Source organism: Haliotis rufescens, unplaced genomic scaffold (assembly GCF_023055435.1).
Source record: "Haliotis rufescens isolate VD_foot unplaced genomic scaffold, xgHalRufe1.0.p SCAF_18, whole genome shotgun sequence".
Classification (NCBI taxonomy): domain Eukaryota; kingdom Metazoa; phylum Mollusca; class Gastropoda; order Lepetellida; family Haliotidae; genus Haliotis; species Haliotis rufescens.
Genome location: NW_025963868.1, coordinates 27,422,088 through 27,494,176, shown reverse-complemented (window position 1 = coordinate 27,494,176; position 72,089 = coordinate 27,422,088). Strand labels below are relative to the sequence as shown.

The following is a 72,089-nucleotide window of genomic DNA, read 5'->3' as shown; positions in this document are numbered from 1 at the left end:
TCATGAATATAAAGTAAGAACGCAATTTTTATTTCTATCACGATATGGAAGCTAACACAGCTAATGATCTCTCTATGTCATTGTTCATTAAAATAACCTTGTTGAAATGATACACGCTTGGTGGTTTACGCAGCTGGCAGAAAAACAAACTTGAATCGCGGTTGCCTGCAATAAAACAAGTAACACTTTTAGACTTTCCCGCTCATCATTTGTGTGTGCTATTATATATGCCTAGTTGTACTTTTTATTAACTGATAAGCGTCCGCCCGGAGACCTGAAGGTCCGGGGTTCGATCCCCGGCCGCGTCATACCAAAAGACGTTAAAAGATGGTTCTTGTTGTTACCCTGTCTGACGCTCGGCATTAAGGGGCTAAAACAAGGGACTGGTCGGCTCGGAATCATTACACTGGGTCTGAGAGGGGTATTAATGTTAAACTGCGGCATGGTATCTTAGTAGGCTAGCACTATCAATCTGCATCAGTCCGGACTAGTAGAAGCAGCCGCACGCACGCACGCACGCACGCTCGCACGCAAATCGCTATATACATGATCAGAGTGCAATAATCTTCACCTCACCTCACCTCACCTTATTAACTGATATCTAAAATAAGGTCCACGGACAAAGAGCGTTGCAAAACAGCTGTTCAAATTAAAATTGATCAAGCACGCTTTCATACGCGCTGACACTCTGGATCACTTATAGTTTAGAAGGGAAATATCGGTAAAATTATCGAAGCTTTTAACCTCTATTTAATCTATAATTGTCGACATTGAAGAGCTATTATTGACAAGGAATTGTAAGGGATGCAAAATGCATTAATGTTTCATGTGTTAACTACAGATCGAACTGTCTTTACGACGAAATTGTCCTTGGCAAAATTGATGAAACGTTCAGTTATCAATAGTAAACGTCAATATCACTCTGCTGTATCGACAGGCGTAAGGAAACGATGACCATCCCGTCACTCATGTATTTCTTCATGTTTGTTTTGTCCATCCCAAATACATTTTGCTTGCATAAACATGTCCGTTAATACAACATTCATAACGCCATAATATGCATGTCACAAACTGATGACTGTGTATTGGTTTCGGTTTGGTTTGTTGTTTGACGCCGCACTCAGCAGTATTCCAGCTATATGACGGCGGTCTGTAAATAATCGAGTCTGGACCAGACAATCCAGTGATTGACATCATGAGCATCGATCCACGCAATGGGGATACAATGGCATGCATCAACCAGGTCAGCGAGCCTGAACACCTATTATACCCCGTATCATGCACGGGGTATTGCGCAGTATATGATAGAATTGTATTCCACACATGCAAACGTTTTGTGTAATACTTACAGATTTGTCCAAGTGTAGTGTATTACTAACGCACCAAAAAATTAATCTTTCACCTTAATATTCTTCAGAAAACCAACGTGCTTAAGTCAGTCAAGTTAACAAATGCCACTTGTATGACCAACATGCCGGAGAAAAAGGAAACATTTGGTTGTCAAAACACATGAAGGCTTTCTGAAGACGACCGCCTCCGTGGTCTAGAGGTAGAGCGTCCGCCCAGAGAGCGGAAGGTCCAGGGTTCGATCCCCTGCCGCGTCATACCAAAAGACGTTAAAAGATGGTACATGTTGTTACCCTGTCTGACGCTCGGCATTAAGGGCTGGTCGGCTCGGAATCAGTATACTGGGTCTGAGTGGGGTATTCATGTTAAACTGCCGCATGGTATCTCAGTGAGCTAGCACTATAAATTGGCATCACTCCGGACTAGTACAAGCAGCCACACAAATACGCACACGTACAAATAATCTTGGACGCAACGTTAAAGCCAATTTTCTCTCACCTTTATGAAGACGATTAAATAGACATCGCTAAAACTATACGCACACGCAAACGAAACGCAAGTTGTGTATGCAGTATACATGTTATTTATTTTCAACAGTAAAGACAAGAAATACTAATAGGGCAAGATTGAAAAAAAATTGACTGAAGGCAGTTAAATGGATTAAAAGGCAGATGACATAATTTTTTCTTCTTCAAATGTTAAGGGCTTACACAGTTTCGGGTCAATACCCTAAATATCAGTCAATAACTGATGTGACCACCATTAGCATTGATCACTTCCACACATCTCCTGTACATTGAGTGGATCAGACGATTTGTGAAGGCCCTAGGGATCTTCCTGCACACATCCAGAGCAGCTGTGCGTAGTTCATCGGCAGTTGTAGGGACTGGGCGCACATTGTGCAGACGCCTTTGAACCTCATCCCACAAGTTTTCGATGGGGTTCAGATCAGGGCTGAGGCCTGGCCACGGTAGAACACGGATGTTGTGTTGTTGCAGAAAGGCCATGGTTGCTCTGGCAACATGGGGACGAGCGTTGTCCTGCTTGAAAATGTGTTGTTAATGTTGTGCAAAAAATGGAACAATGTGGGGTCTGATCACTTGGTCGACACAGTGACGCCGTGTCCCCGACCTTGACCAACATTCAGAAAGCACATGGATCCAAGTCTCGCTCTAAGTCCAATCCCTGCCCATAACATGACGCTTGGTCCACCCCATGGATCCCTTTCCAAAACGATACAGTCAGCGAAACGATCACCTCGACGGCGCCAATTTCTGACTCTTCCGTCTGCATGGGAGACACAAAAAGCGACTTTCATCAGAGAAGATGACACGCCTCCACTAACGATGACGCCAATGGCTATGACCCTGTGCCCACTGAAGTCGTGCTTGTCGATGCCGTGGTTGGAGAACAGGACGACGTGCTGGTCGGCGACAACTGAGGTTGTTGGAACAGAGACGTCGGATCACAGTGTCCAGGATAATGTGTTGATTATGTGTTCCTATGGTCTGTCGAGCACTTTCACTTGCAGTTAGGAACGGATGTCGCCGGTGTTGACGGGTAATCTGCCGATCTTGTCGAGGTGTGGTGACCCTAGGACGACCGCTCCGAGGAAGGTCATCTGTGGTCTGTGTAGCATTGTATCGATGCAGGAGACGGTAAATTGTGGTTATATTAACGTTGAAATGACGGGCAACATCTTGGGCAGACTCTCCAGCTTCCAAACGTCCGATAGCCTGGTTTCTCTGAATTTAAGTTAGGCGTGGCATTGTTGACCAGGGAGTGGTAGGTCCAAGAATCGGCCACAGTTTTAAACCCACTACTGTTCGTGACAGTTCGTGCATTTTCGATTTCGCGAGAAATGGGTGCATGATACCCACGATTCATTGAAATGGTGCGCTTTGGCGATTCGTTTTTTATGTTGCGTTTTTACTCGGGGCTTCCAAAATGCAACCCAAAATATTGATAACACAATCAGGCTTCACTACAAGCTAAAAATCGTATCAATTTATGGTTCCGTGTTTGTTACCTATTTGCTTAAAACAACTTGCGTTTCTTTTGCGTGTGAGTATAGTTGTAGCAAAGAACTTTAATCACACAATGCACGGACAAACAATGTGAACTTATTATCAGTCAATATCGTATACATGATACGACGATAATCAATGATCATGTCGATTCCACGCGTTCCTAATGGCAATCAAACAAAACGAACACGAATAACCACATGTCTTGTCTCAGTGTCATATGTGAATAGCTGTGAGGATGCGATGGTCATTTGGCCCAGGATCTTGTACGTCTTCATTACCAAGTCCCTGTGCTTAAAGTGAAGAATCCTCAGTAAGGAATCTGACTTTGTCGTTACTTATCCCATGAGTGGCATACTTCTACTTTACCGCCAACTCCACAATGTCATTCCTTTATTTTTTCCTCATTGCTGCTTTTTTGTCAACATCCCATGGAACTGAGTGTTCAGCCTTAAGTTATGCCAGGCTCGTCCCCACATACAGCGACATGAGGGTATTCGACATTGAACTTCAAGTCTACAATAACCTCAGCAAGTCAGCTTGTCATTTGGAATGCAGCAAGGCGCAGTTCTGCCTCAGCTTTCATTATGGTCAATCTGACAACAACTGTATCCTGTTTCGACGACGCCTTATGGATTTTCTGACCTCTGAAGTCCTGGATGCAGAAGGTTATATCCTGTTCCAAGTTAAAAAACGTAAGTAACCTTATGTGGCGATGTTTTGTATATTTGTGTTTAACTTCTTTTTAAAGAGTATCATACAATTTACAAAACTTATATTCTGTACACAGAGTAAACAAGGACACAGTCACTTACCGATGCTAAGCTTATATCTTCACACTTTCATCTACATTTACAGTGAAAAGCCAGTTGACTGTTTTTTTAAGACAATGTTAAAACACTTACCTTTTTGGGCCAATTGTTCGAGTGGCGGGTGCTACCGGTGCGACAGGGCGTGCTTACCCTTCACGCGAGCACCTGGTGTCAACACTGAATTCCAGGGATTCATTTTTGTAATTTTCACCGCTATTTTGCTTTTTCGCCCTATAAGAAATTATTTTCCGCGGATAATCAAGACTGATACTTCTCAAGCGTTGGCGTTATATATTTATGTCCAAATAGAAATCATACCGATTCATTATGTTTATGGAAATGTAGTTTGTCACTTACTATTAAGGTCGTTAAGCTGGTTTCTAACGATGGACATGTCGACAATTTGTCGACGGTCTCAAATGAATGAGTTTTCAGAATTCGTCTTTGATTTAATTTGGACGTTCAGCACGAACCTTCCGTCACAGGTTTTGGAAAGTGATTTAAACATTACGATATAAATTTCCCTTTACGTGTCCGCTTAACATGTTTTTCAATCACTTAATTATTTCTTGCAAATGTTGATGGACCTTTTATGGGCAAACGTAGCTCTGATCAAACAAAATGGAACTTACTGAATACATCACAAGTATATCCGTTCATCGTCCGGCAAACGGATTGAGTGGTCTTGATGTAAGTAAATATGTCATTGTTAATTCAACATTATTTCCAATGTCGAGGTGGCTGAAGTCTACACTCATTAGCCTTCGGTACGGACTTCGCTATCGACTTGGAATCCCGCTGGTGATAAACGTTTTTTTTGTGAAATTGTTCTGTTAGCAAGATAATCTGAGGGACAAATGAGGTCACTGACAAGTGATTAACGCACAATTCACTTAGTTAATGCACGGTCAAAGAAAACAAAAATGTTTTAAATAATGATATGTGATTAAATACCGGAGTGATGAAGAAATTGCATATTCGTAGTTTAACGCCGATCTCAGCAATATCCCTGTTTTGTGACTACGGCCTGTAAATATCCGAGTCTGTTATTTTCCAGACATCTAGTGATTGATATTGTGTGCAACAATGTGCATCTGGGTACATGATATGAACCAAATGCAGGCCATTTAGACGCCCCCCCCCCCCCCGTCTTTTCTGTGATATAACATTAAATATCAGAGAAGACACTGAACATTACAAAACAAAAGGATTTATCCACAAGGTAAATCTTAAATTCGACATTTCTTATTTTAACTTAATAAAATACTTGTACACTTATGTGAACGTAAACATTTTACATTTTCGATTTCTTCTCCGAATTCGCTTGAAGCACTCTTCTGAAATGTTTGTTACTCCAAGGGAATTCAAATTTGCTGAACATCAAAATTGGGATAGGAACATGGCAAGGAAGATTAAAAAAAATCAAACAAATCTTCTTCTTCATAACTAAAAGATCTGAAACGTGGTCGCCATATGTTGTTCTAAGTTTTGCCATGTAGCCATGTTTTCTAAGGCGTCGCAATTTACTGTGCAAAGTAGCAATCATTGGGCACACCAGCAACCTATTATTGTGGGTGTGAATCCCGGTTCCCCCCGATTATGTGTCTAGGTGTATCAGCACCATATACCCCTTGCTTGTGGGTTTCACCGAAGTAGTTAACGTCTGAGACCTGCATCATTTTGGACTTTCCTCTCACATAAAGCTGACACCATGATATAACTGGAATCATCCGACTCACTCACTCAAAGCTTTTGATCGAAAATCAAGCAGCCACATCGGGCGTCATCTGTCACCCATTTTCACCGAAGAAAACCACTGTACAATTGGCAGCCATATTGGAATAAAACGGCCATTTTGGTTCACACTGAAATGACATTTGTTGGATGTTTAGTTAGTATTGGAAATCAACACTGGTTCTGTTTTTCGCAATATGATATGTTTTGAGATGGATTTGACCTATGGGTTCTGACCATGCTCCCAAAATACAGTTAAACACCACATCATGAAAACCGTCTGACGCAGTAAAGCTAACATTTTACAGCCCATGATAACCTCAGACAGGGTTGATGATGTGTCGAATCCAGTGTTCATTATTGCCTGCCTCTGAACCCTCCTCCAGTTCAATATCTAATTATGGAGCCCCTTTTATCTGAATATGACATCACCACGTCACTATGTTTTAAATTTCTTTATGTTTGGAAGTCCTCAAAATGACATTGATGGCATTGCAGGAGAATGCATTAATGGTCCTCATTATGTTATCTTGTGGGAGGGTAGTTTAATATTTTATAAATTTGTGGTAGCCATGCATCTTGTCAACTTGAGAGTAATTGTATTAAACTCGGAATGCTTGGTAGTATGGTACATCTAGGGCTGCTTCTTTTTCTGCAGGTATTTGAAAGACATTTTTTATCTTTGATCTATGGCCATTATCAAATGTCCTAATGAAAGGTTTATAACCTTAATCCTGAGGTTAATTTGCATATACAACGTGTGTATAAATTGTCTAAATGGTTTCTATATTTATCTATCGAAAATTATTTAACATTGATTGATGTCACCAAATATATACTGAACCGCAAAAGAAACGTCATCCCAAGTATTATTGCATGAACAGTTGTCATTTAAGTATCTGGGTAATTTCTGTCCAATATACTAAAGTTTAACATTACCTTGTCCGGAAAAATTTGAGGATAAAAAAAACAAACCAGATGACAATAAAACCGATCGCCCCAACGCATCACGACAACGGCCATGGCTACCCGAGTTCCTTGCAAATTGAAATATACATGCGCTCTATGAAAATCTACCCAGATCGGAAAATTTTAATTCGTTATTGAATTGCTACCACATGCCAAGATTGACAAGAAATCAGCGACACCAAGCACTTGGCCAAGCTGGACAAACCGCCCGGCAAGTGGCCAATGCATTTCAATTTCACGTACGGACCATATACAGGCTCCAGCAACGGTACCAGACCACCAACACTACAGACGACCGACCATGAAATGGAGAACCAAGGGTCACCACCCGACATCAGGTTCGTCAGATTGTGCGACAGCATCGAAAGATCGCTTTGTTGCTGCTGCGGAAACTGCTCGACAGACCATGGGGACACACAATCGACACATCAGTGCAGACACCAATCATCATGATGTGGGTCGGAATTGGTTTTGCACAGAGGGTCGGTCCCGTGGTCTTCCAGAACATCGGTCCAGGGAGTGTACATTGATCAAGTCTTGAGACGTTCCTCAGAGTGTGGGCTCGAGTGCCTATGGCCTTCATCAACCGCCTCATCCATTCCATGTATCGACGTTGCATGGCAGTCATAAATGCACATGGTGGACACACGAGATACTGACTTGTGATGCCATTTTGTCAGAGACTAGTTTTGTGTTTCACTTTAAGAACATTTGACACTTTAATTTAAACCTTGATGATCAGTTTTGCCAAGTTTCCTCTTTTTAATAGGTCTTAAAGTATATTTACAGTGTTTGGACAAATAAGGTTTCTCATATATTTATCCGTGGTGACGTTTCTTTCTGGGTTCAGAATATATTGAGCAAATAAATAAACAGAACCCAGCCAGTTTTGTTTACAAATTAGTGAAATGCAGCAAAGAATTATGTAGCTGCACTCAACACATATATTCTGTTTTTCCACAGTATTTTATGTTTAATCATTTTGACAATGCTCTTGAATTCTCTCAGAATGCATGTTCGTGTCCTCTCATCTAAAATGACTTAAGAAACTGAACTGTAGCATCTATGTTTCTCCTTGCAATGAAATCTAATTTTGTTCAAGACAGTAGTGTTTAAATGTTTTTTAAAGTCATGAGTATCTATGTGGAAAATATTTGTCGCGTGGCTACATATTTAAGTGAGCTACAGTGCCGTTACACTGGTGTATGTTTTCACTATCAGGAATGCATATGACCACTCTAGGTGCCGACTGCATAAATGTGGTATGGACGATAGTGGGACTTATCATGAACATGTTTTATTTGTTTAGTTTATCATGTATATGCCTTATCAACATGTTATGATGCGCATGGTTTAGTAGGACTTTCATACACGTGTTTTACCTGATCTTTACATGAACAAAGCATCATTCCTCGAAGGTGTATATCGTTGCTCATCCATACAATGGTTTGTCTGTTCCAACCGTCGAATTTCATTGGCATGATGCTGACTCTAGTGTTAAACGACATTAATTAATTCACTCTAGTTATCATCTATGATACTATTACTATTAATATAGTTGAACATGTATTCTACCATGAAATTGGGAATTACACGAATTTGATTGGTCAATCAGAGGTATCAAATCACCATAAACTCCCTCTGAGGACTCTTTGGAATTTAGTCCCCAGTGACATGTGCTTGTCGTACGCGGCGAAATAATGAACCGGGTTGACTGTTTAGCTTACAGTTGAACTGAATGATTACACGTCATCGTATCCCAATTGTGTGTGTGTCGATGCTCAATGTCAATCAATGGATAATACGTTCCATGCTGATTTTATATACAGATCGTCGTCGTATGGCTGGACTACAGCTGAGAAACACAGAAACAAACACAAACATAAGTACAGTAAACTACGTTTATAACGAACACGCTTATATCGAACTGATCGATATAACGAACTTATTTTTTAGTCCCTAGCATGTGTTGTATAAATGCTGTATATGTGATTATAACAAAGTACGGTTATTGCGAACTAAAATTAGTAGTCCCTTCGAGTTCGTTATAACCGTAGTTTACTGTGATACATATGAATATAAATCGTCTCTACCCTGTGTTTTTCAGCACTGTCCGTACCCGGGTCTGTCTGTGACGTCGATGTAGACTGTGCCTCTCTTGTAGACTCCCACTGTCACCAAGGCTCCTGTCGCTGTGATATCGGATTCGACAACGACGACAATGTTTGTCGTAACCTCACAGGTAATGTCGTACCTCCAGGATCAGTTGAGTTTCATGCATCTGTGGACACTGTTTCAGTTATTGGATTTCTGAAAAGAAAACTTTCCTAAGCCTATGCATTACCTGGATGACTGTTTCTCAATGACTGGTGTAGCTTGTCTGGATTTAAAGGTTGATAGACCGTCAGGATAGCTCTGGAACACTCCAGCGTTACAAAGAACAGACACCCATGCATTGTGTGTGAACATCGTTACTTAAGCTGCGACGACTTTGATACATATATGTTTATCGAACCGGGCTCTCTATCGCTCGTGGGTCAACAAGCCTATATTTGCGATGCCATTTTGATCCCTGCTTTGGGTTCATAGATAATTTCGTAGAATATAACAAATGTTATATTTGAGGTAACACTTGAGTAAAGTACAGATTCTCGTACCTTTTTTTGGTTTAGTCTCGCCCCGGACCCACACGTCGTTGGCTGAGTCGGGCCATGGGACCCGTGCCAATTTACACTTGCCAGAGGGGTACTCAAAGTACGAGATCTTGACTACCAGTTGGCGGACTTTCATTTTTGTGGAAGCCTCGGTGGCTGAGTTGGTCAGATCGCTGACTTTGTGTGCTGGCGATTAGGTGCCTCACACTGGCAGTGCGGGTTCGAATCCCGGACGTTGGAGTAGGGCCTGATCAAGTAATGCAGGTCACAGACCTTTTTCACTTTGGAATGGTGCCGACAAACCTAGAAACATAATCGGGTTGAACCGGGATTCGAACCCACAATCATAGGTCTCTGGCGTGCCCAAGGGACGCAACTCTGCACAACGAATTGCTGTGCCTTAGACGACTGGGCCACCCGTGCCCCCGTCTCGGCAAACTTCGATGTGATGATCTCATCCGTGGCGTAGGGCCCACTACTACATCTTGCTACACTCTTATCTTTGCCCTTATACTTGGTAATAACATTTCATGTTTTATGATCCCCAAGTTTTTGACATACGTATACATTTTTGTTTTTTTCAGAATGTACGGTCTTTGGCAACGATTTCGTAACGTACGAAGAACGTGGGACCGCTGACGATTACCTGGAGGAGATATGGGGAAACTCTCCAGAGCATTGCCAGCAGTCTTGTGTCAATAACTCTCTGTGCCACTCCGCCGACATGGACATCCTCCTGGAACTTTGCTACATCCTGATGACCACTTGGTTTGAAGTGCCAGAGTCAAAGAGACTTAACTGGACGGATCAAGAGTTCTACCAGCGTGGTTGTATCTGGTAGTCAACTTTGGAACATAACTGGGGGTAACTTGGCCGGGAGTGTATCCATTCTTCTACAGGAAGTATAATTTACTTAAACATTAGTAACCTAGCGTATGAGCTAGGAAGAAACTGCACTCCATTGATTTAAGTGTGTCAATGGATCTTTTATGCCGACACTTAAGGTTCCCGGACTTCAGGGTCAAATCATAATTTAGGAGTATCCATTTTCAATGTTGTAGTCTTCGTGGTGTTTTCGCGCATTAGCAGTCACTAATATATCGCGAATGTGACTGGAACATTGTAAAACAATAGCTGGATAATGTTTCATACCGATGATGATTACCTGGAGGAGATATAGGAAAACTCTCCAGAACTTTGCCAGCAGTCTTGTGTCAATAACTCTCTGTGTCGCTCCGCTGAAATGGACATCCTCACGAAATTTTGCTACATCATGATGACCACTTGGTTTGAAGTGCTGGATAATCTTTCAGACTGGAACCCTTTTTTTACATATTGTGCAGTGCGAAAATCAAATCTATCAGTGAAGTAAAACCCATGTGTATGCTGTACACTGAGGTGTGTGAGATTTCCATACAAATTACATCCAGCACATTAGGAATATGTTTGGCTTCAGTTTGTGTGTACTGAATTAGTCATTTCATTACCACTTTCCTTTCGTCTCAAAAGACAGAGCTATGTTAATATATCTCGTATGAACTCTGGGACAAGTGGTTTGGTCCCTGACGCAAAATCAGATTAAATTACATAATAGACAGAATATTTAACGATGGTTATCAAAGAGTCCGTTTATATTAGATCGTGACGGCGTTAGAATTGATATATCCATAATTATTCATAATATTTACACGAACATTCAGCTCAATAACTTTGTTATTCAGAAAATATTTTCAATCTTCAATCTAAATGTCATGGTTAAATCTGAACCCATTGCATTGGGACTTTTTTTTATCTAAATACTCAAATCACTAATCACACCTAGAAGCTTAAGTAGGTCACATTGTCGTCAACGTATATTAATTCTGTTTGAGCTCTTTGGGGTTCCTGAGATGAAGATACTTAAAAAAAGTTTAAACTTTAGCATTTTTAAGACATCAAAAATACTATTTTTTACTGGCGTGAACAAATCTGAAGCCAATATGTTTAAAACCTATCAGTTCAGAGTGCAATACCATATAGTTTCTTGAAAGAAGATTCTCAAAGATTTTTCTTTTATTTGAACATATTTGTTTTAACGCGCAGACAATCGCGTTTATGTTCTCACACTTGTAATAGTTTCTTACTTTTAGAGATGACAAAACATTCTTATGTTGAAAATGGTTGCAAAATAAACCACTTTGAAAACGTTAAAACTCCTGTGGTCTGTGCCCATACATATGGGCGAGTTGCCGGTGCGTGTGGACTGGTATGTGTCCTCTGTTCCTGATGCAAGGGCGTGAAGCTCCATCTTGAGTCGATCTTAACGTGTATGGAACACGGCTATTGATGGTGTGTGTCCTTGTCTGTGTGTTATTTAACGCTGCACTCAGCAATATTCCAGCTAGATGACGGCGGTCTGTAAATAATCGAGTCTGGATCAGACAGTCCAGTGATTAATATCATGAGCATCGATCCACGAAATTGGGATCGATAACATGCATCAACCAAGTCAGCGAGCCTGACCACCCGATTACGTTAGTCGCCTTTTGCGACAAGCATAGTCACCTTTTACGGCAAGCATGGACCTATTCTACCCCAGATCTTTACGGGTCATGTGTGTCCTTAACAGGGTTTATATACAATACAAATATTCAACTCTTTTGTTAAAAAAAGTTCATTAAAGGGTTATGTTATCCCTGCAACATGAACATGGTTACAGATAACATAATGCAACACAATATTATAAATTACATTGTCTTACTTCTTTGATAGGCATTTAGAAATTGGATAAGAATTTATGGATGAACAACTTCAATTAAGAGCAACTAAGAGCGAGCGTACCGTATAATAACTGCCTGTTACTTGGCAACCACACTCTGTAAATCACTTGCTGGATAACGGTGTTAGAACCTACACCGAAACGTCGCTCTTAATTGTAATAAAGAAGTTGTGCATCCATAAATTCCTATCCTTACTTATATTGTCTTAGCTTTGAAGGAAACAGAATACAAATATTGGAAAATATCTGAAAATATTTTATTTCACAATACTTTCATGTGTCGCCGTAGCCGAGGTCAACTGTATAATACACGTTCCCAAGTCACTGGGCGCAGTTTCTACCCCCGATGGTGACACACATACGCATGCCTACGTGCAACATTCCTATGACTCTGTCACAGACATTATTGGGGATTTATGGCATCTATTTTAAAGATAGTCGTGTGAAAATGAGTGTGTTCACAGTGTTTTCACGTGTGTACTAAACAATTGCCGTCAATGATAACCAATCACCATAAGATTCACGCACACGTGCTTGTTTTTAAGATTGTGGTTGTAACGTTTGAAAATGCTCAATTAACTTGCAGGTTTGATACCCGAACACGCTTGTCTTATCTATCAACTAAGTTGCAGATATAGTTCAGGTAAGTCATTTTGAAAAACGGATGTTTCTTTTTTGGCTCCGTACATTTGGCATTACAGCAGTAATCACTGATTTGTTAATATGACGATCAGGCGATTGGAGGTGGGGTGAAATGGGGTTTAACTTGACGCCCAAGATTATTGCACTTACATAGCGACGTGTGTGTGTGGCTGCTTGAACTAGTCCTAATGCTGATTTGTAGTGCTGGCCCACAGAGATACCATGCCGCAGTTTAACATGAATACCCCACTTAGACAAAGTATACTGACTCCCAGCAGATCAGTCCTTGTTTTAGCCAATTAATGCCACATGCATGTCGCTATATAAGTGCAGTTATCTTGGACGTCATGTTAAACCCCACTTCACCTAACCTCACCCACAGTATACAGACATGAAATAACTTGATTCAAGCAATGGTCAAACCATACCTTCTCGCGTACACATATGATTTATAAACATTTTCATGTTTAAAACAGCAATGACCGTGAATGAAGAGCCAGCATTAAGAACACTGGATCCTACCGACCAGGCAGATCTACGTCATCAATCCACTCAGAATGGGTGAGAGCCTTCTACAAGATGGAATACATTGTCTAGTGGTTTATACTCCTGTTATCAAATGATAAACTATTAATTGAACATAATTATATTTAATTTGCAAACACATTTTCGTACCACTTCAAATAGTGTCTTCTGTACCTTGGATTGATTTACTTACCCTTGGCATACTGTAAACAGGGAATGTTTTGCGACCGTTTTATTAATTCGAGTTTTGCGAACGAGACTCAATCGCAAAAAAAATAAAAACACAAAAATAAGTATAAATAATACATACATACTTTATTCATTGCAACACGTCATCAAATGTTGAAATCATCAACCAGAACCACAAGTTACTCAATAAGTTAAAAACACAAATGAATGCAGAATGGTCACACAATGCATCACAAATGACAGTGTAAACAGACTTACTTACTTACTTACTTTGGAGATTTAACGTGCGCTTTCCGACTGATGCGTATTTCGCACACGGATAAACAGACCAGTTAGTGTCTTCTTATATAGTTTGCATTCAAACTCACAGTCATGACACTGAGTTGAGTCAATTATTTTATTTGATAATTGGTCGCAATCCCTTCCGGTCAACTTTCCGGCCAACTCAGATTAACTAGCTTCGGAGAGAAGCTGTCTATTGTTTGGTAATCGAGGGGTCATATCAATACGGCAACTCGCAAAAATATCTCGTCGCAGTATTGTCTTTAGTGTGGCATTTGCAATATTTTAACGGCGCAGAAATAAAGCTGTTTACAGTATATGTACGATACAGGAAAGGTATTGACAACATCAAGAGCACTGCAGATTCGGACACGTCTTCTGATACTAATACCACGCCGATCTAGTGACCACTTTACGCAGCTTAACATCTACAACAACTCGATACAAACTTACCCTAAGATGACTCAAGAGAAAATCAATGATCTTTGTTTCATCCCTTCCCTAAGGCAAATACTGGTAGGAACAAGACAAGGTTTACTGTCTGCACACTTGGACGGACAAGGATCTACAGGGATCAAAACAGGTGTCAGTATAGACTTTCTTGTGATAGACGATGTTGACGTGTTATTGTTCATCAGAAGTAAAAGTGACATCTGCAGAAGCTACACAAATCCTGTCAATCTAATAACGATTCACACGATCTCGGGGGAATATCAACTTGAACTCGAAGCCTCCTTTATGATATGTCCTCTTCTAAACACATGTCACTTAGGAGATAAATCTACTGTGTTTTGAAATTTGTTGTAGTCCCACTGTAGAATAGATACCTCTTTATTTTAATTTTGAACCGAGCGCTTTAGTGGGACTACATCAAATTTCAAAACACAGTAGGTTTATCTCCATTCTACTATGACGGCAACAACGCTTTGAAAACGGCGCTCTCTTGCAACGCGTAACAACACAGGCACACAGGTCTGCAGTCTTAGAACATTCCAAAAAGTGGTCACAGGTAGTTATATATGTAACAATTATGATTAAAGTTCAAGATTAAAAACACTATAGGCGTGAGTAGTTCAAAAAAAGTGTTCAATACACAGTTTTTCAATAGAAGTTGACAAAAACACTCCAAACTTAGTCCAAAGACAGATGTTTTAATTTCTACCAACTCGTTGTACACTGTTGTACACTGTGGACTGACTCATTCTTGGAAGTTGCGAGAGATGTCATTTCTTGGAAATCGAACATGCCATCATTTCTATTGTGGGGGTGACAGGTTTAGAAAAAGTTTTTAAATGCTAAACGAATATATTTCTACAACAAACTTTTTTGAATTCACATTCTATTTTACATTTAACATGTGCAAGTGTTATTAGTTAGCAATTACCCCAATAAACAATAAAAACATCAAAATAAATGCCTCCACCCCGAACTTGGATGTGACAGAACTTGACCTACGTCATGGTCACTAACACCTCGCAGCTGTCAATGGCTGCCAATCTTCGGTTTACATTCTCCGTTGCTCCGTAAGCAAGATGACAACCCCGATCTATGATGTGGTTCAACATTAACCTGTAGATTTACTGGGAATGACCGAGCCTGCTGGTACAATATGATTACCAATGGAACTGAGTATGACTGAACAGCCGCTTTTTAGGCTGCAGAGGAGCCGGATATTTTGAAACGAGGAATCTGCATGGTGTGACCTGTCAGTTTCAAGATTTCACGGATCCAAAGGCAGATAGTGACAGAACTTAGACATTTGTGGCCCAGAAAGTGTGGATCTTGTATGATTTTCGTAATTGTGCATGTTCTGAAAAGAATTTCATCAAGTTTGATAAGCTGTCGCTTCAGTTGGGACATTGTTTTCGTGGACTTTTGAAGGTTTTCTGATTGACTTTCAAATCCCCTCCTGACAAATTCTAATGGTGGTGGTTGACGGAAATGGCAACGAATATCGATCACAAAAATGTTTTTTAACAACATGTTTTCATGAAGAAATGTTTTTCAAACAATTTTTATGTTAATATTTCACTTTCATTGTCGGTTATTTCAATGAGGAAATATCTTAAATTTTTCCGATTCTGGTCACCATAGAACATTTCTCTAACAGTTTCATAAACATTTCATTTGTATGCAAAATATATGCCTTCATTAAATCTTTTAATGTCATCATCGAAGCAGTCAGGGTTGAACACCCCAAACATCTGATATCAAACTGCCGTATTTCCTCGATTTGACGCTACACCGTCTATTAATTTCGCGAAAGCCCTTGACTCAGCGTGTATTAGAGAACGAGCTGTTATTAGAGACCCAGCGTGTATTAGTGGAAATAAATATTTGTTTTACAGTTTATATGGGGGTGATCGATCGTCAGCCATTTTTTATGAATCGATATGTATGCTTTCTATGTATTCATGCGCACATTTTTTTTTGAAAAGGCTTTATATATTTGAAAGGGGTTTCCGTAGAAAAAAGGAAACCTCTTTTTAACCAATCAGAATCAAGCATTCATCAATGTAATGGTAGAATTACCTACAAGGGTACGCTTCTTAACATACTGCATGAAGAACCTGACATTAATTCCTTAACAGTGGACCCAATTAGAGATATACTTTACATTAACGTTGACACAGATATTATGATGAGGTCGTTGTCGAGGAACACCAGCAGAATCTTCAAACATCTTAGAGACTACACAACAAGGATGGTTGCTTATGACAACAGACTCTATACATTAACCTACGGAAGGCTGGAGCTTTAGAACAACAACCGTTCGAATACATTGATGAGAACTGACATGGATCATGCACCGCTATGCATCTGTCTTTTACCTTAGATTATACCTCAGAAGAATGAACTTTTCGTTGTTACAGCACTGCATTCAAAACTAGCACATAACCATGATGACTATGTTGACTGGTGTCACTGAAAAACCTTGTTGCTGTTCTACTCTTTAGAGAACAAAATGAACCAAACATAACAATCGGAAGTATAGGTCACAAATGGTTGCACAATTGACGCTAGTTGGGAGCACTACCATCCTACACCATAAGCTGGATAAGGAGGTCGAATATCATTTTACCACTGTAAAATAACAGTGACAACAGCTATTTCCATAATCATAAGACATCTCAAAAAAGGAGAAATTTTGAAATCACTTCCACATCCAGACATTGAATGTTGTAATCCTAACCAAACAGCTTTGGAGTAAGAGGCGTGTGCTGAGCTTTGTATTCTTCAGAGAAAGTCGATGTATCTTAAAGGTTAGCCAAATGACGACATCAAAGGTTGGAGCTGATGGGATATTGCTCGACATAAGGGGAACGCGTTACGTTGAAGTCGTCCCTCTCGACCGATCCCTTGATGTATGATGCAATTCTGTATTTTGACTCGTATCATGTGTTACCGAGTTTGTTTTCAGATGAACAATGGACTTACCTGTTCAAGTGTTTGAGACGGGTGCCGCCAGTGCGGCAGGATGCATTCATCCTTTCGAAAACACTTGTTATGGTTTTGCGGCAATAGGGAGTTTTGTAAAATTATTTGTTGTGAGTATCTATGGCAGAAGCTGATTGAAGCGCTGGTAAAGTGTCGAGGGTAGCAGTAAGTAAATTAGAGCTACCGCCCACAGTTGCTGTTGACAAATATACGGGATGGTACAGTTTACTGAAGGCTTCCTGTACCTTTGTGCAGAGAGACATGAGGGCAACTTGCTTGTTATATACTTGCCAGGGATGGGATACCTATCTGAAAACACAATTCATGCCAGTTTCCAACACTATTCCAGAAGAGAGACTGGCAAGTTGGAGTCACCCGATAGTGGGACAATTCTTGTGCCCGTTTCATGTTTCTACTGCCAACAAGAAAACATTGATGCAGAGCATCAAAGTTCCCCGCCATATGTGATGCCTCACAAACGCATAAATATGATGTTACTGAAAGGCATGACGGAACATAATTATATTAACCACAAATAACACAACGCTGTTGTGGAAAAAAATATGATCTATTTTGAGTATTGGGCAATACAGTTGATACATTTGCATAGGCTAGGTCTTTTTAAAAATAGTTTCTTGTTTAATTCCACACTCAGCAGTATTCCAGCCATATGACGGCGGTCTGTAAATAATCCAGTCTGGACCATATCATCCAGTGATTTACACCAAGAGCATCGAACTACGCAATTGGAATATGATTATATGCATCGACCAAATCGGCGAGCCTGTCTACCCAATTCTGTTCGTCGCCTCTTACGGCAAGCATAGGTTGCTGAAGACCTATTCTAACCTGGGTCTATATTTAAAAAGTAGATCGAAGGAAATGGAAGCAATTTCTGGCACAAATTTTAACATGTGGAAATAGTATCAAAACTGCCAACAACATTGGCAGATGCACATACTCAAATAATAGATCACATTCTTTTAACACTTGTCATTTGGTTATAATAATGTAAATGAAAATACTAAGGGCTCCGTATGGCAAAAAAGTCATACTAGATAAGATCTATCTGTCACAACCACAGATGCACATACTCAAAATATTATCACGTAGTTGAAGAACATTTCAATACCGGGACAAATCAATAACGGAGATTCCTCGTCTCTTGTTTTACGTTTTTTGGTCAGTTTCTTTTTTGTATTTCTTTCTTTCAAAGAATAGTAATTCTGATCATGATCAGTTGAGTTACTTGGTTTTTTTTATGTACTGTTTTTTTATCCAGTGTCAGTAACTGTTGTGGAATGTGGTTTACTTGTAACAATGACTGGTTTGAGTTCATATGATGATGATTGATTGGTTTGTCGTTTAACGCCGCACTCAGCAATATCCCAGCTATATGACAGCGTTCTGTAAATAATCGGGTCTGGACCAGACAATCCAGTGCCTAATATCATGAGCATCGATCCACGCAATTGGAATCGATGCCATGCATCAACCAAAGCCTGACCATCCGATCCCGTTTGTCGCCTCTTACGACAAGCATGGTCGCCTGATCACTGTTAAGATGTAACGTAACAATTCATCCATACTACTAAACAGAAGTAAAACCGCTTGTCCATTCGGATCAATCTGACCCAAACCATTCCGCTGATGAGAGTCAAATAATGCATACGAATCAAAATCCGTAAAAATTGCAATGGAGACATCATTAAAAGTTACCAAAAGTGACGGGGATATCGAGGCAGTGGCTGCTGGGAGCTGATTATGACTTAAGTACCCCTCATAGCCTTCGGTGTTAACTATGTGACTGTAGAGAGCTGTGCCTTCATGCAACAGATTATCGAGGTCAGTGGAACACGGTACAGACGCAAATAGATTTGAGCCATGGGACACACAATATATGAGTGACCAGAGCTACATTGAATTCCATTAAACGGTTGAAAAATACTACAGCCTTGATGCAAATTCGCCGACACACTACTCCGATTTTGCTTTGACTTTGCTACCAAACGTTTCACATGTGGCTATGTGCGGTGCACTGATTAAAAAAACACACGGGGGACTGGGTTAATTCAAAATACGGAATATAACTATTACAAATATTTCCAGTGAACATGAGCATCCAAACAATCAAAAGTGTGGTATGTAGAATGTGGAATTCAGCCATATTACATTTAAATTGAGATGGCGTCGTTGTTCATGAATAAGCATATTAAGAACATTATTTTTATTATGCTGTTATTTACGATCTCCGGAGCACAGGTCTTCTTTTGTATACACCGTGAAAATCAGAAAATTAGTCCTTGAGGAAAAAAGGACATCGGATTACACATGAATGGTCTAATAATATCAGCTAATGACCAGAAAGGGTCAGATGCATCAATTAACTACATAAAGACGATTTTGAAGTATCTCTTTGTTTCCGTAAATGCGTGGCTTGAAATTTCAAATAAACCAACATGTCGACATACATGCTACAAAATTAACGTTTCCCGTATACTTCCCCGCCTTAAGGGCGGGGAAGAATAATTTCACCTACTTGTTTATGATTGTAAACCTAACATATTGTGCCAGGTAAAAAAATACGTTAGGATCCAGACGGCATTGTGTGTTCATTGATTTGGAGTTTATAATTCAGAAAGTACCTTACCCGTCGTGTCAAATGATGTTGGATGCCTCAATGAGCAATTCCCGTTAACGCTCCGTGCGTACAGGCCGTGTATATCTTGAAGTCAGGAAGATGCATAGGATTTCAAAGCAAGAAAATGCCTCTCAAAATAGTAAATGTGAGGCCAAGCAAAACAAATAAAACGGTTTATGTTACTATTTGATGATTAAAGACTAAACAATCTTTCTCGTCGAAATGTCGTAGTTAATTAAGTGAAAAACATCTTGAGAGAACTGCTGTTGAGGTTCGAAAGACAATTACGTGTGACAAAATGTTCCTTTGTTTTGCAACTGAATACGTGGAGACACAACAATACTGCTACCATCATCTTGAATCCTCATGCAAGATGGTGTAAGCGCTAGTGGGCTTTAGCGCCACTTTGAGGGATAGATAGTGAGAGAGGAGAGAGGGGTAGTGAGAGAGAGAGAGAGAGAGAGAGAGAGAGAGAGAGAGAGAGAGAGAGAGAGAGAATTAGGGAGAGGTAGAGGGAGAGTAGTGGTGTATGCACTTGTGGGCTTTAACGCAACTTTGAACAGTATTTCGGTCATATCACAATCGTCAACTACATGATTCACGAGGGGCGGTCGTGTAGCCTAGTGGTTAAAGCGTTCTCTCGTAACGCCAAATACCCGGGTTCGATTCCCGACATGGGTACAATGTGTGAAGCCCATTACTGGTGTCCCCCGCCGTGATATTGCTGGAATATTGCTAAAAGCGGCGTGAAACCATACTCACTCACTTACGTCTCGAAGGGTATAAGAACTGGTCCTTCGGTAAGAGATCTTTTCATAAGTGATGGTAAAGTTTGGATGTTACCCTGTTCAGCTCTAAGGATTACACACAATACTGCTTTGCACTCAGACTCATTAATCTATACTATCGAATACCCTTTACAATCAGCATATTGTGGTTAGAACAACGTATTTTACATGTAGCAATACTATATGCAGTGACACTTTCGAGAGAAAATCACTTTGCTTTAATGTAATTGCGAATTACACTTTCCTAGGAATAGTTTCTAATATTTCCAAGGGATGGCATCTAAATGATTCCCTTCTGTGCAAAAGGCCTGTGGCCGAAGCAAGTTCGGAATCACCAATGAAATGTCTGATTGGCATTCTTCAAGTTGGTGAGTAAATATGAAAACGTACAACTTTATAGATAACAACTACTTTTAAATAGCACCCAACCAAGCTTGGAACAACGTCTTACCATCTTAATTCTTGATGTACTTTATCCAATTATCTGTGCTAGTTGTTATCAAGTACTTGTTGTTGTTGATATCCATCTGCTACTGATCACAACATCTTTGTTAGCGCGTTCAACTCGTACCACGTATGAGTCTCATCAGGTCATAACGGAATAAAGGATATAAAGTTGTGACAACTAGATGTTTATGATGTCAATCACTAGATTGTCTTGTCCACAACTCCGTTATTTACAGACCGCCGTCATATAACGTCTTAGTCTGGAATATTGCAGAGTGTGACGTTAAACAACAAACAAACAAACAAACACATGTAAAAAACAAATTAGCTAGTTTATTTTGAAAGAACTTAATTGTGATGGCAATTAAACTAGCACTTTCCCGCGGGTAAATGAACAGTAGTATCACGGATTTCTGGTCCATCATTTGATTGTCTGGTTTGTTTACATGCCGCCGTTGCACGGCAGGAGTACTTTAGTTCGGTGTCGATCCATTCATATATAATTCAGTATGTAGTTCATTGAACCTGACTCCACAAAAATCCGGTATATAAATTAGATACATGTTATTGGAAAATGTTCGTGCCCTGATTTTCCACAAATGGTGCGTCAAAACGCAGCCATTGTTGATTTGCGATGGCTCAAACGGCATTGTTTTCACACTTGTTAAAACATGTCATGGGGAAAAACAGTAAAGCATTATGCACGTGCAAGTTATGGCATTCGTAACGCGTGGTAGTGGCTATAAAAAGGCAAGCAAAGGCCAATACTTTGTCATTCAGATGTCAACATTTTTCAAGTTCATAAATGCCAAAGAGGGAAATCGCAGCATTCTGTTGCATGCCACTTCAACGTTCACCACAGCACCATTTGCCGCATTTGTGACCGATACACACCGTTCAGTTTCACTGCAGACGGTCTGAGAACCGGCCGACCAAGAGTTACCACCCACGCACAGGATCGGTACATTCGACTGTTCTACCTACGTCATCGCAATGCCAAAGCTACTGAGACTTCAGGACGCACCCCTGGTTTGAGGAGGATATCGGACCAGACTGTCAGGAACCATCTTCGCGAGGCTTGAATCCGACCCAGAAGAATCAGTTATCGTCCCTGTTTTGCAACAGATCCATCGACAGCGACGCTTGCGTTTGTGCCATTCCTTACAGCCTTGGAATTTGAGAAACTGGAGACGAGCATGGTTTCGCGATGAATCACGATCTCTTACTCACCAGCGAGATGGAAGACAACGTGTTTATCGTCGTCGAAATGAGCGTTTTGACCCACATTCTGTACGTGAATTCGACAATTTCGGTGGCGGTGTCATGGCGTGTGGGGTTGGGGTTGGGGTTGGGGTTGGGGTTAGGGGTGGGGGTGTTGTGGCATATCCTACACCACGAAATCTGATTTTGCTGTGGTACAGGGAAATTTGACAGGAAATCGCTACAGGAATCAAATTCTTCAACCTCACCAATCATTGTCCGCCAGAGGGAACTGTTTCAACATGACAACGCTTCACCGCACACAGCTCGCGTCACGGTAGACAACCTTACTAATCTCAACGCAATCGAACACCTCTGGGATGAACTCGTTCAACGTGTACGTCAACGTCAGGACACGCCGCAGACACTCCCACAACTGACAAGCAGAATGGCGCAGAATTCCCCAGGACAGAATTCGTACACTTATCCAGTCAGAGCCGAGGTGATGCAGACCCGTTTTTGTTGCCCGGGGCGGTCACACGAGAAACTGAGTTCAGCGCAGCCTTGTGGTCTTATGTGACATGATAATGAACAGTCTTCAACGCCTTTGTACAACGACTACATGTGACTATTGAGCTCCATATTTGTATCTATATTAAATCTTTATTAGGTACAATACATTTACTAAAAATCTACCTGTGCGTTTCTTTTTTTGAAGAGAGTAATTTTAGCTGTTTTGCCTTTTGCGCTCACCGTAATGTGTTTTGTCGGATGACTGAAACTGGTTATTTACTGGCGTGGTTATTGTTTATTGACAAGATAATATCACTTTCATCAATCAGCTCTTCGTTGATGAAATCACGTACATATTGATCAACGTCCAAATCTTACAAAGTGGCTAGCAATTACCAGGGTTCTAGTGTTCGAACTATCTGAAGTAAAACTGTTATGAAATGAAGAGAAAGGATTTCAGCTATTTCCATAAGAATGATATTTTCTGGAAATGATAACCATTGGGTAGTTAACTCCACTTAAGACTTAATAGCACGAAATATAGAATGATATGCTGCCTCTCATGTAAACTGCTGTCCAATACGTTTGATGCTTATGACACGAAATAAATGAAGAATTTTTAAGCGACAAGATGATTCGTGGTATTTAAGAATCAATTAAGACAGTGTTGTGATTCAAGGATTTCAACTTCTTTAGTTTTCTAATGCCACGATTTGGTGCACTAATATCAGATTTAGTGCTTGCAACCATTACTCAAAGTTCACGTCAGAACGACCTTTAATCCGACCAATCAGAGCGTCGCTCACGAGATCGTGTACCTAAATGCACATTTCTTGGAATTGCTTCAAGTGTCATTCTCAGCACGAGAACTGACAGCAGGTGATATGGAGAAGGAAAAAACTGACGATTCTCCCCGGTAGAAATATGTCGTCGAATGTATCTACTTTTGTTTTCACTTCAGAGAAACGGATAGACCCGTGAGGATCCGGGGTAGAATAGGTCTTCAGCAACCCGAGCTTGCCGTTAAAGGCGATTATGCGATTATGCTTGTCGTAAGAGGCGACTAACGGGATAACTCACATAGAACACATATGTTCCCTTGATAGTCTATATGTCATAGGGCTAAGGAAAGGTTTAATGCATAACTGTCTCGTAAAAGATTGTTTCACTTGTAGAGAGATGCGCATGAAAGCGGCAGTTGAACGTGTTAACCCCATTCAGACACGTCGCGTTAATGATTATTTCACTTTTAGAGAGATGCGCATGAAAGCGGCAGTTAAACGTGAGAACCCCACTCAGACACGTCGCGTTAAAGATTACTTCACTTTTAGAGAGATGCGCATAAAAGCGGCAGTTGAATGTGTTAACCCCACTCAGACACGTCGCGTTAAAGATTATTTCACTTTTTGAGAGATGCGCATGAAAGCGGCAGTTAAACCTGTTAACCCCACTCAGACACGTCGCGTTAAAGATTATTTCACTTTTAGAGAGATGCGCATGAAATCGGCTGTTAAACTTGTTAACCCCACTCAGGCGCGTCGCATTAAAGATTATTTCACTTTTAGAGAGATGCGCATGAAAGCGGCAGTTAAACGTGGGAACCCCACTCATGATCAGACACGTCGCGTTAAAGATTATTTCACTTATGGAGAGATGCGCTTGAAAGCGGCAGTTAAACGTAAGAAACCCCGCACATGATCAGACACGTCGCGTTAAAGATTATTTCACCTGTAGAGGGATGCGCATGAAAGCGGCAGTTAAACGTGTTAACCCAACTCAGACACGTCGTGTTAAAGATTATTTCAGTTTAAGAGAGACGCGCATGAAAGCGGCAGTTAAACGTGGGAACCCCACTCAGACACGTCGCGTTAAAGATTATTTCACTTGTAGAGAGATGCGCATGAAAGCTGCAGTTAAACGTGGGAACCCCACTCAGACACGTCGCGTTAAAGATTATTTCACTTATGGAGAGATGCGCATAAAAGCGGCAGTTAGACGTGGATACCCCATTGAGACACGTAGCGTTAAAGATTATTTCAGTTTAAGAGAGATGCGCATAAAAGCGGCAGTTAAACGTGTTAACCCAACTCAGACACGTCGCGTTAAAGATTATTTAAGCTTAAGAGAGATGCGCATGAAAGCAGCAGTTAAACGTGGGAACCACACTCAGACATGTCGCGTTAAAGATTATTTCACTTTTAGAGAGATGCGCATGAAAGCGGCAGTTAAACCTTTTAACCCCACTCAGACACGTCGCGTTAAAGATTATTTCAGTTCAAGAGAGATGCGCATAAAAGCGGCAGTTAAATGTGAGAACCCACCTCAGACACATTATAATGACTGGGCTCCGTTCCATAAAACGATCTTAGCCCTAAGATGATCGTAACTCCTTTACTTTAACATTGGCTTAAGATTGTCGTAGTGCTAAGATCGCTTAGTGGAGCGGGACCCAGGAGTCGACCAGTCCTTGCTTTTGTAAGTCCGAAGGAGTACACAAGCACGCAACTACGTCACTCTGTAACTGCAATCGTTTTGAAAGAGGCGTTAAACACCACTTCCCTTCATATCACAGGCAAAAACCTTACTGCAAGATGTCGGTTGCTGTCATTCCCTTAACATGGACTTATGATAATCTTAGCGCTAAGATCCCTAAGATCGCTAAGAGGCTGCTTGCGTGCGTGCGTGTCTTCTCAGATCAACTACAACATGTCCTGAAATTAACAGCATACCAAATATAGAAATGATGCGGGGCTGGATTTTTTTTGAAAAGGAGAATTTGTTCCAGGGCGTAATGTTCCACAGAAAGCAAGAGCATGCGGTCACGGTAATTGATAAAGCAGCACAAAATGTACTTTCCAATGTTGCTTTGTTGTATAATAAACCCTTTAAGTCATTTGTGTCGGGGTTTGTCTAATAATTATTACTCAACCCGCCTAGGATACCGATATTGAATTTCACAATGTTTATTGGTCAAAATTGGTAGCAACATACTCGTGCTCGGGAAATTCACCAAAGTGTTAAAACCTTTCGACTTGCGTGACTGTATGTTAAGGGGGTGAGTGTGTTCGATTTAACGCCGCTTTGAACAGTATTTAAGTTTAGTCACGGTGTGTCATCTGGTCTTAAACGGTTACCTTTTTTAGTGAAACCCACGATCACGGCTTTTGTGTTCCCAAACCTGCAAGCATATCGGGTCAAATCGGGATTCGAACAAACGATTACAGCCACGAGATGTGGTGAAATGGGGTTTAACGTCGCGTCCAAGATTATTGCACTTATATAGCGACGTGCATGCACGTGTGTGTGTGTGTGTGTGTGTGTGTGTGTGTGTGTGTGTGTGTGTGTGTGTGTGAGAGAGTCTGTCTGCTTGTGTCACGATATGGCTGAAATATTGCCGATGTGACTTTAAACCATAACTCACTCACTCACTGTCTGCTTGTACTAGTCAGGACTGATGCCGATTTATAGTATTAGCCCACTGAGATACCATGCCGCAGTTGAACATGAATACCCCACTCAGACACAGTATACTGACTCCGAGCCGACCAGTCCTTGTTTTAGCCCCTTAATGCCGAGCGCCAGTTAGGGTAACAACAAGTACAATCTTTTAACGTCTTGTGGTACGACGCGGCCGGGGATCGAAACCCGGACCTTCCTCTCTCCGGGCGGACGTTCTACCACTAGACCACGGAGGCGGTTATAGCTACGAGCTAAAGTATCTAATTTCCCACGTCAAGAGATGAGAGAAACATTTCACGAGGCACAGTAAATATCCTATTTATTACATTCTTTTTGTGTAGCTGTCTAACGTAAATATAAATTGTTTCAATACAAATGTAAATAAACCGACAAAACCCTTTCCCTATCCAATAGAAATATCTTTGCATAAAGCAGAGTCGATATACAATACCGACTATATCGTGAGCATGTGTTCATGAATCACTATCAAATAGTTATGATAGTAAGGTGTTCGCGAAAAGGTGAGCGTATCCTGCCCCGCCGGCGCCACCCGTCATAAACACATGCAAAGGCCAGTCAATTGTTCACCCGAAAAGATATGGGAACATATGGTACAAGTCAAATAGGTAATTGCATCGGACATCATTTTTTGTCATTGATGCGTCAAATCTGGAAATGTCGTACACATGTGTACTATAAAACGTTTTGAAAGCTTTACTGAGGCCTTGAATGGTGTAACATTGATCAAACAGCTTCTGAGCAAGAGTCGTATGACGCTCTTTGAAATCTTGGTAGAAAGCGCATGCTCGATTGTATCTCAAAAGTTGCGAAATTTCAACACCAAAGGCTTGAGCTGCATGAATATTGCTCGACATGAAGGGAAAGTTGAACCATGAAACGTAAAGTCTCCCTGCCTACCACGCTGGACGTTTCACCACCCCTTGCAGTGGCTACTTAAAGAGTAGTTCCGTGTTTGCCAAATCTTAACAAAATGGGGGACACGGGTGGCCCAGTCGTCTAAGGCGCCGCGATTCGCTATGCAGAGTTACGTCCCTTAGGCACGCCAGAAACCTATGATTGTGGGTTCGAATCCCGATTCGCCCCGATTATGTTTCTAGGTTTGTCGGCACCATACCCGTGCTGGTGGGTTTCACCGAAGTGGTAAACCTATGAGACCTGCATCACTTCTGGCTTTCCTCCCACACTGAGCTGACACGCCGCGATATAAATTGAATACTGTTAAAAGCGGCGTTAAACCCAACTCACTCACTCACTTAACAAAATATTAACAAAAGTTTCAAAATAAATTTGAAGTACCTTAATTTCTTTTTCATACATTTGGATATATTTACATACGAAAGCAGCTTCAACAATCAATAGTATTGAAAGCAACAAGACCATACATGTTGGTCAAGTAACAAAAATGGCGCTTTCAAAAACGAACATTTAGGAGTTAAATGAGAAATTTACAATTGATAACTGAACATTTAAAAGAGAAAAACAAACGCCAAGAAACGATATGAACTCCATAATTGGCTTGTCAATGTGGGACTGACGCGAAAAGCTAGTCATCAGTTTGTGTAGGGACCAGACACTTACGATAAAGGAAGACAATTTGCGGGGAGGTAATTCTTGTATTACAATAGTTTCATCAAAGTGTTATGTTCCCTGCAATGAAAATATCCCTTTTCGTAACCTCAGAAACCCAGTCTTACACTGATGAATGTAATAAATGACACTAGCCAATCTCTTAATCTGAATTCTTACCTTTATGCAGCACATGGTTGCGTGGGCCTAAAACGAGAACGAGCAGGACCGTGATTCCGACTACCGTTAATCTCGTCAATCAGCATTACACATACGAGGGTTTCATACTTGCTTATTACCTATTGTGTGCGTTTGTGTGTGTGTGTGTGTGCGTGCGTGAGTGCGTGTGTGTGCGTGTCTGTGTTTGTGTGTGTAAATGTCAACAGCTTAAAGGTTTCATACTTGCCTATTACCTATTGTGTGTATGTGTGTGTGTGTGCGTGCGTGAGTGCGTGTGTCTGCGTGTCTGTGTTTGTGTGTAAACGTCAACAGCTTAAAGATTTCATACTTGCCTATTACCTATTGTGTGTGTTTGTGTGTGTTTGCGTGCATCAGTGCGTGTGTGTGCGTGTGTCTGTGTTTGTGTGTGTAAACGTCAACAGCTTAAAGGTTTCATACTTGCCTATTACCTATTGTGTGTGTTTGTGTGTATGTGCGTGCGTGCGTGAGAGCGTGTGTGTGTGTGTGTCTGTGTTTGTGTGTGTAAACGTCACAGGCTTGAAGGTTTCACACTTGCCTATTACCTATTGTGTGTGTATGTGTGCGTGCGTACGTGTGTGTGTTTGTGTGTGTGTGTGTGAATGTGCGTGTGCCTCTGTCTGTGTGTGTGTGTGTGTGTGTGTGTGTGTGCGTATGTCAACAGCTTAAAAGTTTCATACTTGCCTATTACCTATTGTGTGTGCGTGTGCTTGTGCGTGTGTCTGTGTGTGTGTGCGTGTGTCTGTGTTTGTGCGTGTAAACGTCAACAGCTTGAAGGTTTCACACTTGCCTATTACCTATTGTGTGTGTATGTGTGTGTGTGCGTGTGTGTGCGTGTGTCTGTGTGTGTACGTGTTTGTGTTTGTGTAAACGTCAACAGCTTAAAAGGTTCGTCTTTGCCTATCACATATTGTGTGTGTCGCGTGAGTTTGTGTGTGAGTGTATGTATTTGTGTCTGTGTATGTGTGTCAACAGCTTAAAAGTTTCATACTCGTCTATTACATATTGTGTATATGTGTGTGTGTGTCGCGTGAGTGTGTGCGTATGCATGTGTCTGTGTTTGTGCGTGCGTGCGTGAGTGTTTCTGTGTTTGTGCGTGCGTGTGTCTGTGTTTGTGCGTGCGTGCGTGAATGTGTCTGTGTTTGTGCGTGCGTGAGTGTGTCTGTGTTTGTGCGTGCGTGCGTGCGTGCGTGCGTACCTCAACACCAGAGAGCAACCAACCCTGGCTGACCATCCGTCGAAACAAACTACCGGGCGCAAAAGGAGCGGAAAAACCGCGATGACGACATGGCTTGCACAACAACTGATCAAATACTCTGTGATATATATCTAGTATATAGTGTATTAATAATGTTTTTGTTTATTTCGCTGCTGAAATTCTTATTTGATCTTATCATTGATCCTGGGTAAGGTCGTTCGATACGTCTGGAATATAAGTAATTGCGGCATGAAGTATCATTTACTTATTCATTCGCAAATGTAATATTGAGGCCAATCAGGAAGGAAATAAACATTATCTTTTTTAAGAATATAATGTTGGACGACTGGAAGTGTCATGTTGAACCGTTAGGGTTCGCCAAACTGTAATTGGAGAGCTGGGGTATAAATTAGCTAAACATGATTAAAGTTATATCAGTGTTTGTCAGATTAAATCGGAAAGTGACACAAGTACAGCCCAGGAATCCGTTGGTTAGATTCCAATCAATGCGGATCCTGACACGGCTACGGGAGGTAGCCGCAAAGTAAACATTGTTTTTAGAAGGTAAACACATGCAATATGTGTTTAGATCTAAGATGTGTTTAAATCTGAAACGGAATGCACACTTGGTGTGTTTTATCTAGGTCTCAACCATGCAATACGATATCGTCTTACAGCCTACACACCTAAACCAATCATCACAATACTAAGGTTTGTCTGAACCCTTTTGTTACACATGTTGAAACTGTTACGCCAAACAATAAGCTACGTTCGTTATTAGTCCCCAGCTCGGTTCGGGTAAAGATAAATGTTAAATACAACTAATAAATCAATATGTAACTGATATGTATGCACTGAGAGCAAGTTGACACAGGCTGATAAGAATGACACACGGACTACAGGCGTGCAATCTGCAGCCTGGCTTATCCCAAGATTAAATGCAGTGAACTTCAGTTATAGTGACACGTTGCCTGCACAAGGATCGATTTTACATTTGCAATAAATCTTCTTTCAAAACCGGACTGACGGGTTCTTGTTTAGTTGTTTCCCGGTGGATTTCGGGGGAGAAGGTTTTTACCGCTGAGTAAATTCAGACGTAAATGTGTAGTTGTTGGTTGTAGTAGTTGGTTAAACGATCTCTCTCACGTTGTCTCTGTACATACATTTCGGAGATTTAATGGAACAGAAAAGTAGATGAGAATGTACGTCATGCAGGTATTTAGGTGATCACATATTCCTAATTGGGCACTGTTGTCTAAGCCCCCGCTATTCGCTGTGTAGAGTTGTGCTCCTTTGGCACGCCGGTTATGTTTCTAGGTTTGTCAGCACCAAACCCGTGCTCGTGGGTTTCACCAAAGTGGTACACGTCTGAGACCTGAATCACTTCAGGCTTTCCTCCCACGTAAAGCTGACATTAACTGGTCTTGTCTCATTTAAAAAAAAAAGTTGTGTGAAAAATGCGAAAAAAAAAATGAATTCATATACAACAACTCAGAGTTACATGTTTTCATCTTGGCGTCTCAGAGATCCTTATGTCATGAATCCACAAAGTTATTAATGTCCAAAACCAAACGCGTTTGTGAAAACAAATCGCCTCATGAGACAGATCTTATATTTTCAAGTGTCCTGTGCACGCATATATAGAGTTTAACGAAAGACGAATTAGTGACATAAAACTCCTGGTTGAAACGTCTTCTACATGAATCACTGGCCACCCTGTTATGTAAGCTGCATGCGTCGACCCGGAAGTTAAATACTCCAGTAGAGATAAAGCGTCCCTGGTTGGCGAACTGAGGTTCGAATATACTAGAAGGGACAGGTCAGGATAATAAACTCCATATCTACTACGTGCGACCATCATGGAGAAGAGGATTGGGACTCACATGGTGTTTCTCGCTACGTTGATTGTTAGTGGTACGTGTCTTGTTTATGCACCTCACATGACATGTGTTTAGTCGTACGTTTCAATAGTGTAGTCCACCTGTGATAAACGCATTATTTTCAACGTGAGTCAGTGAGGGATGTCATTACACCTACCATTCACACAATTCGTGACATGACACAGCGGCATGTAAAAAAACATACTTTCTTTGGTTTCCTTGAATGAATGGCCTCTAAATGCCGTTTCATGTATATGTGTGTGCATTGCTTGGTCGTATAATTGCAATAACAAGCACCACGTCAGGCGACAAACGGCACTCGTGAAGAGCAACCTCCCCGTGCTAATAGCTCTTCCCCAGTGTGGACCCGGTGTAGAATGTGTCCACAGCACTCCGTTGCTTGTCGTACGAATCGACACTTGGGCAACCCGTTTGCCGTGGGTTGCGCCCCTGTGTCGGTGGAGGACGGGATTCTGGTGGTTGAGGGCACTGGAGCCAGGAAAAGTGTTCCTTTTGCCCAACACACCACTTTGACCCTAACTTCACCTAGACGGGTGATAGAATTGGCCCGATTCTATCAACCGGCTGGTCACGCCATGCCCTGTGCATGGAACACTTGATAATTTAGACGTATCTTATCACACAGGTTTTGATCAATATATATGATTACCTTGATTGTGTAAAATAAAATATTGCCTAGAGTCCTATGCCAGAAGGCGTCGGCTCATGGGCCAAACTAGTGATACGGACCGCTGAATTCTGTTTTTTATAGAAAAATGCCACGGGCCGAATCAACCTGACATTCTTCCTTTTATTAACGACAGCTATTCATGTCTTTATTTCTGAAGTATAACATCCCTGTAGCCCTGGTGTTGCAGTTTGGCTTCCACTGTGGCAACCGTCCCTGTTGACACTCCATGGTGGGTGGGGAGCAGGGTTGTTGAAACTTCTTTCTCTCATTATGGATAGCCCACAACACACTGGTTCTCGTAGCAAACACAAGAGAAGACATGTTGAAGTAGATAATATTTCATCTTCTGATGATGAATCTTCACCAACCAACAGAGACTCATGGCCAAGATTTCTAGTCGTAGAAGGCATTGATGGTCTGCCGTTAAAAACGTCACTCGTCTCCGGTCTGGTTCTCTCTTGGCGAAACTCTTGCAAAAATTTCCATCGACAAATTATATACCTGAGATTCAGAAATATCAGAAACAACAGGAAAAAAAGAAGTTAATTTTGATTCTAATAATGGTGAAGATTACAACGAAGTATTTTCATTACATGAGCTACATACCGCTCTTGAGCAGGCCCATGATACTGCTACGGGTGATGAAAATATCCATTATAAATACTGAAGCATTTGCCTGAATCATGTCTTGAGACACCTTAAAATATTTTTGACCAAATATGGACTTCAGGGAATGTTCCTCCTTCATGGCATAATGCCATTGAAATCCCCATACCAAAATTATTAATATTCAGTGTGGCTTCCGCAAAGCTATTGATTCTATTTAGTACGATTAGAATCCTTTGTTAAAAATGCTATTGTTAATAAACAACACGTACCTGTAGTATCAATTTTCTTGGATCTTGAGAAAGCAGATGATACCACCTAGAAGCATGGCTTTTTAACGGATTTACATGTTTTTGGCTTGAGAGGTCGTTTACCTCATTTTATATCTCAGTTCTTAACAGATAGGCAATTTCAACTCCGAGTGGGTACAATCCTGTCTGACCATTATAATCAGGATCAGGGTGTCCCACAAGGCAGTATTTTGTCTGTCACTTTAACTGGTATTAAAATAAATAGTCTGTCCAAGGTTTTAAGTGATTCAGTAGATGGATCACTGTTCGTGGATGATTTTAATATATCTTGTCGTGGTAAAAAATATGCATACCATAGAGAGGCAGTTACAAATCTGTCTCAATAAAATTCATAAGTGGTCTCTCGAAAACGGGTTTAAATATTTTTGAATGGCGACCCTATCAAAGTTGTAAGGGAGGCCAAATGCTAAGGACTCATCTTTGATAGCCATTTAACTTTCTTACCACACATTAAATCACTTAAAGCTAAATGTCTGAAGGCACTCGATTTGTTAAAAGTTGTGTCTAATTCAAAGTGGGGAGGGGATCAGACAACCCTCCTACACTTATACAGGTCACTGATCCGTTCAAAACTTGATTACGGCTCCATCGTATATGGTGGAGCCTGCAAAAGTAATTTACAAAAACTAGATACTATACGTCATCAGGGCATGAGGCTTTGCCCTGGAGCCTTTAGAACGTCTCCCATTCACAGTCTGTATGTGGAGGCGGATGACCCTTCTCTTAAACAATGCCTTCTAAAATTATCTTTACAGTACATCACTAAATTATATTCTAATCAGTCAAATCCAGCTTTTGAATGCATATTCAGTCCTCTCTACGAAGATCTTTACAATAAATAATCAACATTCACTCCACCATTCGGAATCAGAATAAAATCTGCTATATCAGCTTCTAATATTAAACTCCAAGATATAGCTCCTACTCAACTTTTTTTTTTATCTCCTTAGCAAATGGTAAAGCCAGAGGTAGACCTTACATTAACAAAACTAAAGAAATCAGATACTAACCAATTAATTTACCAACAAGAATACAATCAATTAAGAAACACTTACGACACTTATTAATCTATCTTTACAGATGGATCCAATGATGGTGGCGCAGTTGCTAGTGCCACTGTCATTGGATCCAGGACAGTGTCTTCACGATTACCTGATAACAGTTCCATATTCACAGCAGAAGCAAACGCCATTTTTACAGCACTTAAATATATCAGTAATCAATCAAAACACAATCAATTCATTATTTGTTCTGATTCACTTTCGTTCCTTCAGGCGATTAAAACTATGTCTTCAAAGACAATATGACATCGTTTTTTGTTGGTTACCCAGCCATGTTGGTATCATTGATAACACAATGGCTGCTGCTGCTGCAAAAACAGCACTCAACAAATCTGTGACACCACTTCTTATCCCATACAGTGATTATAAACCCATAATTAGATCTTACATCCGTGATCTAATGCAAAAGAAGTTGGACACCCATGTAGGTATCAATAAATTACATGAAATTAAACCAAATATTGGTTACACCTACTTGGGTTGACAGTCCAGATTTGAAGAGGTAATTATGCGACGATGTCGTAATGGCCATTCGAGATATACCCATGAGTATTTCTTAAAAAGCGAGGACCCTCCGTTTTGTATCCCTTGTGATGAAAGATTCACGGTCAAGCATATCCTGCTTGACTGTATTGATTTTTCCATCACAAGGGATAAATATTTCAGTGTAAAAACAGTGATGGACCTTTTTAGTAAAGTTAATTATCTTTTCATACTATGTTTTTTAAAAGAAATAGAACTTATTCATAAATTGTGATGTATTTACTGTATTGTTTTAAAAATTGGTAGTGCTAATTCATAACTTAAATTCTTAGTGGCTGTACCCTCGAGGGGGGGTTGAAGTAGCATACAATTATTGCCCCCTAAGAGGGTATGTAAGTCCCACATCATTCGAAGTATTTATATGCACGCCAGAATTTTAAAACGTAGAATTTTCGTCATTTCAATATTCGGCTTAACTGGTAAAATATCGCCAGTGACTGAAGGGACTATATAAATCCAGCCAGGGTCCATGCAGGAAGCAAAGGCACTGAAAGTCCCCTGGTGTAGTGATCTCCCTTTAGTTACTGACGATCTCTAGCCCATTTTTATATTGGGTTGTTATTTGTTTTTGCTTTTAAATGTTCCTCAACTAGTTTTAAATATACTCTGTGATATTCTAGTTATTGTACCGTCCTTTGATGACAGGTTTAGATATATGTGTGAATAATGTATTACTTCTCGTCACGATATGGTTGAAATATTGCCGATGTGACGTTAAATATTAACTCACTAACTCACTCACTCACTCACTCACTCACTCACTCACTCACTCAGGCGACAAACAACACCGAGAAAGCGTCTGTTACGATCTTCAGGCATGATTTATTAGTTTTTGTTCTTTTTGGAGTGGAGAAAGGTAATATCTTATTTTATCTTACCAAGCATCATGGTGAGGTTATGTATGTCGCGATAGGAATTCATTAAATCACAATAACACGTTGATCAGCTCAAGTATTGACACACTCAATCACGAACGCAGCCAGATATGAAAAAAACTGTACTCAACAAGCCCTATTTACACATATCCAGCTATCTACCAGGAAGCTCCACAGTGAAAAAAAAGAAAGTGATCACACCGTAAGCCGTCCGACCTGGATCAGTGGGTGTTGTAAGGCGTCTACCGTCGCCCATAACCAGCCATATTATATTTACAGCTTGAATATTTCACATATGTACTTTATAAAAAACAAATACATTGTTCTGGCTTTTGTAGCTGGAAACATGTGTCCAACATGTTAAATACCAGGGCGATTTTGTTTAATATTGCCAAATCCTTTCAAAGTTTCAGTGTCTGGCCAGACAATCCGACTGGTGTCCCCCCTGAACAACGGTGTTGGGAGAATTGAGGTGTTCTATAACGGTACATGGGGCACTGTTTGTGACGATGGCTTTGGGGCAGATGAAGCCAAGGTGGCCTGCAGACAACTGGGACGATAGTAAGACACCCTGTGTACAGCGGACCTGATATATTTACAGGACGCCCTCGCATCCCCGGAATATTAATGTTAAACAAGTACTAAACGAAACAAACAATACTTTTATATATATACTCGTAAAAAAAGAAACTTGACATAGATGTAAAACCACGTTTTGCCAAATATCTAAAATAATTACATTAAATGAGAACTAAATAAGTCAAACAGAAAGATGATGTGTCTATAATTCGCGAAAACACATGCAAAGCACATAAACGTAGCGTTTGGGGATCAATTTTACAGCTTCATCCAAACGCAACCGCCTGTAAAAAACGTGCAGCAGAGGATCATGCATTTAGGCATGCAGGCCCCCCTGCTGAATGGGTATGAAAATCCACATCAACGACTGTTCATACAGTCCTTATAACGGCAGTAGAGGCGGTGACAGAATGCCAAGACTGAATGCAGCTCAACGGAACAACGCCATTGGGAGATAACAAGCTGGAACAACTCAGCAAGAAGTGGCTAGGCAAACAAACTCCGCACTGTGGACCCGATACAATAACACCAACAGAGTTGACGAAAGACAAAGGTCAGGAAGACCAAGGGTGACAACCAAAGCACAAGATCGATACATCCGGCTGCGACATCTCCGAGACCACACTACAACAGCCACGTCTACAACCACACAGATCCATTGGGTACGCAGAATATCAGATCGAACGGTACACAACAGACTGAGGGAGGATGGACTTTTTGCACGAAGACCTGTTCGACGTCATGTATTGACCCCACGTCATATGGCGGACCGTCTGCTTTGGTGCCAACAGAGGGTTAGATGGGTACGTGCAAGGTGGAGAAATATACTGTTTACTGACGAATCCCGTTTCCTACTCACACGTGCTGATAAGCGCGCACGTGTCTATAGACGTCGGGGTGAACGTTACGCCCCCAACTGTGTGCAGCAGGTTGTCCCATTTGGCGGCGGGAGTGTCATGGTATAGGCCGGAATTCATCACGGTGGTAGGACGCCTCTCGTGCATGTGGTAGGTGCATTGCGATTGTGCGTTACAGAGAATTGATCCTACAGCCTAACGTTCTTCCTCACGTCAACGCTCATGGCGGACAGTTCCAGCAGGACAACGCTCGACCGCATATTGCACGTGTTTGTCAGGACTTCTTACAGCACAACAACATCCAGACATTACCTTGGCCAGCCCGGTCACCAGATTTGACCCCGATTGAGCATCTGTGGGACGATTTGGATCGACGCGTTCGTAGAAGGAATCCACCGCCCCAAACACTTCCGGCGCTTCTTGATGCACTTCAGCATGAATGGCAGCACATCCAACAGCGTGTTATTGACAACTTGATTGCATCTATGGATCGTAGGTGTCAAGCGGTGGTTGATGCACGTGGTAGGCACAACCGATACTGACATTTTCTGTACCCCTGTGAAATTAACTGTATCGTGTACGTGTGTCTGATTAATGTTTTGAACATTGTGTACATTGATCTTCAAACATTGTTTTAGTTATGGTTTCTGTGTCCTATTTTGAAACAATCGCATTATATCACATTTTGAAAGTCAGTGTCAAGTTTCTTTTTTTTGAAGAGTATATATATATATATATATATATATATATATATATATATATATATAGTTATAGTAAAGTTGTAACTCTCAGGCACAATATAGTAATAATTAAATAAGTGGAGTAAGATTGAACACAGTTTTAAGTTGCTAGCGGTTTCAACTCGTACCGCATACGAGTCTCAGGCCATAACTGAATAACGGACATGAAGTAGTAACATATAGTTACGTGACGTCATAACATTTAGGAGAACTATGATGTCCCAATACCAAGGTGAAAATGAACAAATAACTTACGCCTTTACATTTAACTTAGGCGCGTGTTTATGAATAAGAATGTGCTCTTTTTGAAACTATGTAGGTTCCTGATCAAAATGGAGCTTATATGTATTGCTGGCTTCGTGGAGTAAAGGCTATGTCGAAATAACAAAAGCTGGCTCATGTTTGCACATTATTGTGAGAGACTAATACGATGACGAGATATGCGAGGGTACCAGGGCAAACGTAAACCGCCCTAACATATAAAACTAGTTCAATATACTGGGGTAGGTTGGGTAGATATGACAATAGTAGGACACCATGTCATTATCGTAGATGTATGATGTACTGAGGTAGGTTTGGTAGATGTGACAATAGTAGGACACCATGTCATTATCGTAGATGTATGATGTACTGAGGTAGGTTTGGTAGATGTGACAATGATAGCACAGCATGTCATAATCGTAGTTGTATGATGTACTGAGGTAGGTTTGGTAGATATGACAATAGTAGGACACCATGTCATAATCGTAGTTCTATGATGTACTGGGGTAGGTTTGGTAGATATGACAATAGTAGGACACCATGTCATAATCGTAGTTGTATGATGTACTGAGGTAGGTTTAGTAGATGTGACACTAGTAGGACACCATGTCAGAATCGTAGTTGTATGATGTACTGAGGTAGGTTTGGTAGATGTGACAATAGTAAGACACCATGTCATAATCGTAGTTGTATGATGTACTGAGGTAGGTTTGGTAGATGTGACAATAGTAGTACACCATGTGCATAATCGTAGTTGTGTGATTTTCTGAGGTAGGTTTGGTAGATATGACAATAGTAGGACACCATGTCAGAATCGTAGTTGTATGATGTACTGAGGTAGGTTTTGTAGATATGACAATAGAAGGACAATATCTCCTAATCGTAGTTGTATGATGTACTGAGGTTGGTTTGATAACTATGACAGTAGTAGGACACCATGTCATAATCGTAGTTGTATGATGTACTGAGGTAGGTTTGGTAGATGTAACACTAGTAGGACACCATGTCAGAATCGTAGTTGTATGATGTACTGAGGTAGGTTTAGTAGATGTGAAAATAGTAGGACACCATGTCATAATCGTAGTTCTATGATGTACTGGGGTAGGTTTGGTAGATATGACAATAGTAGGACACCATGTCATAATCGTAGATGTATGATGTACTGAGGTAGGTTTGGTAGATGTGACAATAGTAGGACACCATGTCATTATCGTAGATGTATGATGTACTGAGGTAGGTTTGGTAGATGTGACACTAGTAGGACACCATGTCATAATCGTAGTTGTATGATGTACTGAGGTAGGTTTGATAGACATGACAATAGTAGGAAACCGTGTCATAATCGTAGTTGTATGATGTACTGAGGTTGGTTTGATAACTATGACAGTAGTAGGACACCATGTCATAATCGTAGTTGTATGATGTACTGAGGTAGGTTTGGTAGATGTAACACTAGTAGGACACCATGTCATAATCGTAGTTGTATGATGTACTGAGGTAGGTTTGGTAGATGTAACACTAGTAGGACACCATGTCAGAATCGTAGTTGTATGATGTACTGAGGAAGGTTTGGTAGATATGACAATAGTAGGACACCATGTCATAATCGTAGTTCTATGATGTACTGGGGTAGGTTTGGTAGATATGACAATAGTAGGAAACCATGTCATAATCGTAGATGTATGATGTACTGAGGTAGGTTTGGTAGATGTGACAATAGTAGGACACCATGTCATAATCGTAGTTGTATGATGTACTGAGGTAGGTTTGATAGACATGACAATAGTAGGACACCATGTCATAATCGTAGTTGTATGATGTACTGAGGTTGGTTTGATAACTATGACAGTAGTAGGACACCATGTCATAATCGTAGTTGTATGATGTACTGAGGTAGGTTTGGTAGATGTAACACTAGTAGGACACCATGTCATAATCGTAGTTGTATGATGTACTGAGGTAGGTTTGGTAGATGTAACACTAGTAGGACACCATGTCAGAATCGTAGTTGTATGATGTACTGAGGTAGGTTTGGTAGATATGACAATAGTAGGACACCATCTCATAATCGTAGTTGTATGATGTACTGAGGTAGGTTTGGTAGATATGACAATAGTAGGACACCATCTCATAATCGTAGTTGTATGATATACTGAGGTAGGTTTGGTAGATATGTTAATAGTAGGACACTTTAAAATATTACTTTCACGACGTACATAGGGCTAGACAATAACTACCAGTAACATCTCCACACACTACAATAGTACTTGTAGCATGTGTTGGTGAAGTAATCGGGACAGTAGTTGGGCATCATGCTATGCTAGTATCTATTGGGTGTAGTGAGACAGGTGAGGTAACTGACGTTCAATCATCATCCATTATTCCCCGTTTGTGACTATTCATTGTCATCATAATGTTGTGCTGCTATAATTAAATTTAACTTTTTTTGTGCGTTTAGTAAAAGCGGACTTACACCAAGGGCAATTCAACGTTTTGGATTTGGAGGAGGAAAGATTTGGTTGGATGACGTGAGTTGTTCCGGTACCGAGTCATCTTTGGCCAGCTGTTCACACAGACCATTGGGCGCCCACAATTGTCTTCACAGTGAAGATGTTGGCATCATATGTGATCCAAGTGAGTTATTACCTGAACATATATTTACTTGAATATCAGAAGCATTGTTCATCATTCAGGTACTGCAATCCATTCACCGTCACTGTTTATACACGGTCGTGATCAGAAAAAGGAAACTGGTACACGCTGGTAAAAAAATCATTTATCCCCAAACGTACTCGATACTCAACAAGAGAGGCAACAGTAGCAATTGTCTATGCAGAGATGTGTCCCTAGCATGCAAGAAATCTACGATCGCTGGTTCGAATCCGAGAATTCGTCCTGATAATGTACAAGCCGCCTGACCTAACCACATGTATCAGTTATTGTTATGCAACACTAAAGAGTCGCCCATAACCCTCAATGAATGTGTTTTACTTTGTATTAAATTTGCGTAGTGGATACCAGCTGATGTAATACTCCTGGTGTGCATTTCATTCAGTGGTAGGTTGAAGGCAAAAACAGATATTCTTCTTTGCAGCCTGGATATTTGACATAATTTTATATGTTCGACATAACAAAACTCGACCACCACTCAACAAGATTCTTTGATAGAAAGTCGACGTTAGTAAGATCATATACTCTATTCGGGACTGTGCTTGAGTTTGAAGGCTAGTCAGACAACAGTTCACATAAGCAATGTAACATGCATGCTGTTAACGTTAACAACCGGCGGTTCAAAACTACCGAGTTATTGAGTTCGGCCTCAGCATTTGTAAATATGTATTATAATTTAGCAAAACATTCTCACGCTATGTGCACAAAGTAGAATATCAAAGTCAGTGTTTGTGTTTGACTGCATGCCTGGGATGAAACATATATACTTTTTTATATTTTCTTTGTCCTATACTAATTCACAATAAAACTTTCGACGCTGTCGATTGACAGATGTACGTGCGGTTAAAATGGGCAAAATGATGACAGGTATCTTAACATTATACATTACAAATTTGTACGACAAATGATATTGGTTTTCATTACTACAATTGCAAGAGAACAGTTTACGTTACATTGTTTTACCAGGTGACATAACGATGAAGCTGACACCGAGCTACAACAAAGGACTCCTACAGGTGTACCACTCCGGTAGATGGGGCACAGTGTGTGATGACTATTTCGGCCTAGTAGAAGCTTCAGTTGTGTGCAAGGCACTTGGATACCAGTAAGTTGTAGTTCAACGTCTTTTTATATCCCGAAATATTTAATTAAATGCTTATTTATCATTGAAACACATACACCCTGGATTATTAACAATGGAAACACATCAATACATTAACACATTAGACAGAAAAAACTTGCTTATTGTAGCCATTTCCTTGAAATTCACAATCTCTAACAGGGACGGGCGGTGGGGTAACCTTGTTAAAACGCGGGTTCGATTCAACACATGGGTACACTGTGTGAAGCCCTTTCTCAGTGTCTCCATATTGCAGGGAAATATTGGAACGCTACATATCATTACAGAAGCATTACAAAGAGTTTTTTTCATGATATGGTTAAAAAAAAGGTCAAAATTAGTTTATTTGTGTGTATCTGTAAACCCCCCAAGGATGTTAAGCTGAGTCTGTAAACCGGCAATCGATTCTGAGACAAGTTTAAAAAAAAGGTCAAAACTAGTTTATTTGTGTGTAGGCCTACGTTTGATTTTGGTATGTTAACAGTTAATCCCCATGTATCTGTAAACCCCCTAAGGATGTTAAGCTGAGTCTGTAAACCGGCAATCGATTCTGAGACAAGGATGACGTCATCTGCAAATAACAGGAACAAAATATTATACATATCTGGAAATAATTGTATGCCATGTTTACCGTTTTCATTTAAAGCTTTTGAAAGTTCCCCTATAAATAAAGAAAATAGCAAAGGGCTAAGTATGCAACCTTGGCGTACACCATTTGGACAGTCAAAGAAATCGGTACACGAGGAAGTTTGTCAAACACAAGATTTAACAGAACAGTAAATGGCTTTTAGGGCTGATAACATTTTTTCACCCAGGCCATTACATTGGAAACAGTGCCATAGTTTATTTCTTTTTACATAGTCGAATACTTTCTTAAAATCTATAAATGCAACATATAGTTTTTTCCTCTTTTAATCAAACACTTTTCTATAATAGAGTGTAGAGGAAAAATATGATCGATGGTGGAATACCCAGCTCGGAAAGATGCCTGCGACTCTGATATTTTGTCCTTTAGTTCTGCCCAATTGGAAAGTCTGTTATTGAGAACACCCGTATATATTTTGCTTATAACGCTTAATAGTGAAATTCCCCTGTAGTTGTCTCGAATCTTCGTATCTCCCTTCTTATGTAGCAGGGGGGCACGGGTGGCCCAGTCGTCTAAGACGCCGCGATTCGCTGTGCAGAGTTGCGTCCCTTGGGCACGCCAGAAACCTATGATTGTGGGTTCGAATCCCGCTTCGCCCTAATTATGGTTCTCGGTTTGTCAGCACCATACCCGTGCTCGTGGGTTTCACCGAAGTGGTAAACGTCTGAGACCTGCATCACTTCGGGCTTTCCTCCCACATTAAGTCGACACGCCGCGATATAACTGTAATACTGTTAAAAACGGCGTTAAACCCAACTCACTCACTCACTCTTATGCAGCGGTACTATAATAGACTGGGTCCAAACTGAAGGAAATATACCAGAGTTGTAGATCTTATTAAAGAGGCAAATAAAAAATGGCATAAAACTGTCTGATGTACTTTTTAACATTTCAATCAAAATCTCATCTTTACCCGCAGATTTGCCATTTTGTATATGATGAAGAGCCTTTTCTATTTCTACCTCTGTAATAGGCGATTCTAGTATAATATCATCAATTTCATCTAAAGGCGGGTCTTCAATATTAATCTGATTGTCCTTGAGGTTTATACTGTCGGACTGAAACATTTCACTGAAATATGTAAACCACATATTCTGACTGATAGTGTTAAAATGACGGGGTACTGTAGATATACCCCTAAATACCCTCCAAAATCTAGCAGGGTTATTTGTTGTTTGTTTTAACATATCTGCTTTTTTTACTTGATAAGCTTGTTTTGTCTGCCTAAAAATGCTCTTGTATGTATTTATTTCAACACAATAAAGACGCCTATTTTGAACAGATTTGCTTTTCCGAAAGTCTTGCGAGTTCGATACTTTGCTTGCTTACGGTGAATATAAAAAAGCCACTGGAAGCGCCTGTAAATTTACGCTTTCTCATACATTCGGCTGCTTTTAAAACGGCCTGGACAAATGATTCGAGGGCGCGATCGATGCTTATATCCACGAGCTGTGTTGCTGCTAACAAAGATGATTGGGAGGCACAGAGGATATTTTCAATATATGCATTAGCTAGAGTTGGATTCCAGGTGTATTTGTAATTATCCACTAGCTGAAAAGCATCAACTCCAGCGATAAAATAATCATTTACACTTGAACCCTGCTCAGATATAAAGGTAAATTCGCCGTCGGCGCTCATAGACACTCGACCGTTGAGAATATATATATTAAAAGTATAACACAACTTAAGCAATATTCTTCCAAATCTATTGATAACCTTGTCACTTGACTTGCGATTTTTAAGTGGTACCGGTTCCTCTTGAGGAAAAACGTTACCGGTAAAGTCAGATAAATTCACAGGCGGGTTGTTACTTTGTCTAACTCTGGCGTTCAGATCACCGGTGATAATCACGTAACAGTCAGCTAAGATATCTGGGTTCTCAACCAGCCCCTGTTCAAGGAGTTCAATACCATTACCTTTTCCACTTGATGGGGTATGTGGACCCCTCTGGTGGTACGTCCATACCTATCAAGAAAATACCTTTTTGCTTTGCAATACCCGTTTAGATATTCTTAGAGCAACAGAATTGTCAACACCAAGCATTACCTGTGTGCACAATGCATCTAATGACTTATTGACAAAAACATACATACCGCCTGACAGTCGTCCATGACGGGCAGTTTTATGTGCCTTTGCTAAATAAGGGGTATGCTCTGATAAATGTGGAATTGATAATAACTTATTGCGGAACGTTTCCAGTAAATACACAATGTCAAACTCTGATAAATATTTCAGAAAATCACAATCATCGAGTTCAGATGATATCCCGTTAATATTCCAGGATAGAACTTTAAGGTTATGTGTGAGTAAACACTTTTGTCTGAAGGCGGCCGTTCTTGAAAAATGCAAATAGACCACGACTTCGCATTTCTGCAATAGTCTGTCTTTGATTAAGTGTCAGATCATTTGAAATGCCAATGTTGTCTTGACGAAACGATTGGCGGTTACCAAGTGCCGGAATCTTGTTATCAGAAAATGCAAACTTGACAATAAGTTGGAACTCGACATTTGAATTGGGCGCAACTTAGTATCAGGAACTACGAAGAACTTCTGTAACCCAATTAAAGACTAGTGCCTTCAGTTGTTCTTAATTCCTGGGTAGCCCAGTGGTTTAACATGTCATAAGTTGCTGTGTAGAGATGCTTCACTTAGGCAGAAACAGATGATGGTAGGTTGAAATCCCGATTTGCAATGTTTGACAGCACCAAACTCATGCTTGATGTTTCACCAAAGTGGTAAACGTCTAAGGTCTGCACCACTTTGGACTTTCTTTCCACGTCAGCGTGACAAACGGTGATAAACTCGGCGGCAAAAGAAAGTATAGGTCGAGTTCCATGGTCGATAAAAAAATAACAAGAAGAGGTTTTGTTGTGAATTATAATATAATCTAGGGACACAGTCGACACAGTTGCCTTCAATAGCGTGTATGACCTCCAGCTGCCTCAATGCATGCTGTGATACGCCGCCTCATCGATGACGTCAGGCTTCTGATGACGTGGACTGGAATCCGTTGCCACTCGTCTCTCAGGGCCTGCTGCAATTCTTGTTTGTTGACGGGAGGCTGATGGCGTGCTCTAATTCGTCTGTCAAGATGGTCCCACAGATGTTCAATAGGATTCATATCGGGTGAGTGGGCAGGCCAGGGCAAAACGTCAACGTTCTGCTGGTTTAAAAAGTTCCGAGTCAGTCTTGCAGTATGGGGCCTGGCATTGATGTGTTGGTTTTGTAAGAACGGGAGCACAACTGGCTGCAACACTTGGTCTCTGTCCTGCACAGCGTTCAGGTTTCCCTGTATAATCACCAAATCAGTCTTCTGATCTCCACAAATACCGCACCACACCATGACACCTCTTCCGCCGAATGGATGGACCTCCCGAATACACGCCGGAGCCAAGCGTTCCCCTCTGCGTCGATAAACTCGTTCTCTGTCGTCATTTCGAAACAAGTTAAATCGACTTTCATCAGTAAACAGAACTCGGAAAGGACGATACGCTCGGCTTCCAGCAGCACGAAGTCGTCGTAGTACTGTACGTTGGCTAATGGGATGTCCCAACGCTAATGCTGCCGTCGCCGTCGCCGTTACGAATCTGTTTCGCAGGTGAATGAGCCGTAGCTGACCGTCTTCAAGTGGTGTTGTCACTCGGGGTCGTCCGGTTCTAGGCCTGTCCTGTGACCTTCCTGTCTGCCTGTACCGTTGAATCAGCCTGGCTACTGTCAATGGTGTACAACCAAACCTTCTAGCAATTTGGACCTGTGTTGCCCCCATTTCGGCCATACCGATGGCTCTCTCTCTCTGCTCCTGTGACAGTCGTGGCATTTCTTTTGTGTGCTTTCATCACGTGTGGTTGAAAGACGAACGCATTTATACAGCTTCCATGCACGTGCAGTTTATGCCATAGGCGGGAAACCTGTTTCACCATTTTTTGGTCACCGCACGGGCGCCGTCAAAGGTGGCGCGTTCGTGAGAGGTGTTTTTTTGGCACCTGTTCCTTGGCAGTCATATTCCAAATACCCACTTTCCACTACTTATCGCTGTTTTTAGGAAAATTACAAATTGCCAACCTATACATTCTTTTGCCGCTTAGTTTATAACTGAATTAATGTCCAAAGCGGCATTAGGCCAAATTCTCTCACCCACCATAACATATAGCTGATATAACAATGTTTATTTTTGCAAAGGTGTCTTTTCTCTCTATATTTTCAGAGGGGGAAAGGTAATCGATGAAAGCAGTTCAATAACAATGTGGTTAGATGACGTGCAGTGCACGATGCGGAATACAGATCTGAAATACTGCAAGCACAGACAATGGGGGAGTGATGACTGTAGCGACTCTGAAGCTGTTGGTGTCCAGTGTTTTTCATTTCCTGAAGGTATGCTTTGGATCATTAACTGATCACTGGATTGTCTGGTCAGGCTTTCTGAAAATGGTGGCAGGTGCTACCAGTAGACCATATTCACGGACCCCTGGTGTCATCCCCTGATTTTCAGTAATGCATTCATATAATTGCATCACTATTTTGCTTTTCCGCCCCATGGAATCGCGATCGGTTTTTAATCGAGACTGATTATTATCTAATTGGCATTACCCACGGGTTCCATATGGTTTCTTCGTTGCCTCGTAAAACCGAGACATTTGATATAACATGTTTTGGCACCCGTCTTTCATTATCAAGTGTCTTGTGTCGGAGTCTTGTGTCTTGTGTGCTTTTAGCAGGGCTTTCTTTGGATTATGGAAATGATTTTGTCTTCTATTCCAAATCGTCCTTTGCATTCAGTAATAGAGTGACTCCAAAATCAGAATATGGTACAAGTGATTTTAGTGTGTGTCACGGGAGTTAATTGGCGTGTTGTTCCTTGAACTTCAGGTTAAGAGTGATTCATAGTAGTTACACAATAACATGTTTTATATTGAGTTTACTGTGTACACAATGCAGAATACCAAAGTCTTAGAACTAGTTCTATGTTGACAAGTAATCTTTCCATAAAAATACAAATCAGAACCAAATACGTCCATGTTACGATTCTATGGAATGGACATGTATGCAGGCCAACAGCTGACAGCTACATATTTATCCAAATAATGTCAGCATGATGTCTTCATCAGATTCTACAGCGGCAAGACTTGTATCCACCACCAACACGCCAGGGGAGGGAGTGCTGGAGCTGTACCATGGTGGACAATGGGGAAGAGTCTGCTGTATTGGGTTCGGAGTGGAAGAGGCAACAGTTGCCTGTAGAATGTTGGGACACAACACGTAAAAACATATTTAACCAAGTATAGCTGGATATGTCTTCTTGTGTGGAAAGTCAATCTACAAATCTTATGTTAGTAGGCAGGGGCGGGCAGTTATCCTAGTGGTTAAATCGTTCGCTCGTCACGCCGAAGACCCGGGTTCGATTCCCGACATGGGTACAATGTGTGAAGCCCATTTCTGGTGTCCCCCGCCGTGATATTGCTGGAATATTGCTAAAAGCGGCGTAAAACAAAACTCATTCACTCACTTCTATTACAAATAACTAGATACACATTTGACACACATTTAACCTTTTTCATTGATCCCAACTATTGTTTTGAAACTATTTGACACACTCTACTTGATATTTAGCATTGGGGCCCTCGCCAGCTCATATCTAAATACCGTCAGTTCATCACGGCACGTCATCCTAGATAAAGTCAAGTGTCTTGGCACAGAGCTCTCTCTCAATGAATGTCTTCACTATCCATGGGGCAGTGTTACCTGTTCCTCAATAGTAGTCGGAATACAGTGTCCCTCTGGTAAGTTGTATTTTGTGTCAAAACTGTAGGAATAATGTGTCAAAACTGTAGGAATAATGTGTCAAAATAGAAATAAAGGTGATGCAAACAATGACGTGTTTTACCTTCTGTGGCATTCTTTGTTCCAGCTGATCTTCAAATACGCTTGAATTCGACAACTCGTGGACGGGGTCGGGTAGAAGTACTTCACAACGATGTCTGGGGAACAGTTTGTAGAGGGTCGTCGTTTTCCTCACAGGAGGCACAAGTTGTGTGTAAAATGGCAAATCTGCCCTGGTAAGGACATCTTCGCACGACTATTCACCTTTTAAACTCGAGCTTAGTCATGGGTCTCATGAAGCCTACTATAATTATTCATACTTCTCTAGTAAAGAGTTCATCATGGTTTGATAGAGTTTGGTGCCAAAAGCGTTTTTCAGCTACATAAACTTTGTATGACTAAATCGACACCTGTCGTATGTCACGGTCACTTTAATTTCTATTCCCTTCTTATTTCAGAAACTAGTATCTGTTTGAAACTAACGTAATAAGCTTCTTACAAGTGATATTGTTAACTATTGAATCTAGAAGACCCTTACTGCACTAGGAATACTTTGAACATGTGAATTGTAGAGGTATTTCTTGGAAGACAAAATAGACTCAACCTTTTGAAAATAACCTCTTGTATAGACTTTTACAGTGAAGTCTCGGTATAGATCCTAAAATTGTTGGCAGCATAAGTAAAATGAAATGACGAATTAGCAAGGCAAACATCTCTATGGTTTTCTAGGACGACCGCCTATGTGACTACATCTTATGGACCAGGTGAAGGAATTATTTGGCTGAGTAACGTCGACTGTACGGGAACCGAGACCTCCCTGGATCAGTGTTCCCATTCTGGTTGGGGAACAGCGATAAGCTGTGCTCACAGTAGTGATGTGGGCGTGGTGTGTCGTGGAGGTGGGTAACAGACGTAATAATGTTAGCGTGTTTTGTCTTGAAGGTAGGTCAGAGACGTAGTAATGTTAGCGTGTTATGTTGTGGGGGTGGTTCAGAGACGTCGAAATGTTAGCGTGTTATGTCGTGGGGGTGGATTAGAGACGTAGTAATGTAAGCGTGTTATGTTGTGGAGGTAGGTCAGAGACGTAGTAATGTTAGCGTGTTATGTTGTGGAGGTGCGTCAGAGACGTCGTAATGTTAGCGTGTTATGTCGTGTTGGTGGGTCAGAGACATAGTAATGTTAGCATGTTATGTTGTGGGTGTGGATCAGAGACGTAGTAATGTTAGCGTGTTATGTTGTGGGGGTGGATCAGAGACGTAGTAATGTAAGCGTGTTATGTTGTGGAGGTGGGTCAGAGACGTCGTAATGTTAGCGTGTTATGTCGTGGAGGTGCGTCAGAGACGTAGTAATGTTTGCGTGTTATGTCCTGGGGTTGGGTCAGAGAAGTAGTAATGTTAGCGTGTTATGTTGTGGAGGTTGGTCAGAGACATAGTAATGTTAGCGTGTTATGTCGTGTATTTCCGTAGAGGTGCCTTTGACACAGGAATGTTGTGGGGTGGTGTTCCGTGGAGGTTGGTTTGAAACGTTAGTGATGTGGGGTTGTATTCCAGTTAGGTGCTTTTGACAAAGCAATGGTGTCTGTTGGTATGCAGTGGAGGGGCCTTTGATACAGGAATATTGTGAGGTGGTATGCCGTGTGTGTGTGTGTGTGTGTGTGGGGGGGGGGGGGGGGCGTGTTTGAAACCGTAGTGATGGGGAGTGGTGTGTCTTGGAGGTGTGTTTGACACAGTAGTGATGAGGAGTGGCATGTCCTTGTGAAGTGTTTGACACAGTAGTTATGTGGAGTGGTGTGTCGTGGAGGTGTGTTTGACACAGTAGTGATGAGGAGTGGTATGTCCTTGCGGAGTGTTTGACACAGTAGTTATGTGGAGTGGTGTGTCGTGGAGGTGTGTTTGACACAGTAGTAATGAGGAGTGGCATGTCCTTGCGAAGTCTTTGACACAGTAGTTATGTGGAGTGGTGTGTCGTGGAGGTGTGTTTGACACAGTAGTGATGAGGAGTGGCATGTCCTTGCGAAGTGTTTGACACAGTAGTTACATGTATGTGGAGTGGTGTGTCGTGGAGGTGTGTTTGACACAGTAGTGATGAGGAGTGGTTTGACACAGTAGTTATGTGGAGTGGTGTGTCGTGGAGGTGTGTTTGATACAGAAGCTGCTGTTGTGTTTGCATATTGTATATTGTATTATCTTTCAGCTACCCTGAATATCCACCTTGAGCCGACAGGAAGTGTCCTCAACGTCATCATTGGTCAGGTGGTCAGCGTCAAGTGTGTGGTCGGTTACTCGAACTCCCCGGTCACTTCGTTCAGATGGACACACAGTGGACAATCATACAGTGGGCAAACCTTCAGTAAAACAATAACTTCCAAAGCTGACTCTGGCAGTTTAACATGCAGTGTAGGGAATGTCCACGCCTCCACTCGACTCAGTGTTCTGTGTAAGTGATTCAGATCAAGAATATTATTGCATTAACGAGGGAACAAGAGGGTTGTAATTTTCGTGAATAAAAAGAAAATCCTTTGATGGCTCATTTTCAGAATTATGAAAGGTTTTAGTGGGTATATTTCTATAACAAGGTGAGGTGAAATGAGGCTTAACGTGACGTCCAAGATTATTACATTTATATAGTGGCGTGCATGCACGTGTGTGTGTGTGTGTGTGTGTGTGTGTGTGTGTGTGTGTGTGTGTGTGTGTGTGTGTGTGTGTGTGTGTGTGTGTGTGTGTGTGTGTGGCTGCTTGTGCTAGTCCGGACTGACTTTTAGTGCCACCATACTGAGATACCATGCTGCCGTTTAACATGAATACCCCACTCAGTCACAGTATACTGACTCCGAGCCGACCAGTTCATTCTTAGCCTCTAAATGCCGAGCACCAGACAGGTTAACAACAAGTACTATCTTTTAAAGTCTTTTGGTATGACACGGCCTGAGATGGAAAAGGTTCTCTATAAAGTAGTAGGTTACACAAGTGGTGTATGGATATATAACAAACACTTAGGGTGCACTTAGCAATCAGTTCGTCCGAGTGTACTTCAGGTAGGATGAGGTTGTGGTAGTGCGGAATGTTTAGATGCCTCTCTTTTTAACACTTATGCTATGGAGTTTTCCATCGGTGTTGTATTACATAGAATGATACAACTAATCTCTGGCTTGATCCTTAACAACTTCAGACCCGCCGGTGGTACATCTGGAGCCAAGAAATCACAGCCTGGATATCGGTGTGGGTGAAGACCTCCGTGTACGGTGTGTAGTGGATGACGCCAACCCAAGTGTGCACACATTCCAGTGGTCTCACAACGGACAAACGAGTACTGGCTCGACATTCCTCAAGCGTAACATATCCAAGTCTGACCAAGGACAACTGACCTGTACTGCTGATAATGGACACATGATGGCACCTGGAAGGGCAGCTACTACAATACATGTAACATGTAAGGCCAAGTATTGCCTTTCCTAATATGTGTGATACGAATCTTATACGCCGTAATTTCCCTCATTATACCTCTTCCTGTGGTTGTCTCAGTTCCAAGGAATGTTTGTTATTATAATAAGAACAATTTTCAGCTGCCCTGGTAATCCACCTTGAGCCACAAGGAAGTGTCCTCAACGTCCTCCTTGGTCAGGTGATCGGTGTCGTGTGTGTGGTCGACTACTCCAACTCCCCGGTCACTTCGTTCCGCTGGACACACAATGGACATTCCTACAGTGGACAAGCCTTCAGTAAAACAGTAACATCCAAGTCCGACTCTGGCAGTTTAACATGCAGTGTAGGGAATGTCCACGCCTCCACTCGAATCAACGTGTGGTGTAAGTGATTTACATGAAAAATATTATTATGTCAAAAGTGTACAAATATGGTGTTAATTATGTGATTAAAAAGAAAATGCCTACATTGCCCATTTTAAGAATTAAGAAAGTCATGAGTGGGTACGCTTCTAGGATAATCGTAAGGATCGTGACATCGGGTTTAATTGTTTTTTATTAAGTAGCAGATAATACATATTGTGTCTGGAAATGTAACAAACCCTTGGTTGATGCGGGAGGATACATTTAGCTATCAGGTAGTCCGCATGTACTTCGGGTAGGATGAGGCTGTTGTAGTGAGGAGTGTTTAGATGCCTCTCTTTTTAACACTTATGTTATGGAGTTTTCCATCGGTAGTTGTATTACATAATATGATACAACTAATATCTGGCTTGATCCTTACCATCTTCAGACCCGCCAGTGGTACATCTCGAACCAAGAAATGACAGCCTGGATGTCGGTGTGGGTGAAGACCTTCGTGTACGGTGTGTAGTAGATGACGCCAACCCAAGTGTGCACACATTCCAGTGGTCTCACAACGGACAAACGAGTACTGGATCGACATTCCTCAAGCGTAACATATCCAAGTCTGACCAAGGACAACTGACCTGTACTGCTGATAATGGACACATGATGACACCAAGAAGGGCAGCTACTACAATACATGTAACATGTAAGGCCCAGTATTGCCTTCCCTAATTTGTGTGATGCGAATCTTATACGCCGTAATCACCCTCATTATAACTCTTCCTTTGGTTGTCTCAGCTCCTAGAACGGATTCTATTATAATAAGAACAATTTTCAGCTGCCCTGGTAATCCACCTGGAGCCGCCAGGAAGTGTCCTCAACGTCCTCCTTGGTCAGGTGATCGGTGTCGTGTGTGTGGTCGACTACTCCAACTCCCCGGTCACTTCGTTCCGCTGGACACACAATGGACATCCCTACAGTGGACAAGCCTTCAGTAAAACAGTAACATCCAAGTCCGACTCTGGCAGTTTAACATGCAGTGTAGGGAATGTCCACGCCTCCACTCGAATCAACGTGTGGTGTAAGTGTTCCACGGCATAAGGCCATTACGTCATAATATAATCGTAAAAATAAAAAGTAAAAGTAACTTAAATATCCATAAATGTATTAGGAGTAAGTGAGTGAGTTAGGTTTAACGCCGCTTTTAACAGTATTCCAGTTATATCGCGGCGTGTCAGCTTAATGTGGGAGGAAAGCCAAAAGTGATGCAGGTCTCAGACGTTTACCACTTCGGTGAAACCCACGAGCACGGGTATGGTGCTGACAAACCTAGAAACATAATCGGGGCGAATCGGGATTCGAACCCGCAATCATAGGTTTCTGGCGTGCCCAAGGGACGCAACTCTGCGCAGCGAATCGCAAATGTATTAGGAAGTAGACAAGAAGAGACAAAAAGTAGGAATTATTTCCCCAGTATGCGTTCAAGAATGAGAAGTTGGTTTAACGCAGTTTTGAACAGTGTGTCTTCTTGATGTGGAATGAAAGCCCGAAGTGATGCAGGGCCACGAACATGAGTACGGTGCTGACAAGTCAATGATCATACGAGGGATGGTCAAAAGGTTCAAAGTCTGACTAACGTTCAACTATGAGTCATAACAAAGTTAAGAAGTCAATGAGGACATTGTTTGAGAAGTTCATTGAAAGTGTATTTGGTCTGTTGAGGCCGTTTGTATATCAGTGACATTTTTGTCCAGCCTTCGTATGATGGTGTATCTGGTATTGGAACCCACAGTCATAGGTGTCTGGCACGTCTTACAGATCTGCAGTGCCATGGACAACTGGGCAAGATGAGCTATCCATGCAATCAAGATACGTTATGATCATGAAACTGGCTCTTGTATTTATTATACAGAGTAGGATCACAAATTGTGACATTTTCGTTTCAGGGCCAAACTTACATCTAGTGAACATGCCCAGTCACATTATTTACCATTATTTATATTTGTACATCTCGATCATTTACTTTATGTTATATTTCATCATAAGAAAACATGCAGTGTGTGTAATATTATAGCAGGCATTTGCAAATTTCCATCCAGGTGACACACTATATAGGTTTGGAAATATAGGTAAACCATTCATAAAATAAGTACTTGCTACACATCAAAATGTGTTATTGTTGTAATCCTTTGTAAAAAAATCGGATTTCAGTTTAGTAAAAATAACACTAGAAGATTAGCATTTCAAAGGTTAACAAAGTCAAACACAACCGAACGCACAGGTTCATGTACTATCTATTGTATTCAATTTACATTGAAGTGACAAATTAATTTTATGTCCAACTTCCATTAGAGTGAGTGAGTGAGTTTGGTTTTACGCCGCTTTTAGCAATATTCCAGCAATATCACGGCGGGGGACACCAGAAATGGGCTTGACATATTGTACCCATGTCACATCCATTAGATGTTGTGGCATTAGCAATGAACCATATGACAGTAAGACAGACATAATCATAAACGTTGCATTTCCAGACCCGCCAGTTGTACATCTAGAACCAAGCAATGACACCCTGGATGTCGGTGTGGGTGAAGACCTCCGTGTACGGTGTGTTGTGGATGACGCCAACCCTGGTGTTTACACAATCCAGTGGTCTCACAACGGACAATCATGTAATGGATCGACATTCCTCAAACGTAACATATCCAAGTCTGACCAAGGAGAACTGATCTGTACTGCTGATAATGGACACATGATGACACCTGGACGAGCAGTTGCAACTGTAAACGTTAGATGTAAGTAATGTCAAAAACCTATTACATGCATTCTTATTATTTGTTACAAACATGTATTTATGTGCCATCTTTAATTTTATAAAAACAAGATATGAAAAGTACTTTTTATAACATATATTGCTGGTTTGTATCTTATTTCACCTAAGATCCACCAAAGATCAATGATAATCTGTCCTCTTAAACAAAAGTGGAATATGGCTCGCGACTTCAAAAGTGAAAGAGCTATTTAGTAGAATTTAGAATTTAGAACTTACTTTTACATCGGATCAATGATAATCTGTCCTCCTAAACAAAAGTGGAATTTGGCTCACGACTTCAAAAGTATTAATTTCGGACAGATAACCAGTAATTTCTCGTAGGTGGTTAGCTGTTCCATTTGATATATCATCATTGGGTATACATATTTCATGATCTTTGTTTTGTATATTTTGAATGTTCGATGTTGTGCTAATTATAAAAAAACATACATGATCTTTTAAAATATGTACTTGAATATTGTATCTAACATAAGACCCACCAGAGATCCACCTGTCACCAAGGCAAGATGTCATCAGTGTCATGGCTGGAGATGCCGTTGAAGTCGAATGTGTCGTCGACGACGCCAACCCTGCTGTCACCTCGTACATGTGGTGTCACAACAACAATATCAGTCACGGACAGACGTTTATGAAACATGTGTCTTCTTCTGATGCGGGAAACTTATCATGCTCTGCTACGAATGAACAGGGAACATCTACTGTACAAACAACGATCAACGTCTGTAAGTAATCCTTTTCTCGTTGACATGCTCTCAGCCTAAACGTTGAGGAACATATATATCAGGAATATTGTTTTGCTTGTTGGTTAGCAAAGCGGTCGTATCTCTTCACGTACAATTTTGATAGATGTCATCTCAAACATATACATGTGTGTTTAGTGTTACATTCCCTCAATTTAATAACCTCTTCTGTCACAGTGCAAGCTTCCTCGTTGATCATGAGTGATAACACTACCAGCCAAAATGAAGTGATTGCCATAGTAACAGGATCCGTTGGCATAGTTACCATGATCCTGCTCCTTATCATCATTATACACCTGAGGAGGCGACTGCAACGTACGCGTATTTGTATAAGTTAACAGCATCAATGACATTTGGTATGCACACAACTACAAGAACTATATACCTTTATATATTATAATTATACAATTCTATACACACATCAAGACATTTCTGTTGAATGAAAGCTAACATCCAGTGTCAGCTGCTTTGTGATATTCATGTTTGTTTTCAGTTCCAACGAACCGCAAAGCAAAAGAAAAATCAAAGAGGTATGAATATTTTCATTGTCTGTAGCACGTCTATGTATTTACAGTTTGGGGATTATTAAATCATAATTTTCGCATATTATCATCACAGCATCGTGAAAACCATTCTTTTCAGGGGTTCATTTTTTATGTAATTTGTCCTTTTAACTAAATGTGTTGCATATTGTGCTTTTACACATCGTACAGTTACTGTTTCGATATGAAGTATGAAGTTTTAATATGAAAGTACAAAATATTACAAAGATAATTTGTGGTTAAGAAATCATCAAATTGCAAAGACAGAAATAATTGGGATGAAAGCCATCATATGATTAAATACCAAAACAGATGTCCTTTTCATTGATATTTCAAATACCATAAAATAAAGACGAATGCATTTGTAGCTAAGGTTTATTCACGTCAGAAAGAATATTCCAACAAAATGCTACACTCCTTTCACCTTTCTCCTCTATGAGAAAATTTCAAAACAAAGGTTCTCAAGAAACCTTCTTTATACTGAACAGGAAACACTCCAATTCTTAACTGTTGAAGGTTGTCAAGGTTTTCCTCATCTGTTGTTTCTAAATCTGATAATCAAGTGCTCGTACAGCTCTCTATCATTCCTTACCTGCAAGAGTAAATTACTGTCCATCATGTGGAACGTTTACCGACGTATTTTATGTTAACATAATAAACTAATAAATCTCTACAACCAAATTGATAATCCCCACCTGAATGGTAATATCAACTTGTATATTATGAACCCCAAGAGCATTTTTGTTTTTTATCTGTAACCTTTGTCTGTAGCACAGTTATATCACTAACCCACTGCACAATAATTCTTCAATGTAAAGGAGAAGAGCCTTGCGTTTTGGGCTCTTAAATATGTGATAAACATGAACATATTTACTGTGTCGTGTGAACCATAGATACTAAAATATAGCATCTGATTTCATAACTGTGTACTAGATCTGAACGGGCGTCCAGATCAGATGCAATACCTGCAAGACCCCAAACAGATTACGAGACCATTGGAACACAAAGTGAAGGTATGGAAACCAGTATAATAGAGAAACTGACCTACTGGCGACATACTGAGTGACCATCAGATCACACCTTAGTTATCACGTGAACAGTTATACTGTCTATATAGTGGTAAAAGAACACACCTACTAAGTCATTTCCAAAGTGTGGATATCCATGTAGAGACAAGCATATGCATTTGAATCTCTCAAACGTCCAGCACTTTTATTTGGACAAAATGGTTTTAGCTTCAATAAAATCAGTAAACGTGCTATCGTCTAATAGGATTGTGTTGTCAAGTCTCGATTGTTTACAGGCTGTCGTCCTTGCCAGAAGCACAGATTTGTGAGGTGGACAAGAAACTAAGACCTACTTTTCTATGCCAATTTTGGGAGTGGTCGGTGCTTCAGGACAAGCTTACCCTTTCCGCTCACACCTAGTGTGATCACTGATTTTCGGTGATCATTCGTATATACTCCATCGTTATGTTGCATTTTACACCCACCATAATCTGTTTCGCAGATTATTCTCTGGGGTTGATGTTATATGTTTATTCAGGGGGATGTTTAGCTTTCTGCAATAGTAATATTCTGAGCTTGAAGTAAGTGTGTTAATTCATTTAACATCGCAATCAGTAATATTCGAGTTATATAACTAAGGTCTGTGATGTTTACATGACACTATTGTTGTTTAGACAGAACAATATGTCAGGCTTGGGTAGTTCAGAAAGTATTTTGTCTTTGGTGAGTACTCTGCCTTTCACTTAGCAAATGTGGTATGATATATGTTCCAGGTGCTGAGAATATATATTGTCAAATTCAAGAGACAGCAATAACAGGTAATTAACATAGCTCTCTCGTCAGTTCATATTTTATACCGGGTCTGTAATTTTGTAGCTATCTACTGACGAGAACAATTATTCAGACAAACAGAAAATCAGTTCACCAAAACTACATAAAAAAACAATTAGACACAAGTAACTAATATAACTGACTATCTAAAACACGGTCCATCGACCTCAAGCAGCAAAATCTGTATCTTCCAGTCTTGGACAGCTCGGAAATTAAAGCATTGGCCAAGCTGCGGACAATACTGGCCAAAGTAAACGTTTTACATGTTCAGCGGAAAGCCCTATGTTTATGGCATAGGATTTATTATAATTGTACAACTACTTCAATTCTTGGTGGAACCACCACTGATCTCCGTTGAAATTAGAGTCACAACAAATTCAGAACATTATTTGTAAGCTTAAGAAATTTTACAATTAAGTTTGTCATCAATACGTGTTTAAAGTAAGTAGGAAAAATGTGTATCTGTAAGTTTGAAATTCACAATCAGGTATTACAATAATTTCCGTTGTAACTAAGTGCCTTCTTATTCAAAATATACACTCTTTATTTCATACGTTTGTATTGTTAATACGACGGCTGGTCAACAAAGTTATATGCCTAACCAAAAAAAGAGTCTCCCTGCTTTTCAATACTCTTCTCGTATGGATAGTTAGGCTTTTTAATTCCAGTCAGGAAGAAGTTTTCTGAAATCAACCTGAACAAAAACATCCACGGCAGCTTTGACGTCATCGTTGTCGTCATAGCGCTTATCACGAAGGTGCTCTCTCAGTTTAGGAAACAAGTGGATATCATTTAGTGCCAGGCGAACTATGGAGGATGAGGAAGCTCTTTGAACCCGCATTGTCGCACAGCAGCCTTTGCAAAAAGAGAGGTGTGAGAAGAGGCATTGTCATGAAGCAGTATATCTCCAGCAGTCATCATTCTTTACCGGTTTTCTTTGACAGAATCTCTCAGGTGATAAAGCAGATCCGTATAATAAGCACCGGTAATCGTCTTTTGACTGTCTAAGTAATCAACAAGGATCACACTCATTGCATCCCAGAATACAGTGGCCATAACTCTCTTCACTGATCTTGAAGACTCGAATTTCTTTGGCGCCGGAGAATTTGAAAGTAGACATTCCAGGGACTGACGATTTGATTCGGGATCATAATGGTAGACCCATGTTTCATCACCCGTTACAAATCTCTTTTTGAATTGGATGAAATCCTCCTCAATTAGCTCTATATTTTCTCCGGCAATGTCAGATCTTTTTTTCCTTAAGATCAGAATTTCGATACTTTGAAACCCAACGAGCAGATATATAATTCAACTGTTAATATTCATAAAACTACTTTCAAGGGATCCATGGCTTAGAACTGTTTCTTCCTCAAGTTCAGCAATTGTAATGCATCTCTCAGGCAGAATAAGTTTTTTTCTATCTCCTTGATTGAAACTTCATTGATGAATGTTAAGGTACGTCCAGACATAAGGTCATCATCAAAGGATATTCTCCCAGCCTTAAGCGTAACTGCAGTGGAATAGCCAGGGCACTTATCCCCAAACACTTGTGACATGCGGTCATGAAATTCATGGGGTCTACTTTTATGTGAAGTCATACTCTTGATGACCGCTCGGTACTAGTTTTTTCGATGACTGTGTCCATTTGAACCCCTATAACGTTCAACTGGCTGTCACTAATATACAAACGGCCTCAACAGACAAAATACACTTGCAATGAACTACGTAATTAATGTTCTACACTGAATAGTTCACTTTGCTATGACCCATAGTTAAAAGTTACTCAGAGTAAGACCTGTTCGACCAGCCCTCGTATGTCATACCATGTCATTGTAAACATGATAGCGTACAGTGTGATCTGTAAGGAATAAACTATTCATGGCATGAATATTTCGAGAAGTCCTTGTATCAAGTAATATGAAATACGCGTCCACTGGTCAGAAATTACACAATGTTCCAGATGCTGATCCTGACGATACCCATCGCAACGATGCATTTGAAGATGAAGAAGACATAGACCAAAACTTAGGTAATTTGTCACCTCATGTTTAAAGGAAAAGGAATCAGATCATACAAGTTAAGCGATACCTTTATTTCAAGTAGTCATAATGAATTTTCACCAGCATTTGATCCATTGTGTACATTCCTTCATCCACATTGTTTGATATTGTGAGCAACGTTCCACGCTATTGGTGTATGTCACCGAGTCTGTCCACCCGATCAATTTGGTCGCCTCTTGGGACCCATATGCGTTCTTGGGGACAAATTCTAACCCGGAATCACATGGGTGTTGCAGTGTTTCAGAGAGATTTCCTTTAGTTTTAGAATGCTTCACATAAACCACGCTAAAATTGTATAATGGATAATTTTGTAGCTATGTACTCACGAGAACAATTATTAAGACAAACAGAAAATCAGTCCACCAAAACTATATATAAAACCAATTAGACACAAGTAACTAATATTACTGACTATCTAAAACATGGTCCATCGACCTCAAGCAGCAAAATCTGTGTCTTCCGGTCTTGGACAACTCGGAAATTAAGCCATTAGCAAAGCTGCGGACAATACTGGCCAAAAGCCAAAGTAAACGTTATACATGTTCGGCGTAAAGCCCTATGTTTATGGCATATGATTTATAATAATTGTACAACTACTTCAATTCTTGGTGGAACCACCACTGGTCTCCGTTGAAATTAGCGACGCAACAAATTCAGAACATTATTTGTAAGCTTAAGACATTTCACAATTACGTTAGTCATCAATACGTGTTTAAAGTAAGTAGGAAAAATGTGCATCTGTAAGTTTAAAATTCACAATCAGGTATTACAATAATTTCCGTTGTAACTAAGAGCCTTCTTGTTCCAAATATACACTCTTTATTTCATACGTTTGTATTGTTATTACGAGGGCTGGTCAACAAAGTTATATGCCTAACCAAAAAAAAAGTCTCCTTGCTTTTCAATACTCTTCTCATATGGATAGTTAGGCTTTTTAATTCCAGTCAGGAAGAAGTTTTCTGAAATCAACCTGAACAAAAACATCCACGGCAGCTTTGACGTCATCGTTGTCGTCATAGCGCTTATCACGAAGGTGCTCTCTCAGTTTAGGAAACAAGTGGATATCATTTAGTGCCAGGCGAACTATGGAGGATGAGGAAGCTCTTTGAACCCGCATTGTCGCACAGCAGCCTTTGCAAAAAGAGAGGTGTGAGAAGAGGCATTGTCATGAAGCAGTATATCTCCAGCAGTCATCATTCTTTACCGGTTTTCTTTGACAGAATCTCTCAGGTGATAAGGCAGATCAGTATAATAAGCACCGGTAATCGTCTTTTGACTGTCTAAGTAATCAACAAGGATCACACTCATTGCATCCCAGAATACAGTGGCCATAACTTTCTTCACTGATCTTGAAGACTCGAATTTCTTTGGCGCCGGAGAATTTGAAAGTAGACATTCCAGGGACTGACGATTTGATTCGGGATCATAATGGTAGACCCATGTTTCATCACCCGTTACAAATCTCTTTTTGAATTGGATGAAATCCTCCTCAATTAGCTCTATATTTTCTCCGGCAATGTCAGATCTTTTTTCTCTTAAGGTCAGAATTTCGATACTTTAAAACCCAAAGAGCAGATATATTATTCAACTGTAAATATTCATAAAACTACTTTCAAGGGATCCATGGCTTAGAACTGTTTCTTCCTCAAGTTCAGCAATTGTAATGCGTCTCTCAGGCAGTATAAGGTTTTTCTATCTCCTTGATTGAAACTTCATTGATGGATGTTAAGGTACGTCCAGACATAAGGTCATCATCAAAGGATATTCTCCCAGCCTTAAGCGTAACTGCAGTGGAATACCTAGGGCACTTATCCCCAAACACTTGTGACATGCGGTCATGAAATTCATGGGGAGTACTTTTATGTGAAGTCATACTCTTGATGACCGCTCGGTACTAGTTTTTTCGATGACTGTGTCCATTTGAACCCCTATAACGTTCAACTGGCTGTCACTTATATACAAACGGCCTCAACAGACAAATACACTTGCAATAAACTACGTAATCAATGTTCTACACTGAATAGTTTACTTTGCTATGACCCATAGTTAAAAGTTACTCAGAGTAAGACCTGTTTGACCAGCCCTCGTATGTCATACTATGTCATTGTTAACACGAAAGAGTACAGCGTGATCTGTAAGGAATACTATTCATGGCATGAATATTTCGAGAAGTCCTTGTATCAAGTAATATGAAATACGCGTCCACTGGTCAGAAATTACACAATGTTCCAGATGCTGATCCTGACGATACCTATCGCAACGATGCATTTGAAGATGAAGAAGACATAGACCAAAACTTAGGTAATTTGTCACCTCATGTTTAAAGGAAAAGGAATCAGATCATACAAGTTAAGCGATACCTTTATTTCAAGTAATCATAATGAATTTTCACCAGCATTTGATCCATTGTGTCCATTCCTTCATCCATATTGTTTGATATTGTGAGCAACGTTCCACGCTATTAGTGTATGTCACCGAGTCTGTCCACCCGATCAATTTGGTCGCCTCTTGGGACCCATATGCGTTCTTGGGGACAAATTCTAACCCGGAATCACATGGGTGTTGCAGTGTTTCAGAGAGATTTCCTTTAGTTTTAGAATGCTTCACATAAACCACGCTAAAATTGTATAATGGATACCTGACCGAATGGTGTTGATAAATGTGTAACCAATAATAACTGTGGGTTGTTAATTAAAAAAAATATCAAAAATTATTAATATCATGCATATACATATAAAAAAACGCACAGGTAGTATGTAGTTCATTGAACCTGACTACACAAAATATTTGGTATATTAATTGGATATATGTTATTGAAAAATGTTGGTGGCCTCATAATCGACAAACGGTGCATCAAAACGCAGCTATTGTCGATTTGCAATGTCTTAAACGGCGCGTTTTCACACTTGTTAAAAAATGTCATGGAGGAAAACAATAAAGCAAAATGCACGTGCAAGTTATGGCATTCGTAACTCGTGGTAGTGGCTATAGAAAGGCATGCATAAGCCAATAATTTGTCATCGCCATAAGGCGTATCCAAAGTGGAGAATCGCAGTTTTCTTTTGCACGCCACTTCACAACGCCCACCGGAGCGGTCGGGTAGTATAGTGGTTAAAACGTTCGCTCGTCACGCCAAAGACCCGGGTTCGATTCCCTACATGGGTACAATGTGTGAAGCCCATTTCTGGTGTCCCCCGCCGTGATATTCCTGGAATATTGCTAAAAGCGGCGTAAAACCAAACTCACTCACTCACTCACAACGCCCACCACAGCAACATTTGCCGCCTTTGTGACCGATACACACAGTTCAATTCCGATGCAGACCGTCCGAGAACCAGCCGACCAAGAGTTACCACCCCTGCACAGGATCGCTACATTCCACTGTTCCACCTTCGTCATCGCAAAGCCATAGCTACGGAGACTGCGGGACGCATCCCTGGTTTCAGGAGGGTATCAGACCCGACTGTCAGGAACCATCTTCGCAAGGACAACACTCCCTCCATTGCACACAACTCGTGTCTCGGAAGACTTCCTTCATAATGCCAACATCAACGTTTTGCTCTGGCCGTCAAGATCTCCAGATCTCAACCCAATCGAACACCCTGGGATGAATTCGATCGACGTGTACGTCAACGCCAGAACGCGCCACAGACACTTCCACAACTGGCAAACGCGTAACAAACAGAATGGCGAGATACTGAGTTCAGCTCACCCTTGTGGCCTTATGTGACATGACAATGAACAGTTTTCAATGCCTTTGTACAACGACAACATGTGAATATCGAGCTCCAAAATTTCAGATTTGTATCTATGATATTGAATTAAATATATCGACTATTTTAGGTGCAATAAATTTAGTAAAAAAATTTTTACCTGTGCGTTTCCTTTTTTGAAGAGTGTATACTCTCAAGAAAGTAGGGGGGTCATGCACTATAAATGTTAGTCCCAAGTATTGACGACAAAAATCCTATGCAAAAACGTTAATATCTGTAGAACACACGAGCGCAGGTTGTCATTCCTGATATTGACACTTTCAAGGAAAGTCGATTAATCTCTGTGGACCATTATTATAAAACTAATTGATTCTTTTAAATCCTACAGCTGTGAAATATTTGATATCATTCGCTGTTTGTGAATGAACCATTGATGTGGCATCTTTGGACTATTGGCATGCCGAAAACTGACAGAAATCAGCCGGCACTGGTCAGTATGTTCAATATTTCGCAGTCTGTACATGTGATTAGCCGACAATACATATACAGTATAGACTATCAACACACTAACAAAATAACAAAAATGTTGACGATCGACCCCATTCAGGGCGTCCCAGATCAACGACAAGAGTACAGGATCAACTCTTCCGAAACCAGGCTCTATGAAATCGAGCTCAAACGGCGAAATCAAATTACTGCAAACTTACTGAGTTACGGGTCAGACGGTTAGACATCGTCTACATGCCATCACCTCTATGCTCGACGGCCAGGTGCCACCCTTACAATTCATCATACTGTCAACATACGTCAATGGTGTACACAACGACGAAACTAGGTTGTAATGTTTTAAGACGAGTCCCGATTAACGTTGCACTTCGAAATGAACGTCAAGCCAATGTCAGCCTGAGACATGATGGCCGATTTGGCGGTGGATCTTTAAAAGACACCTCAACCTGCACAGCATCCATAGAATGCAATGGCCAGCATTGAGTGAGTGAATAAATTTAATTTTAAGTCACGTCGGCAATATTTCAGCCAAAGAGTGACTTGAACAATTCATACAATATTTATATAACAAAACTGTCGATGAAGGACAGTATAATAACTTTCAATATATCACAGTTTGACTTACATGTAAAACTCCTTGTAGAACATTAAAAAAAATGGGCAACGATACAGTATAACAATGGGGCTGTAGGTCACCAGCAAGAAAGGTAAGGTCACCATACTAGTTACCAAGGGGACTTACGTTACCTCCGCTACCTGCATGGTTCCCCAGCAGGAATAACACCTTCCACTTAGTCACTGGCAATTGTTTCAAGTTTAGCGATAAAAAGTGAACAAATATTTTGCAGTTAAAATTGGGGAGATATAGATATTCTTTGAATGAGGTGGTCTTACATACCCTCTCAGGGGGACAATAATTTTACGATACTTTAAACCCCGTCGAGGACACAGCCACGAACAATCTCAGTTAATATCATACACTACCGAATTATAAAATACATAACTTTTTACATAAAAAATTGTGAATTAGTTCAATATCGTTTACAAAGTTAATGATTAAACGTGAATTTAGATTGCTAAAAAGGTCCTGACACTGAAATATTTATCCCTTGTAATGGAAAAATCAATACAATCAAGCAAGACCTGATTGACCATGATTCTTCCATCACAAGGGATACCAAACGGAGGATCCTCACCATTTAATACATATTCATGCGTATACCTGCATGGCTTGGTAACCAACAAAAGACGATGTCACATTGGCCAGTAGCAAGATCATTTATTAATTCAAGAATCTGGATGACATATTTTTAATCGCCTGAATGCACGAAAGATAATCTGAAAAAAAAATGAATTATTTATGTTTTGGTTGGTTATTGATATATTTTAGTGCTGTTAAAATGGCGTTTGCTTCTGCTGTTTTCTGGTAATCGTGAAGATATTGTCCTGGATCCAATGACAGTGGCACTAGCAACTGCGCCACCATCCTTGGATCCATCTGTGACTATAGATTTATAAGTGTCATAAGTGGTTCTTAGTTGATTGCATTCTTGTTGGTAAATGAGTAGGTTAGTATCTGATTTCTTTCGTTTTGTTGATGTTAGTTCTACCTCCGGCTTTACCATTTGCCAAGGAGGAGATGGAAAAAGTTGAGTGGGAGCTATATCGTACTGAGGATTGAATATGCATTCAAAAGCTGGATTTGACTTATTAGAATATAACTTAGTGATGTATTGTAAAGATAATTTTAGACGGCGTTGTTTAAGGGAAGGCTCATCCGCTTCTAGATGCAGAGTGTGCATGAGAGCATGGCCAGCTATTATCCCAGACCTTCCCCCATTGAACACGTCTGGGACATTACATGGACGTGTGTGTCAACGTCGTTAAGTTATTTGCGAGATCCCCTATTTATTGTAAAGAATATTATTATACATATTTTTGAAAGCAAGCAAGTTAATACAAATCAGAACTATGCCAATTTATAATAATTGGTTCACGCACAAAACTGGTGACGTAACGCAAAGAACATTATCGACAATATTGTTGAAGTCACTATGTCGTTGTTATAAATTCATAATAAAGTATGGGTGACAACATTCGTGTGTGTCAGAATGTTGGAAATTTCCCAGCAAGAGGAAGCCAAATACATCTGAATTCTCTCAGTTTAGTAAGTGTAGTAAATTAAAGTATGACCCACATACTTGTGACATAATCTCTGTGTATGCTATTGTTACGCCAGCAATATTCCACCTATACCACGGACGAGCGAACACTTTAACCAATACTCTAATCCACCGTTCCTGTGGTTTTGTTGATATGCACATATGATGATGGAAACAACAAACATTATCATTATCAACAGACATTGACTCAAATCTTTTCTTCCGCACAGAGCCCGTCTTTCAAGATACCACCTCCAGGAACCAGTCGTCCATATAAATATGGGTACTGATGCCATCACGTCACCTGAACACCTATCTGTACCTGCGACTAGTTTATTTAAGATACATTAAATGCTATTACATAGCGCCTTATTGTTAGTGTTACTATAGTCAGCTCCTTGTTATTACATCAGCCCCATCACTACATCTCTGTTGTACTTGTCATTGGCTTCGTCATTAATATCATTGGCTTGTCATTATATTGATATCATGTACTTAATCCCCCTTGTTTATGCAGATTAACTTCATATGCTTGCTCGTTATTTACCTGATAATGGGGCACGAAGTAGCCCTGAAATGTCGCTAGAAAGATTAAAATAAGTTGTTATCCATAAACAAGTATCACGAATTCATGTTCTTCCAACTTGTATATGTATGATAATGAATGTAAAACACACCAATTCTTATCTCACCTTACATTAAAATGCTAGTTTCTGATTGGTTAAGGAGCGGGCAATTATTTTTCCATGTACACGCTGATATACTCTGCTGACAAAATCAATCGGAACACACCTTACCTCGCTCGAGTGGCGTTGAGCTGATATGAGCCAATGCATTACGGGAAGGGAAGTAACTCTGTCGTTTGTGTCGCCGGGTAGCTGTCAATATGGCTGAATCAAAGCATTTTACTCGGTGAAACTTCGGACAATCTGGTCTGTATGAATGAATTTCGGTGAGATTAATTCCTTGCCAACCGATCCCTCTGGGCATATAGTGTGACGTACCCTGTGTGTGCGCCTTTGTGAGCCTCTGAAGGCTCGGTGTACAAAGTACATCACACACACTGGGTACATCATACCTGATGGCTTGGGGTACAATTGCTCACTCACAGGGTACATCACACCTGACGGCTCGGGGTACATAGGGTCAAAACAGGGTACATCGCACATGACGGCTCGGGGTACATAGGGTCACACACAGGGTACATCACACATGACGGCTCGGAATACATAGGCTCACATACAAAGTACATCGCACCTGACGGCTCGGGGTACATAGGCTTACATACAAAGTACATCACACCTGACGGCTCGGGGTACATAGGGTCACACACAGGGTACATCACACCTGACGGCTCGGGGTACATAGGCTCACATACAAAATACATCACACCTGACGGCTCGGGGTACATAGGGTCATACACAAGGTACATCACACCTGACGGCTCGGGGTACATAGGGTCAAAACAGGATACATCACACCTGACGGCTCGGGATACATAAACTCACACACAAGGTATATCACACCTTTCTGCTCGGGGTACATAGGCTCGCACACAAGGTACATTACACCTGACGGCTCAGGGTACATAGGGTCAAAACAGGATACATCACGTCTGACGGATCGTCATGCATTCATCAAAGTCCTACGGAAAGAAAGTTACATGGTCACTTTGATGTTTAAAGATTATGATCATGCACCTCACTGTTGCAGTTGTAGTAGCACGTATGTGCAAAACAATTTGTAAAACACATCAAAATGCTTACATTAGGAGCCTGGGTTTTATAAAAGAATAAGTAATCGTTCCCGAAAACACTTGAATCCAGCAATTATGCAACAGACCTATGAAGAAAATTGCCTGCCATAAATATTACATTGTGGCAAGGTGGGTTTTTTTAAACAAGGTTTACAGAAAAAAAATATATGGTTTTGCAGATAAAAGCTGAACAAATATTCTGATTTCAGAATAAGCACGTTTGTTTACAAACAAGAAGAAACTCTGTTTATGTGATATACAAATTAGCCTGTGGCAGTAGTGAAATCATCACTTCTCCGGGGTGTGCAGGTTCATCTAAGCAGAACAACGTAAACATAGCGTCGAACAATATACGACGTCATCAAGTTGAGAGCGTACGTTCGAATTTTTAGAAACGACGCCATGACAAATGTTTTGTCGTGAATTCTAAGATGCTTTGCTAAACTACCAAGATGCCAAATATACTTTATCTGGCGATAAAGAGACACTGTTCGAGTTACGTCTTAATGGACTGACGTCATGGCACTGTTCAAGCTACCTCCCCTTTATCTAACATATCCTTTGTAACATCGTTCTGTCATTACTGTCAAACAAGATGGTGCCTCGAAGTCAATTGTCGATGAAATAGTTCCTTTAAATTTGTCGAATATTTGAATATTATTACCTGGAAAGAAATATGGAAGGATGATGTCAACCATCTCCCATGCCGCAGGTTTATCCCAAACATATTCAAACCACAGTTTGACAAAAGTTTCCTTGGAGGGCGTTGGTGCACTTTGAACTAGTCTCTGGACAAAGGAATGTTCAATCCTTGAAAAGTTTCATAACAACATGGGCACCTGTTGCTCAGTGTGGGGCATTTAACAATAAACTGCAGTCAAACAAAACGGTCATGTTTTTTTCTTCATTTTAGGGGCTTCTGAAAAGAGAGCTTAGATTTTTACGGCACATTTCAAATTGAAGTTACGAAAGAATGTTAAGATTTTCTCACTGTTCACTAAAATATTATACCTGTACAGATGTAGCTGATCTTGAAACAGAACAATGAAAATAGCATTATAATAAGGCATTTTATTAAACAACAAATAATATAAATAAGCACCATGTGTAGCAAATCTTAGTCAATCTGACATGTTTGTACTCACATCTACGGGAGGGATGCACTTTTCAATTACTAAGATTATGTGGATGATGGATATAAGTAGCATAACTTTTGATGTATGCTGGCGAAAACCAAACTGAAAGTTGGACACATTGGGGTCCAAACCCCGATTAGTGTTACAAAATGGTTGAAAATCATTCGCTCAAACATAACCACAACAGTTTGCTGAGAAATGCACGTGCTACATTACCCAGATCAGTTAAATTTGAGTTTGAAGTGAAACTTTTGCTGCAAGCCAGCACACAAAGATATGGATAACTACACTCCATGTACTGTTCATTCACACTAAAACCGTTGGACAGTGGTACTGAAAGAACAAGCCATTGGTATGATGCACCAAAGAAACAATGCAATACCACGTTGCAAGTCGATGTCGTTGGTAAGTCGGCGTCCTTGGCTGATGCCACGACTAGCCATGCACCATAACAATGCCCCTGAACGCCGCGGAGCTTTTGTCCCCAAAAGGAATACTATTGAAAGTCACAAAGATCGGTTTTTGCCTCAGATTGGTCAGAATTAGGACATACTCACTTAAATCATCACAATTAGAAACAGGTGACACCAGACCCATTAGACTCCTTTTTCACAGGCAAAACACATACACTAGGAAAGAATGTACCAGTCAGGTGCAAGAAATGTTTGAAGGCAATATCATTCAACCCAGCTCTTCTGAATAGCGCTCCCCCATTGTCATGATTAAAAATCGTGATAGTTCTTACCGCTTAGCCGTAGATTATAGACGCCTCAATGCAGTTACAAAACTGACATTTCCCCTCTACCAATATTTTAGTGTGCTTGCTTTTGCTAGTGGCTGATCAGGTCTGTAGCCATGGCCACGCCCCCAGTCTCCATCAGCCTCGGTATAAGCACTCCCTGCTGAAGTTGTTTCTGCGATAGGCTGTCTGTGTGACACCCAGTGACGTCTTTGTCCCACTTTACAGAGGCCCTACTGTTCCTCATCCAACACAAACGCATATCCCTCGATCGCCAGCTTATCATAACTCATATAGGCAGTTTTACCACCGTCTCGGGCCTGCTTCATAACGGGAAACAACTTCGATTGCACATTTCGAACTCTCTGCGTCAAATCATCAGCTACTCTAAAGTTATTATTCAGTTTCAACGCTTTCCTTGCAACATCTAAAACCTCAGATTTATCCTTATAAAAAGAAACTGTCACTATTATGGGCCTGTGTGTTGACTTTGAGTGTAATCTATGTGCTCTTTCAATGTTGATAGAATCAGCAGATTCAAGATGGAGTGTTGTGGCCTCAATTTTAAAACTGCCTTCTCACGCTCTACCCAAGTCTCACCTCTCTTTTCGGGTATGCCTTGAAAAAACAAATTATGTCGACGTGATTGGACCTCTATATTATCTGTCTTGGTCTCCAAATCAACACTTTCTTCTTGAGAAAGTCATTTTTTTTTCCAAATGGCATAACCTTTCATCATAAACCTGTATGAAACCGTTTCTTTTCTTATTGAGCTGAGGAATTTGTGACTGCATTATGTCAGTGCAATAGCGAGATCATCGAGGGTAATGGATGCACTGTCAGAATTAGATGGGGTAATTACTTGACCAGCCACGTTGCGAGATGATAGTCTAGCCTGTACACCTTCAGGTTGATGTTTCAGGGAGCCGGGGTTCGACTTGACATCTCCAGCGACAAGTAAAAGGGTAATAGACAGAAGCAACAATCTAAGTCCCAGCCGGGTACCCCCTCGACCTCGTTGACAAAAACGTCCTATTCTGACTCTCCAGATATTGATATCTATCCACATACCTGCTACTTGTCATCAGCATATACTTAGACAGCATGTGCACCTCCGTTTGTTTAGAACTCTTAATTCATGTATTCATGGTCTTCCAACTTCTAAATATCTACGAGTATCAATGACTTCAGTACATAGCATTTTGTATTAACGTCTTGTAAAGTCATTTTCTACAACAGTTCCCTATAACATACCATGTAATGATGTCAATTACGTAGTAATCATTACACATCGCTTTTATCCAGAACTGTTAAGCGGGCAAACTGTTAAGCTTTTTATATGATTCTTACGTGTCAATTCCCAAATTGAGACAATATGTTAATCCAGAAATCTGCACGTAAAATATTACAAAATTCACTCAGTTTACAAACCAATACAAATTACTGCACAGCAATTGCATTGGCAGTAAACAATATAGTGGTGGTACAATATTCAATACATAATATGATGACAGTGGTCAGTATCAAATACAAAAATACAGTGTTGACAGCAAAAGTCAGTGATAAAAATACATATTCACCAAGCGACGACAGTGGTGTGAAAGCTAGTTCCAAAGCGATGAAATGTGTGAGAGATACGCAAACACGCTTTTGAACTCTTACATACAACCTACCCAGCGACTGTGGAGTTCCAGACAGTGCCCGCACCAGTCCAGCGGCACTAGAACATTAAACAAATTTCGATTATATACTGTAACAGTCCGCGGTATACACACACCACACCAGCATCTAAATATAGTAACTTCCTTACGACTAATCACTGTTCAAACACAATGCAAAGAGCGTCTACCGAATCTAAACAGAAACAATCTAACACAGTTACAATCACTGTCAAGTAATAAAATTCACAGCCATATTGCATGATATATTTGTATAATGTGTATCACATCCTTTATGATATTATAGCATTTATGAAACGTGATAATATTTGATGTCTCTCATTGTCAAATAAGGTGTAACGCAGTCTGCTGGACGGTTAAAGCATCATACGCCACGCATCCCCGTGTTCTATGTCTCACAGAGACACAATGGTATGTCAGATCTTACTAGAAGTGACTTCCAGTTCCCTTTGAGTGTATGTGCTCCGGCACACTATTTATTTTCTCAAAATGCATTGCTGGTACAGTACAAATATTTATATTGAGAAAGGTAAGGCGACTGTAGGATTTATTT

At 40.6% G+C, this 72,089-nt stretch overlaps 1 protein-coding gene across 6 annotated transcripts; it reads left to right on the top strand.

Annotated features, from left to right (window-relative positions):
* The first annotated feature begins 30,787 nt into the window (after window positions 1-30,787).
* On the top strand, window positions 30,788-66,591 carry LOC124148932 (hemicentin-1-like). Of its 6 annotated transcripts, none has more exons than XM_048398516.1 (23): window positions 30,789-31,322; window positions 35,783-35,936; window positions 40,271-40,446; window positions 41,449-41,587; window positions 46,453-46,619; window positions 47,354-47,504; window positions 47,856-48,025; window positions 48,154-48,301; window positions 48,795-48,964; window positions 50,259-50,501; window positions 51,234-51,494; window positions 51,628-51,870; window positions 52,280-52,540; window positions 52,673-52,915; window positions 54,366-54,626; window positions 55,138-55,386; window positions 55,582-55,719; window positions 55,898-55,934; window positions 56,880-56,959; window positions 57,727-57,771; window positions 59,745-59,813; window positions 62,077-62,145; window positions 63,167-63,600. In XM_048398516.1, exons 1-23 carry the CDS (start codon window positions 31,268-31,270, stop codon window positions 63,382-63,384), a joined length of 3,747 nt encoding a protein of 1,248 aa, XP_048254473.1. In that variant the 5' UTR covers window positions 30,789-31,267; the 3' UTR covers window positions 63,385-63,600. The 6 variants fall into 6 exon arrangements, with proteins under 6 accessions (XP_048254476.1, XP_048254477.1, XP_048254473.1 ...); XM_046520226.2 differs by lacking the exon at window positions 63,167-63,600 and adding an exon at window positions 66,457-66,591 and having other exon boundaries at window positions 30,790-31,322; XM_048398517.1 differs by lacking the exon at window positions 59,745-59,813.
* Window positions 66,592-72,089: the final 5,498 nt, after the last annotated feature.

What these genes read in the sequence shown, in the direction of transcription:
- LOC124148932 (XM_048398516.1), top strand. Translation starts at nt 31,268, where the DNA reads ATGGAGAAGAGGATTGGGACTCACATGGTGTTTCTCGCTACGTTGATT. An exon ending in GCAAAAGAAAAATCAAAGAG is followed by an intron (nt 55,935 to 56,879) that starts GTATGAATATTT and finishes ACTGTGTACTAG; the next exon opens with ATCTGAACGGGCGTCCAGAT. An exon ending in AGACATAGACCAAAACTTAG is followed by an intron (nt 59,814 to 62,076) that starts GTAATTTGTCAC and finishes ACAATGTTCCAG; the next exon opens with ATGCTGATCCTGACGATACC.